Here is a 72089-nt window from a genome sequence, read left to right as displayed (position 1 = left end):
CAACTTATATTCAGGTATTTTATCCATTTTTCGTTTATTCTCAAGTATCTTGTAAAATGGTAGTCTTGCTTCACTTTTTTTTTTTTTGCATATACCTGTCCACTTTTCCCAGCACCATTTATTTAAGTGACTTTCTTTACACCATTGTAAGTTCTTACCTCCTTTGTCAAATATTAATTGAGCGTAGTGGCTTGGTTTGATTTCTGGGTTCTCTGTTCTATTCCATTGGTCTATATACTTGTTCTTGTGCACGTACCAGAATGTTTTGAGTACAGTGGATTTGTTCTATCACTTGATATCTGGTATTGTGATTCCCTCAACTTTGTTCTTCTTTCTAAAGATTGCTGCAGATATTTGGGGTCTCTTTTGGGTTCCATATAAATTGTTGGAGTGTTTCTTCTAGATCTGTGAAATATGCAGTTGGTATTTTACTAAGGATTTCATTGAATCTATAGATTGCTTTGGGTAGTATGGACATTTCAATGATGTGGATTCTACAAGTCCATGAACACAGTGTATTCTTTCACTTGTTTATATCTTCCTCTATCTCTTTTTTTGACATCCTGTACTGTTCTGAGTACAGATGTTTTACCTCCTTGCTTAAGTTTATTCCTAAGTATCTTCATTTTTTTATTGCAATGGTTAAGTAGAATTGTGTTTTTATTTTTTTTTCTGAGAGTTCATTATTGTTGTATAAATATGCCATAGATTTCTGGATGTTAATTTTGTATCCTGCTATGTTGCTGAATTCATTTATTAAATCTAGTAGTTTTTTATGGAGTCTTTAGGGTTTTCTATGTACAATATCATGTCATCTGCGAATAATGACTGTTTTACTTCTTCCTTTTTGATTTGGATGCCTTTTACCTTTTCTTCTCGTCTGATCACTATGGCTATGACTTACAGTACTATGTTGAACAAGAGTGGTGAAAGTGGGCATCCCTGTCTTGTTCCTTTTATTTGGGGAAATGGTTTTAGTTTTGGAGCATGGAGTATGATGTTGGCTGTTAGTTTGTCATAAATGGCTTTTATTATGTTGAGATATGATCCTCTCTTCCCACGTTGCTAAGAGTTTTTATCCAAAAAGAGTGTTGGATTTTGTCAATTTTTTTCTGTATCAATTGATATGATTATGTGATATTTTCTTGCTATCTGTTCATATGATGTAACACCTTTATTAGTTTGCATATATTGTACAGTCATGCGTCCCTGGAATAAATACCACTTGGTCATGATGTATCATTTTTTTTAATAAATTGCTAAAATTTTGTTGAGGATTTTAGCATCTATGTTCATCAGAGCTACTGTCATATAATTCTTTTTAGTGCCTTCTTTTGGTTTTAGAAATAGGGTAATGCTGGCCTCATAGAGAGAGCTTAGAAGTGTTCCTTCTTCTTGAAATTTTTGAAAAAATTTGAGGAGGTAGGTGTTAGCTCTTCTTTGAATGTTTGGCAAAATTCCCCTGTGAAGCCTTCTGGGACAGGACTTTTGTTTGCTGGAATTTTTTTAAATTACTGTTTAAATTTCATCAGTAGTTATCAACCTATTCATGTTTTCTGAATCTTCCTGATTGAGTTTTAGAAGATTGTAATTTTTTCTAGGAATATGTCCATTTCATTTAGGTTGCCCAGATTGTTGGAATATAGCTGTTCATAGTATTTTTTTTACAGACCTTTGTATCTCAGTAGTGTCAGTTGTTACTTCACCTCTTTTGCTTCTGATTTAGTTTACTTGGGTTCTCTCTGTTTCTTGATGAGTCTGGCTAGACTTTCCTCTGTCTTTTTTATCTTTTCAAAAAACCAGCTCTTAATTTTATTGATTTTTTTGTATTTTTTTTACTCCCTATGTCATTTATTTCCACTCTGATCTTTATTATTTCCTTCCTTCTACTTACTCTGGACTTTTCTTGTTGTTCTCCTTCTAATTCTTTAAGTTGTAGGGTTAGATAACTTATTAAATTTTTTCTTGTTTTTGTTGTTGTTGTTGCTGTTGTTAGTTTGTCTTTTTTTTTTTTTTTTTTTTAGGTAGGCCTGTGGTGCTATGAACTTCCCTCTCAGGACTGCCTTCACTGTGTCCCATAGAATATTGCTTGTTGTGTGTTCATTTTCATTTGTTTCTAAGATGTATTTTATCTCTTCTTTCATTTCTTTGGTTGAAAATATTTATTATTTAACAGCATGCTATTTAGCTTCCATTTCTGTCAATGTTTTTGAGTGTTTGCTTTTTCTTGTAACTTATTTCTAATTTCTTGCCATTGTGATCTGAGAAGATGTTTGAAATTATTCCAATCTTCTTGAACTTTTAGAGACTTAGTTTGTGTCCTAACATGTGGCCTATCTTTGAAAATGTCCCATGTGCAATTAAGAAGAATGTATATTCCATAGCTTTATAGTGAAATTTTCTGAAAATCTCAATTAATACCATCCAATCTAGTGTATCATTTAGCATCACTGTTTCCTTGTTGCTTTTTTGTCTAGAAGATCTATCCAGTGATGTGAATGGGGTGTTAAAGTCCCTTACTATGATTGCATTGCTTTCACTCTCCTCCTTAAAATCTCCCAAAAGTTCTTTTATATATTTGGATGCTCCTTTGTTGGGTGCATATCTGTTTACCAGAGTCATATTCTCTTGTTTTGATTCCATTTGTATTATGAAGCCGCCTTAATTATCTCTTGTTATGGCCTTCACTTTGAAGTCTATTTTGACAGATATGCTTATTCCTACAACAGAATTTTGTTTTCCTGGGAAACTTTTTCCATCCCTTCAGTTTCAGTCTGTACGTCCTTTGTTCTGAGGTTGGTCTCTTGTACTCTTGTAGACAGCATATATACGGGTCATGTTTTCTCATCCATTCAGCTACTCAATGTCTTTTGACTGGAGCACTTAGGCAATTTACATGAAAGTTATTATTGATAGGTACTTATTTATTGCCATTCTTATTCTTTATGCCTCTGTTCTTTTTATTTCTATTTATTCTTCTTAAACAATCCCTTTACCATTTCTTCCAGTACTGGTTGGTGGTAACAGGGGGGATGAGGGGACATTGCGGGGATAAGGACACATTTGTAATATCTTAATCAATAAAGGGAAAAAAACCTCATTTATCCCCCCCCCCCCGTTTTTTTGTCTGGGAAGCTTTTTATTACCTTCAACTTTACTGGTTGGGTACAGTTCCTTGGTTTCCATTACCTTGTATAATCCATGCCATGCTCTTCTGGCCTGAAATGCTTCTTTTGAGAAATAAGGTGACATTCTAATGGGAGCTCCATTGTAGGTAATTTCCTAACTCTTTCTTGCAGCCCTTTAAGCTTCTTTATTTTTTTCTTTAATGTTTGTCATTTTAATTAATATGTGCCCAGTTGTGGATCTTTTGGGCTACATCTAAGCTGGGACTCTCTGTATTTCTTGAACTTGAGTGACTTTTTTCCTTCACCAGGTAAGGGAAATTTTCTGACATTATTTCTCCCAACAGGTTCTTTAGTCCTTGCTTGGATTCCTCTCCCTCTGGGACCCCTATTATGTGGATGTTGTTATGTTTAATGCTGTCCCAAAGCTCCCTTAAACTCTCCTCCTCTTCTTTAATTTTTTTCCCATTGCTGCTCTAAATGGGTAGTATTTCTCTACCTTACCTTCTAATTCACTAATTCAGTCCTCAGCTTCTTCTAGTCTACTGTTGAATCTTTTCAGAGTGTTCTTTATTTCAGGTATGTCTTTCCTCATTTCCTGTTGATTCATATTTATTGTTTCAAGCTCTAGTTTCATGTTGGAATAGCTCTCATGGAATAACAATATTTTCATTAAATTTCTGTCATTCTCACTGAATTGTTTCAGCACCCTTATAACCATTACTCTGAATTCTTTATCTGACAAAGTGCTTGCTTCATTTCATTTAGTTTCTTTTCTGGCAATTCCTCCTTCTTTTATTTGGGTGTTGTGTCTTTGTCTCCCCATTTTTGATGTCCCTTTGTATTTGTTTCTATATATTAGATCAAACTGCTATGCCTCTTAGACTTTGTGTAGTGAGCTTATGTAGTAGGTGTTTTTTGGTATCCAGTAGTGCAATATTAGATCTCCTGAGCTGGGTGCTTTAAGAAAGCCTCTTATTGAGTTATTTGGATTCTCCTGTTGTAGCTGGCCTTGAAAGTTATTGTCCCATGAAAGTCTCCTCACAGGCTGACTGACTATGTGGCTCATCCCCTACCACACCATGTCATCTTTTGTGGAAATGCTGACCAAACAGAATAAAATGCAACAAAACAAAATGTTAAACTGAGAAAACAATACAAAAACACAAGAACCCTACAACAGCAACAAAAGCCACCAGCAGAGAAGAAAAATTAGGTAAGAGAAAAGACAGCAAGAATAATAGAAAAAAAGAAAGAAAGAATACAAGGAGAAAACAAACAACAAAGAAAGCACAAACAAAAAAAAAAACAATAAAAAAGGGCATGGCAGAATATTTAGATGCAAAGCTGAAATAAAGAAAATAAGAACAAACAATTAGAGGAATGTGAAGAGGAAAAGGTTTTAAAATGAAGGAGAAAAGAAATGCATAGGCAAAAAACTTTGAAAAGGTAAATAGAGGAGAAAGTAGATAGTCCTCAAATAAAAAAAAAATTTAAAAAGATGAGAAACCAGAAGAAAAAGAAAACGGAAAAAAAATTGAGTAGGAAAAGGAAAGGAAAATTAGATACATGAACAAAACAACAGAGACTAAAATAATAACAAATCAATAAAGCATATAGATAAAGAAGATACATTTTAAAAGGGGTGAAGATAGGAAAGAGAAAAACTAAAAAAAAGAAAAGAGAAGAAAAAAGGGAGGAAAAAAAAAGAAAGTAAAAGAAAAGTGAAGGGTCATTCATTTCAGCCAAGTTTAATGCCCCATGGGAGCTAGCCTTGTATTCCATTCTTCTGTTCTGTCTGTCCGTTATGGACTTCATGTAAGGTACTTAGGTGGTAACCACTGTCAGGCACTGTCTTTTGTCCTTCAGCAACCTACTTGAAGCTCCCACTGATCCACAGCTGGTGTCTGTTTCCACAGGCCTTGGCTGCAAGTACGAGGGGCAAATATGCCCTCTAAAGTAAGTTTGTTAGCAGCATGTGGCCCAAGGCTGAGTTAGCAAACTTACCCTGTTCTCTAGGCTCTGCCTCTGCCCACATTTGACTGCTACAAGTTGTCAATCTTAATCACTCAAAAGTCTGTTTCTGAAAGGGTTTTAGGTGGGAGAGGTGTTGTTTAGCTTTCAGGCAATGTGGTGGGTGTGTTTACCTGTCTCAGAGTTAGTTTTAGGGTTAGATAATTTATTACAATATTTTTTTTTGGTTTTTTTGAGGTAGGTCTGTAGAGCTATGAACTTTCTTCTCAAGGCTGTTTTCACTGTGCACCATAGATTTTGGATTGTTGTATTTTCATTGTCATTTGTTGCCATGCTGCTTTTTTTTTCTTCTTTGATATCTTTGGTAACCCAATTATTGTCTGATAGCATGCTATTAGCCTCCAGGTGTTTGATTTTATTTTCATTTTTTTATTGTAGTTCATTTCTAATTTTATGCCATTGTGATCTGAGAAGATACTTGATATGATTTCTATCTTCTTAAATTTGAAGAGACTTTGCCTGTGCCCCAATATGTGGTCTATCTTTGAAAATGTGCCATGTGCACTTGAAAGAATGTATGTTCCATGACTTTGGAGTGAAATATTCTGAAGATGTCAATTAATATCATCTGATCTAGTGTGTCATTTAAGATTAATGTTTCTTTGCTGATTTTTCGTTTAAAGGATTTATCCAGTTGAGTTATATCTTCTTGTTGAATTTCTCCCTTTATTATTATGAAGTGGCCTTCCTTATCTCTTGTTATGGTTTTCACTTTGAAGTTTATTTTTTCAGATATTAGTATTTCTACCATAGTTTTTTGTTTTTTTTCATTTCCTTTTGCATAAAAAATTTTTTTTCCATCCCTTCACTATCAGTCTGTGTGAGTCCTTTGTTCTGAGGTGGGTCTCTTGTAGATAGCAAATATATGGGTCATGTTTTCTTAACCATTCAGGATTGGACAATTTAATCCATTTACATTTAATGTTATTATTGATACGTACTTGTTTGTATCCATTTTTATTCTTTATGCCTTTGCTCCTTCTTCCCTTTTTATTCCTTCTGTTTATAGCAGTCCCTTTCGAATTTTTGCATTGCTAGTTTGGTGGTAATAAAGTCCCTTAGGCCTTTTTTTTTGTCTGTGAAGTTCCTGATTTCAACTTCAATTTTGAATGATAGCCTTCCTGGTATAGTATTCTTTGATTCAGTCCCTTGCTTTGCACCATTTTGTACATTTCATTTCATTCCCTTCTGGGCTGATGCATTTCTGTTGAGAAATCAGTTGATAGTCTTATTGGAGATGCCTTAAAGGTAACTTTCTGTCTCTCTCTGGCAGCTTTTAAGATACTTACTTGGTCATTGGTATTTGCCAATTTAATTATAGTGTGTCTTGGTGTTGCTCTTTTTGGGTACATCTTGTTTGAGATTCTGTGTGCTTCTTAAACTTGTGTGAGTTTTCCTTCACAAAATCAGGTAACTTTTTTGTCATTATTTCTTCAAACATGTTTTGTATTCTTGCTCAGTTTCCTCTCCTTCTGGCACCCCTATTATGCAGATGTTTCCTTTGTGTTGTCTCAAAGTTTCCTTAGGCTCTCCTCCTGCTTTTTAAGTTGTTGGGTTTTTTTTTTGTTTTTGCCAGTTACTTCTCTGCTTGGGTGTGTTTTTTTTTTTTACCTTGCCTTCTAGCTTGCTGATGCAGTCATCAGCTTCTTTTAGTCTACTGTTATACTTTCAATTGTTTTGGTTATTGCAGGTATGTCATCCTTCATTTCCTCTTGGTTCTTCTTCATTTCCTCTTGATTCTTACTCATGTTGAATTTGTCTTCCATTCTTTTCAGTGTCCTTATAACCATTGCTCTGAATTCTTTCTGTAACAAATTGCTTGCTTTGATTTCACTTATTTCATTTTCTGGTTATTCCTCATTTTCTTTTGTATGGGGGTTGTTTCTTTGTCTCTACCCATTTTTGCTGTTTCTTTGTGGTTGTTTCTATGTATTAGATCAAACTTCTGTCACCCAGATTTTTTGTGTTTTTCTTTTATAGTTGATGTTTTGTGGGACCAAGTGTAGTAATCTCTCAAGTCTTCTGGGCTGAAAATTCTAGGGATACACCCTAGTTTGGATATTTGGGTTCTCCTGGTGTAGTTGGATCTTGAGTGTTATTGTCCTGTTCATGGGGAGTCTCCTCTCAGGTTGTCCAGTTATGTGGCTCAATCTCTACCATGTTGACCAAACAATATAAAATGCAACTTGACAAGACATGACAGAAAGGAAACCAAACATGAATGTACTCACAACACCAATAACCCCAATAAAGGTAACCATCAGGAAAAAAGAGAATTAGGAGAGATAAAGAGTTTAAAAATGATATGGAGAAAAGATAAAAAGGTAAGGGAGAAAAGAAAAAGAAGAAGAACAAAGAATAGCAAAAATATATATGGGGAGAAAACACCACAAAACAAAAATCGCAAACAACAAACACCCATAAAAAGTGGGGAGGGAGAATCTGTAGAGACAGAGCTTATATACAGAGAGTAAGGTTAAGGAATTGAATACATAGGGGACGGTTCACAGTTCAGTATAGAGGAGGTTGAAATAAAATGAGTGGGTAAGAAGAAAAGTAAAAAACAAAATAATAAATAAATAATTGAAAACTATTTCTTTTTTACTTTATCTATATATTCATCTATTTTTGGAAAAGGACAATAGAGGATAGAGCAGAAGGATTTGAGTTTAGTGTGAAACTAATTAAGCCATTAGGAGAAGTAGAGGGGGTGGGGAAAAGCATTAAAAAATTGGCTAGTGAAGAAAGAGAAGATGGAAAGGGGCATGGACTTGGCACAAGGGAGAGGAAATTAGATATATGAGTAAGCCAATAGCGACTACAATCATAAAAACACGTCAATAAAGCATATAATGAAGATCAATTTTTAACAAGGGGTAAAGGAAAGGAGAGAGAAAAACTAAAGTAGGGATGGGAGAAGAGTAACAGGATAAAAAAGGGAGACATGAGGAAGAAAAGGTTGGAAAAAATAAAAACAAAATAAAAAATTATAAAAATAAAAATAGAATGAAGAAAAATAATACAAATAAATAAAATAATAAAAAGAAAAAATTGTTTTTAAATAAAATAATATAAAATATAAAAAGTGACATGTCATTCACTTCAGCCAAGTTTGAATGTCCCATGGTGCTGGTTTAAGACCACACTCTACTGTTCTGTATGCCATTTCTCAGTTTCCTGTTATGTAGTCAGCACCATGTTTAACTTCCCCGTGATCTACTGCTCCTCTGTGTCTGTCTCTATAGCCTTGGTTGCAAGCAGGAGGGACCAATCTGCCTGCTTTGTTTGTCTGCCTACTGTCAGTCTTAATTACTCAAACACCAATTTCTGAGCTGGGCTTTAGGTGGGGGTGTTGCTGTATTTGTTTCTCTACAAAAGTCCCTTAACCCAGTCCCTGAGGGCTCCCTGGTGCTATTCAGAGACTTTGTTTCCTCTGAAAAGCTCAAAGCTGGGTGTGGCTGCACTAGTTGCCCTGCTGCTGATGGGAGGGGCTAGCTTTTCAGGAGAAAAATGGCTGCTTAGGTTTGGGGAGTTTGAAATGTATCAGTGCTGGATACCTGGCCACCTCTCCCTGTCCTGCTGCTCTCCACAACCTCTCCCTGGCCTCCACAAAACTGTACTTCCATCGGCACCAGAGACTCGATGAGTGTTTGTAATTGAGAGGTCCTATGAAAATGGGTTTAGTAAGTAATAACAAGTAAAATACAAAGGCAAAATAACCTAGCCACTGTGAGTTTCTCTCCCCCCTAGAACCACATGACTGGGTGCATCCTCACATGGCTGTGGAATTAGATCTAGATTCCCCAGTTGCCGGCAGTCCTGTGGACCTTCCTTCCACAGTTGAGTGTTATGCATGTCCCCAAGGGATGTGGACTTGGTGTAGTGCAGGTTCCTTCTGACTCTCTCATCCCACTGGTCATGCATCTCTTTATCCAGCCCAGATCCCTGATCTGATCTTACAATTCTCCAGGCATCCTATCTCCTTCCCGGCCATGCATTGTCTCACCAGCTGTGTTCAATTCAGCAATTCTGGGTGGATGTTATTCTATTTAGTTGTTCCTTCTACATGTTTTGTGAGAAGGTGCAGGACATGTCCACCTACTCGACCACCATTTTTCCTTTAAAATATTTTTTATAAGTATGAATATACTTCCAGAGAGAAGAATGGTGGCCAGATAGGCATCAGTGTCATGTACCTCCTCCTAGGTCCAGGCCATAAAAGCAACTAAATTGGAGAACATGCACCCTGGATTAACAAATTATACATAACTAAGAAGACAATTTTCAATAAGGAAGGGCAGAGGAGGCCTAGAGAATGCCATTTGCCATCCATAACCTGCTTGGCACCACCACCGTGCCCCGGAAGTAAGTGGTGCAGTACCTCCTAGAAGGCTCCCAGATGTCTACAGGAAGTATGCACAACCAGAGTGAGCTCCTGCACCAGGCCTCTTCACAAGCCCACTGGGACCCAGTGTCTTAAAACCTCGCTCCAAATTCTGAAGTGAGATTAATCCAGGGAAACCTATGCCCCACCTCAACCCCAGGCCCCAGAATCATGCTGCTGGCCTGACCAAAGCCACCTGGCATCCACTCCACCCCCAGCACCAGGACCTGCTGCCGGGGTGATCTGGAGCAACCCAGAGCATGCTACAGGGGAGCTCTGACTGTTTGACCTAGAGAAACCCATGCTCCTTCCACCCTGGCCTCTGGGACAGTCCTGCCAGTGCCATCGAGAGAAACCCAATACATACCTCACTCCAGGTGACAGGAGAGTGCAGACTGTGTGGCCCAGAGCAACCCACACCCACTCCACCTTGATCCCAGGGTCTTGCTGCTTGGGAAACCTGGAGTAACCCAGCATTCATGCCCAACTCAGGCCACAAGAGAGCTTGGATTGAGTGACCCTGGGCAACCTGCCCCAACTCCACACTGAGGAGGGGCAAACTGGAGCAACCCAGCATGCATCTCACTCTAGGCTACAAGAAAGAGGCAACTATGTAATCCAGAGCAACCTGCACCCACTTCTCTTTGACCCCCTGGGACAGTCCTGTAGGGGCTACCCAAAGAAACCCAGCACCTGCCTTATTCAGGGCCATAGGAAAGTGCTTCCAGCTTGACCCAGAGCAAGCCAGTGTGCTCAGCCAGGGGCCACAGGACTGCACCACAAGTGTGCTGCCAGAGGGACATACAGTGCCACCCTGCCACAGGTTCTGGGCCACACAATGAACTGCATACCAGAGGGCTCTGGGTACTCACAGGGAGTCACACATAAGAGGAACAGTGTACATGCTCCCACTCTCTGAGTGTCTGAAACAGACAACTGAGGAACAAGATCAGTGGGAGAAGGGAATACAAATCAGAGCAGAGACAATAGAAGCATGAGACTTAAGGCAGACCCAGCCTCTTGGCTAACAATTTCTGTACCATTGCCCTGATATGGTCTTCAACCTCTCAAACCCCAAGCAGAGTGCCCAGGGTAAGAAAGACATAGCAAAAGTGGGGAGAAAAAGAGAAAAAAATTCCCTGAAGGATCAAAAGGGAGGAATCACCAGAAAGGTAACTAAATGAAATAGAGCCAAGCAATATGACAGGAAAAATATTCAGAGTAAGGGACATACAGTTCATAAATGGGATGGATGAGAAAATCAACAACTTATTTAAGAATCAAGAGAAATAAAAAATGACATAGGTACAATATAAACACAAAAGTGTTCAAAATAAACTGGGAGAAGCAGATGACAGAATTAGTGAGTTAGAAGGTAGCGGGAAAACACACATACAATCTGAAAAGCTATTGGAAAATAAATACAAAGCAGGAGGAGAGCCAAAGGGAGATTTAGGACAACATGAAATGAAGTAAAATACATATAATAAGGGTGTTAGAAGGACAAAAAGAGCAGCGAGGACTAGAAAACCTATTTGAAGAAATAATGACAGAAAACTTCTGTTGTTATAATGATTTGGGGAAGAAAAAAGGAACACAAGCACAGAGAGTCCAAAACAAGATGAACCCAAGAAGACCCACTTCAAGACACATCATAATTACAATGGCAAACGTTAACAAGGAAGAGAATTTTAAAGGCTGCAAAAGAGAGACAGAGAATTACCTACAAAGGATTTCCCATTAGATTATCAAACGATTTATCAACAGAAACACATCAGCCCAGCAGGGAATGGCATGCAGTATACAAAGTGATGCAAAGCTAAGGAATGGATACAAGAATACTCTATCCAGCAAGGCTATCATTCAAAATTGAACCTGAAATCAGGAGCTTCACAGACAAAAAAAAGGCTAAGGGAGTTTATCACTGCCAAGCCAGCAATGTAAGAAATGCTAAAGGAACCTTTGTAAAAAGAAGAAATAGAAAGGAAAGAAGGAACACAGGCATAAAGAATAGAAATGGCTACAAACAAGAACCCATCAATAATAACCTTAAATTTAAATGGACTAAATGCTCCAATTAAAAGACATAGAGTGTCTGAATGGATAAGAGAACATGACCCATATATATGCCATTGACAAGACACGCACCTCACAAAATCCAACATCCTTTATTGATAAAAACCCTCAGCAAAGTGGGAATAGAGGGATCATACCTCAACATAAATAAAAGCCTTATTTGACAACCCCCCAGCCAGCATCATACTCAATGGACATAAACTAAAACCATTTCACGTAAGAACAGGAACAAGACAGGGATACCCACTCTCACCACTCCTGTTCAACATAGTTCTGGAAGTGCTAGCCATAGCAATCAGACAAAAGTAAGAAATAAAAGGCATCCATATTGGAAAAGAAGTAAAACTGTCATTATTCACATTTGACATGGTATTGTACATAGAAAAACCTAAAGACTCCATCAAAAAAGCTACTAGATTTAATACATGAATTTGGCAATATAGCAGGATACAAAATTAATACCCAGAAATCTATGGCTTTTTATACACCAGTAATGAACTCACAGAAAGAGAAACTAAAAAACAAACAAACAAACAAAGAAAAAACAATACCATCTACCATTGCACCAAAAAAATAAGATACCTATGAATAAACTTAACTGAGGTAAAAGACCTGTACTGAAAAAATGACAGGACATTGAAAAATGACATAGTGGAAGACATAAACAAATGGAAGAATATACCTTGTTCATGGATTGGTAGAATCAACATCATTAAAATGTCCATACTACCCCAAAAAATCAATCCCCATTAAAATACCAATGGCATATTACATAGACCTAGAAAAAACTCTTCAAAAATTCATCTATACCAATAAAAGGGTAATATGCTAATTAGACCAGGTCAACCAGCCATCTTCTGGACATCCGACTTCCTTCCAAACAAAGCCATGGGGTGGGGGCCTAGGCAGAGGCAGTTAGGGGTAAGATCAGGCTTTCAGGGGGTTAGGGGCGATCAGGCCTGCAGGGGAGGGAAGTTGGGGGTGATCAGGCCAGCAGGGGAGGGAAGTTGGGGAAGACCAGGCCACCAGGGGAGGGCAGTTGGGGGTGAGATCAGGTTGGCAGGGGATGGCAGTTGGGGTGAACTGGCCTGCAGGGGAGGGCAGGTGGGGGTCACCAGGCCTGCAGTAGGGGGTAGTCAGGGGCAACCAGGCCTTCAGGGGAGGGCAGTCAGGGGTGACCAGGCCTGCAGGGGAGGGCAGTTGGAGGCATTAGGAAGGCAGGCAGGTGAGTGGTTAGGAGCCAGTGGTCTTGGATTGTGAAAGGGATGTCTGATTGCTGGTTTAGGCATGATCCTGCAGGGGTCCTGGATAGGAGAGGGTGCAGGCCAGGTTGAGGGATACCCCTCCCCTGCATGAATTTCATGCACTAGGCCTCTAGTATGGAATAAAAAAATAACCCCAAATAGACACAGTAATCTTGAGAAAGAAGAACAAAGTCGGAGGGATCACAATACCAGATATCAAGATGTATTACAAAGCCACTGTTCTCAAAACTACCTGGTACTAGCACAAGAGCAGACCTATAAACCAATGGAACAGAATAGAGAACCCATAAATAGACCCAAGCCATTATGCTCAATTGATATTTGACAAAGAAGGCAAGAGCATACAATATAGTCAAGAGAGTCTCTTCAGTAAATGTTGCTGGGAAAATTGGAAGATACATGCAAAAAAAAAAAATTAAACTAGACCATCAACTTACACCATACACAAAAATAAACTCAGAATGGATAAAGTACTTAAACATACAATGGGAAACCATAACAATCCTAGAAGGTTGCAAAATATCAGACACATGTCATAGAAATATCTTTACCATTACAGCCTATAGAGCAATGGAAACTAAGAAGAAAATAAAAAAATGGGACTACTTTAAAATAAAAAGCTTCTGCACAGTAAAACAAACCATCAACAAAACAATAAGAAAGCCCACTGTATGGGAGAACATATTTGCCAATATTATATTCGATAAGATTTAACCTCCAAAATTTGTAGGGAACTCATACATCTTAACAAAAGGAAGATAAACAATCTGATAAAAAAATAGGCAAAGCAGTTAAATAGACACTTTTTGAAAGAAGACATAAATAAGGCTAAAAGACATATGAAAACATGCTCAGTCACTAATCATTGAGAGATGCAAATCAAAAGGACAATGAAGTACCATCTTACACTTATCAGAATGGCTATCATCAACAAATCCACAAAGCACAAATGCTGGTGAGGATGTGGAGAAAAAGGTACCCTCATGCACTACTGATGCGAATGCAGACTGATGAAGCCACTGTGCAAAACAGTATGGAATCTCCTCAAAAAATTAAAAATGGAACCCCCACTTGACCTAATAATTCATCTTCTAGGAATATATCCCAATAAATCAAAAACTCCAATCAGAAAGGACATATGCATCCCTATGTTCATAACAGCACAATCTATAATAGCTAAGATTTGGAAACAGCCTAAGTACCCGTCAGCAGATGAGTGAATTAAAAACCAGTGGTACATCTACAGAATAGAATAGTATGCTGCTCTAAAAAAGAAATAACTCTTACCATTCACAACAGCACAAATGGACATGGAGAGCATTATGCTAAGCAAAATAGCCAGCTGGAGAATGATAAATATCACTCATTTGTGGGATATAATGAACAACATAAACAAATGAACATAAATAGATCCAGAGACAGGGAAGCATTGAACAGACTGTCAAACTTCAGTGGGAAGGCAGGGGGTGGGGTAAGAGATCAACAAAAGGACTTGTATGCATGCACATAAACATAACCAATGACACAGACACCAGGGGGGTGAGGGCATGTGCAAGGGGCTGGAGCTGGCTAGGGAGAGGTCAATGGGGGGAAAAAGTAGACATATGTAATACTAAAGCATGTCCCAAAATTCACGCAACAAGTAATTTTGACAGAAAACACAGGTTTATAATTAAAAATTATAAATTGTTTATTGATTCATAAAGTATACAGTATACTGTTATGTATAGAATAGCATATCAGGTAATTTAGGCACAAAAAACTGGATTATCATGTCGTGATTGCAAGCACCATTAACTGTTATTGCCTGAGCAGCCGCATTTTCGAAGAAGAATGGTCCAGCCCCAAATCCGCACCAAACAGTAACACGTTGTGGATGCATTTGTTTCTCAACAATCACTCGTGGATTTTCTGAACCCCAAATGCGACAATTTTGTTGATTAACCAAGCCATCAAGGTGAAAATGAGCCTCATCGCTGAAGATGATTTTGTTCGAAAAATCAGCATGCACTTGTTGTTGTTCCATAATCCATTCAACGAACGCTATTCGCTGTGCGTGGTCAGTAGGCTTCAGTTCTTGAGTCAATTGAACTTCCTAAGCATGAAGATGCAAATCTTTCATGAGAATACGCTGTAGAGAGCGTCTCGAAATGTCCAATTCTTGACCACGGTGCCGAATTGATGTCCCTGGACGCTCAGCAACACTCTCACGAACTGCTTTGATGTTTTGTGTTGAACGACTTGTTGAAGGACGGCCAGAGTGTTTTAAGATCACTAATTGATCCAGTCTCCCTAAATTTTTTAATTAATCTCTTCACAGTTGAAGTTAAATCACTATTCCGGCCATATTTTGCACGAAAATTACGAACTGTAGCTGCCAAACCTTCATTATTTTTAAAATATTGCTCAACAATGAAAACGCATTGTTCTTTCAGGTAGCGCTCCATTTTTAATAACCCTGAACTGTCAGCTGTCACACTATCTTTTTTTTATCATTGGCAACACTTTATGGCACAAATGGCGTAAACTTCAAATCTTGCGTGAATTTTGGGACACCTTTTATATGTAATACGTTAAACAATAAAGATTTTTTAAAAAGTAAGAGACATAAAAAAGAATGAACACACTTGGCCACATGCCAGGGATGTGGGCTCGATCCCCTATGAGGAGCATGCAAGAGGCAGCTGATGGGTGATGTTTCTATTTATCTATCTCTCTCCTTTTTTCTCTCTCTAAAAAATCAATAAAATATATTTTTTATAAAAAATAAAAGGAACATATGTGTGGGGTTGGGAAATTTCAGAACTGATTATCAGGCTTTCAGATTATATTTTCTCTATGTATTTGTAGATATTTATTTGTTTTAAATAAATTTGTATTCTTTATCTCAAAATTTGCACTGTCCCTAATTTGGAAATAGTAAGTAATCTTAGGTTAAAGCAAGTTAGTTCCACATTCCAGAAACTTATATGAGTAATCGATTTTGGAACTCATGTAAAATATATCAGAAAATCATGTTATGACTGAAAATCTTGATGTGAAGATGTACATTACATACAAAACAAGGGTTGAATTTTATCTTATAAAGGAAAGAGTGAAGGAGCTGCTAAATAGTCTACAATATAAAATGTTTTGAGGGTCATAAAATTGTTAGCACAAAATTTATGAGCAAAACCTATTATATTATTGTTGATTTTATCTGTTTTACCAGCATCCTACATTTTGGGAGAGCAGGGGATATTTTCTATAAGATTACAATAGTTATTAACTTAAAGTAAAGATATATCACATTGGAGGGGCAGGAATGGGGTGGAGGGCATCAAGTGGGGGGAAAGGAGACATCTATACTACTTTCAACAGTAAAGAGAAAATTTTAAAAATGAACAAAAAATTTAAAAAGATATATAGCATTGGGAATGTTATGTATTTTTAAAAAGCAGATGTTTGAATTTTAATTACCATACATAATATCTCTATCTTAATATTTGCGGAAAACCCTACCTTTCCAGAGAAAAAATTTTTATAGTTAAAGGCATAGACAAAACCCATACCAGAATTTTAAAGCTTTGTAAGTTTTTTTTTTTCCAGTAAAAATTAGGACTTTTCAAGATATCATGATTTGTTTTTCTGAGATTTTTTTTTAAATCATTTTTATTTTTCTATTGCAATTGGCATACAATATTATATTAATTTCAGGTGTACACACCAGTGAGTAGACACTGTATATCATGATTTGTTAAGTTTCTTATCTTTAGTGACTGTCAGCTCTACTTCACTTTGGCCACCCACCAACAGGCCCTACTTTCTACTGTTTTATTACTGAGATATACTCTTTAAAATCCAAAGTTCTGATGGTCTTTCTTTGCACCCCAAACTAATATCTAAATTTCCCCACTCCCACTAAAGTTTAATTGCCTCACCTTTTGATGAAATATATAGCTACCTCACAATTATCTAGATTGAACGCCTGCCATCTGATTTATCTGATTCACATGAACATAGCCAATTATTTCAGTTATTCTCTTGTTAGTATCCTCCTGATGATTTATTATTGTCCATGAAATGCAATTTCTCAACCCTCGATGAACTCCCACTACTTTATTAGCTCCCATTTCTGAACAGTGAAACCTTGCTGCACAAATTTATGAAACTATGCTAATTGGATCCACTGCAATTTCCTGTTATATAACCTCAGCCAAATCATCCCTGTTGCTTGGCAATCATTGTATTTATCAGTGTTGACCCCCTTTCACATTTAACAAAGCAGATGTTCAAGTATTTTCCACTCTTAGAGCCACCAAACTCACCACTGCTTTTCACTTTTAGCAAATGCTTCTCTTTACCGATAAGATCAAGCCACTCTGCAAAACTTAGTGGTAAACACACAGTACAATACACAGATGATGTATTATATAGTGATATACCTGAAACTTGTATAATTTTATTAACCAATGTCACCCCAATAAATTCAATTAAAATTTAACTTAATGTAAGTTAAAAATTTTCCATTTTACCTAATTTTTCTGTAATAAAGCAAAATGTATCATTACCCCAACTAAAACTAGTTCCTCATGTTGTGACCCAACCATAAAATTATTTTCGTTGCTACTTCATAACTGTAATGTTGCTACTATTATGAATCGTGATGTAAATATCTGATATGCAGGATGGTCTTAGGCAACCCCTGTGAAAGGGTCGTTCGACCGCCAAAGGGGTCGCGACCCACAGGTTGAGAACCGCTTCCCTAGAGCAAAGGTACTCAGTCCTGGCTACCCATTATAGTCACTGAAGGGCTTTAAAAGATACCACGTCTACAAAATACTTTCACAGAAATACCTAAATTAGTGTTTTATTAAATCACTGGGCAACATAGCTTAGCCAAGTTGACATATAAAATTGGCACACATACCCTCTAAGGCACTGACATTCTGTAGCCACAGATGTGGATCAATTGGAGAATATGATGATTACTTTTATATGTCATTTGTTTTTAACATGAATACTCAGCCAATAATTAGTGTAGCATAAATAAGAGAGTGAACCTGTTCCTTAAAAATGTTCCTTGACATAAGAAAAACCCACAATGAGTCTTGTTATAATACTTGAAAGATGTGCTTCAACTGTAAATTTTCAAGTATGGTGTGCACTATCACAGCTTCATTAACTTTCTTTAATTGATTTTACTATTTTCTGCATGTACTATTACTACTCAGGATACAAAAAATACACAGAAAGGAGTCTGAGAATAATTCTACATGAAACAAAATTTCTTCTATTTAGATTTTTATTAGTATTATTATATTTTTTAAAACCAGGTTTCACAACCACACAAAATTCTCAGGTCATATCTAATGTATACATAATTAGAGAAGCTCTTTGGTGTTATATGACAACAACTAGCTATGAAATTATTCTTAAACTCAGTTAGGGTTCCTGGGGAGGAAGCAAAGGTAAGAATAGAATGTAGGTCTTCGATAACCTAATTTACTCATGAAAATCTTTTAATTACTTTCTGAAACTGTGGTTTGGTCACTGAATATTTTTACATTGCCCAAAAAAAGTCTACTAAATTATAGTTAAGGCTGTAAACTCTCTGTTTGTAATAGGCTTATGTAAATTTGACAGTTCTTATTGTTTTATTTATATATTTAAAAGTAAAAAGTTACATTTAATTGCTACCTGCTGGAGTGATCATGTGCTGTCAGTTTTAGCTATAGTAATATTTATACTTCAGTAACAGATGGCTAAATGCATTTCTTAATTTCCTTAATATATAGTTAAATTGAATGTGCTCAGCAGAGTAAAAACAAAACAAAACACATCCTTGATTTGATTTGATACTTATATTCTTATTGCAGATTAGCATGTCAGTAATCAAGCAAACATGTTACAATTTTTTTTTCTACCAAAACATTCATAGTACTAACTCAAAGTATATTTACTCTTCTTTGTTTTTAAAGATCATTATAAAGAACATTTTATTGTGTATCTGATTGAAATTATATTCCATTGTTTATAAAACTTTTTTAAATAAACATTCTCCAAATGATAGGCAATTCAAGAATATTGATTTATTTTACTTGTAAGTTGCCTCAGGAATTTAAAATTAAAATTATATATGTGATGATAAAAAAATCAATGAAATAGAAAACAAAATTCTTCTTCCTTAAACATAGTTAGCCTATGACAAAATATTTGACAATTATAGTCTATTGTATAGAGACATGACTTGTACTAAAGTATAAAGTTTTACTTTGAATATTGTTCCAGTAAAAATGTTTTTTTCCTTACATTCCAGGAACAGAATATTTCAGAGAACTCCCTAATTCATTCACTTCCTCTTTTGTGCCCCCTTAACTGCTTATGACAAATATTTGCATTTTACCTCTAAAAAAAAAACAAAAAAACAAAAAAAAGAACACAAAACAAACACCTTTCTCTCAGCAAGGAAACTCCTAAAAAATGTTTTCCGTTGTGTTGCCCACAGACCTGACATTAAACATTCTGACGCCAATCATTATTTCCTGAGTTCTATGCTTTCTATTTTTTTAAACAAGTTGCAGTATCATCAAAGATTTCCATTGTCTTTATTTTTTAAAGAGATGTTAGTACCTAGAACTTTAAAATACTTTTAACTAGGAAAATTTATAATATTGTATGTAATTATTTGAGAAATGTAAAAATGCTTTAATATTTTCTTGTTTATTTTTCACAACATATAAGACTGCTCTGGAAAATTTTATTCTTCTTACTAAAATGAATGTCCTTATTTTCATCTATAAAATGAATGGAGTTGATATTATAATAATTATATATGGTGCCAGGTGGCTACTGGAAATACGAGGAGGGAACACTTTGCGGAATATCTGAAACTAATACAAAATAATATTGAATGTAGATAAAATTTAAATTAAAAAGATAATGGACTTGATTAGCTAAACTGTAGGGCAACATATAATTCTAAACCCTATAAATATTTTTAAAAAGCTTTGCCCTTTATGCTGTTTTACACAGATGCTTATCATATAAAGTGTGTTATTATTTAATTTGATCTCATAAACAATAAATATTTCTATTTCCATAGTCTTCAGAAAGAAATTTCTAAAAGCTATATATCACCATATTGATAAAAACTCTAAAATATTATCAATTCATATTTGATATGAAATATAAAATATTATGCATTGTGGGTATTTTTAAAATTTTCTCAAAATTAAATTTTATGAAATGTGCGCATAATTTGAATAATTTGAATAAATTTAGATTTATTTTGTACTTCCTGTGTGGTTTCTGTAAACTTGACTGAATAAATAAATTTACTTGAAAAGTTAGAAAAAGATGTTTAAAGAAAATAGAATGTGAAAAACTGGCTTCTCTTATTAATATTTTACATATGGTGTATAATACCTTTTATTTGAAAATTTTAGAAATGTTTATTTAACAATAACTTGAACTTCATTTTATTGTATTACTTTAAATATTTTTTAATTTTTCAATTATAGTTAACATACCAGTACAATATTAAATTAGTTTCAGGTGTACAACCTAGTGATTGGACATTATATAACTTACTAGGTTATTACCCAGATAAAGCTAGTACCCACCTGACCTCATACATAGTTATTACAATATTGTTGACTATATTCCCTATGCTGTGCTTCATAACTCTGGGACTATTCTGTAACTACCAATTTGTACTTCTTAACCCTTTCACCTTTTTCAATCATCTCCCAACACCCTTCCAACTTGAAGAAGACCCTTTTTAACATTTCTTGTATGCTGGGCACTGTATTCTTATTCTTCCATACCCTGCAGTAATGAGAAGGCTCTTTAAGTGGCACCATGCCACCCAAAGTGGAGATTTACCAGTGCTTGAGAGTTCTTTGTTAAACTTTGTAAATATGAAAACTGTGATTATATAGCAAATTAAAACACTATAAATTTATAGTTCAACACTTATTTTTATATTTAAAAGTTTTATCATAATTTGGAAGGGAGAGAAAATGAATTTTTTTCCTTTGTATAAATCTTTTTAATTTACCTGTACAAATGTCATCTATTGATTTTGGTAGGTTTATTTCATATGCTTCAATATAATGCATGAATGTTAGTTTTAAAGAAGATTATAATTGGCTTTTTTGTTGATTATAAATTCAAAACATCTAAGGTTCTTCATATATTTAAAAAATATATTATTATTGATCCTTGAGAGAGAGAAAGGGAGAGGGATATATAAAGAAAAACATCAATGAGAGAGAAATATTGATCACCTGCCTCCTGCATGCCCCCTAGAGGGGATTGAGCCCAAAACCTGGGCATGAGCCCTAACCGGGAATTGAACTGTAACCTCCTGGTTCATGGGTTGATGCTCAACCACTGAGCAACACCAGTCGGTGACTTCTTCATATTTTTAAAGATATGTAAATTAAGGATATCCTTTCTCTTAGAAGAATAAATATCTTGAAGAAACATTCCAAAAAGAAATTTATGATAGTTTTATATGTGTATAATGATAAAATGTGATTATTAATCTCTATTTCAAATTTCAATGTATGCCAATTTAAAAACACCTTACTATTATCATTATTTTCTTCAGCATCCCCTGATAAACTTTATTAACTGCACCTTTCACACACACTCATGTGCGTGCACACACACACACACACACACACACACACACACAATTATGTAATCAGGCCGGACAATCTAGAGTAAAAGTTCCAGATAAAGCTGTACATGTAATGAGAAATTAAGTGCTCAGGTAATTAGGTCAATTACATATTACAGTTGATGATTAATTTAAGCATCTATATCTTTGTTTCTTCTACTACTTTCTTCATAATTTTAAACTTCCAGCCTTGCCAAAGCCCTGTAAAATTGACTTTCATCTTGATGAATAACAGTTACTAGTATTCTTCCTTGGAAATCTATTATTAGTTTTCTGGCTTTGGCAATTTTGTTTTGCAGGCTGTCACCACAATAACTACTTAATCATCTGAACTGGAAATGTTGATATCCAAAATCATTCATCTCAGACATTTGCAGGTATAACTAGGACATGAGAAGTTTGCATGCAAATACTTAGATACTAGAATATTTTCCTAAATTATTAGTAGACAATATATTTTGGTTGTTATCTAAGTACTAAAGGCTTGCAAAGCATGGATTTCCTCTGTTAATGTTCTCAACCATGACTATTAACTTACTGTGTGATATTGGCCAAGCTACTTGAGTTTTCTATGAATTTTCCTCATGTATAAAATGAGAAAACAATGTATCAAGGACTTATGGTGAGGACAAAATGAGCCAATATATGTATTTAGACTAGTTCCTGGCAAACAGTAACTGTTCAATAAATGGTAAATGCTATTACTCTTCTTAATAATAGTAGTATATTATTATTCTTACTATCAGAAATATTAAATAGATATTTACTTAATGCCCTAGATAAATAATAAAATAGAAAAGACATGCCAGATATCCTGGAGCAGGAATTTAACTCAATTTTCTTGGAAGTAGATGAATAATCTTGGTAGTAGTATGTTTTGGTTATAAAATCACCATGTATTCATGTAACAAGGACTCCAATTACTTTTTAGCTGAAAAATTAGAAATATAAACAAGAAAACATAAACATAAATATAGTGATACTTAGGTTGAGGCAGGCTGGAATTATACCTAGCTGGCATCATTCCCACACATGTGGCCCTATAGGGACTTCTTGGATTCCTCAAGCCCCCTCTATCTAAAGGAACACATTTATGTAGTAATCCAAGTTATAGAGCAACTAAAAATGGGAAAATAGGAAGGTAATTAGACAGTGAGTATTGTTTTTTAATTAGAGCTTCACTGAATCATTTCCTAATTCTTGGCTTCATAAAAATGGATGCAAATCCAATTAGAGGATCATTTTCATTAGAGGTGAGAGCTAAGTCCACTTTCAAGGAAAAGGGGACAGATGATCACAGAAAAGTGGAATACAGATATACCTCACTTTTTGAAAGTCCACATTATGTATCTTCACTTTTATGAAAGACCTACATTAGTACTTATTTTTACTAAATGAAATAAATCCAAAAAGAATTTTTGCTTTAACGTAAAAGGTTGAAAAGCAAAAATAGTGTTAAGCATTTGTTTTGCAAGGAGCATTGTTATAGCTTGTTTTGCAGCAAAGGAGCTATAGAGGCTGTAAGCACCCAGAGCAGAGAGTGTAGCACCACCAAGTGCCTTCCCTGGGAACTTCACACAGCATCTCAGCATCAAACCCCCATAGCTTTGAACTGTGTCTATGAGCATTTGTGATTCATCTCAATTTATTTTGTGCATCTGCTAGCAAGACATGCCCTAACATACACAAATGCCTAAGAGTTTCTAAGAGCATTATGCTTTGCATAAAACAGGACTTAATTAAGCGTATTTTGTATAATTTGGTAGGTTTTTTGGGAGTCTGAGAATGCTCAAAATTTTTTCCATATCAATTATTGGTAATCGCTTCTTCACTTTACACCATTTCAGCTTAGGAAAGGTTGTATAGAAACGCTATACTTTCAGATAACGAGAAACCTGTATAATGTATTTTTTAGTATGAATACGTTTTTTGAATAAATAAAAAAGTTTATGGTTCCTGGTAGAAACTTTGTATCTAAGCTGTGACATCTCCCTAAATCAGGGAAATTTAATGAATCAATTTACTCAATGGAAAAATAAGACAGCACCTATAGAAACTAATAACATAATGCACATCCTAAGACAAAAAATTGCATTTCTAGGTATCTAACCTAGAGAAACCCACAAAAGTACAGGAAAATATGTGTAAAAGTACAGGACATATGTTACCAAGGTCACCAGCTATAGCTATATAGGCTGAGCTCTATTCAACTCCACAAGGACCCATTCACATTTACTGTATGAATGGTGCGCCCCAGAATTATTCAACTGTCATGTCCTTATTTATTGCAGCATTTAGGTAAATAAATCATGGCAAATGTATATAATGGCTACTATAAGTCTTTGAAAATAATTAATTTGCTGTATATTTGTCAATGTAAATAGATTTTAGAAATAGTATATTGAATGAAGGTTATTGCAATGAAATAGGTACAAAATGATAGCAATTATATAAATTGGGAAAGACAAGAAAATATTACATACGTATTACAGATATATATGCATATAAACCTATTTTTTAAAATTGACCAAAAAGCATAACTAACCCAAAGCTAAAGTAAATCATTGGAAGGTTATTGAATAGCTCAAAAATTGGTAAGGTAACTAAAGAGTTAGTCTTGAAAAACAGGCATCAGCCATCAAGGGAAGGCCAGCAATAGAAAATAGACAAGGGCATGCTACAGGAACAAGTTGGATATAATGATACCACTGACACTACAGTTGAAAAGCACATTACCACTTACATAATTTCTCAATTGGTTGTGGTTTTTAAATCACTCATTAAATTTTATAATCCTGGAGGGTGCATCATACTGGTTGGATGTAGTTCAAGATTCTCCATTCTGACCATTCTGCCTTATAGAGTGTAGCAAAAGGAATATCTGGCCTTTCAAATATATGGTAAGAAATAGTTGCCAGATAAAAACTTTCAGCAAAGAGGGAATAAAGGGTTCATACCTCAACATAATAAAAGCCTTATATGACAAACCTGTAGATAACATCATACTCAATGGGCAAAAAACTAAACTCATATCCCATAAGGACAGGAATAAGACAGGGATGCCCACTTTCACCACTCCTGCTCAATATTGTATTGGAAGTGCTAGCCATAGTGATCAGACAAGAAGAAGAAATAAAAGGTGTCCAAATTGGAAAAGAAGAAGTAAAAATGTCATTATTCCCAGATGGCATAATACTCTACATAGAAAGTGCTAAAGACTGTACCCAAAACTACTAGATTTAATAAATGAATTTGGTAATGTAGCAGGATACAAAATTAACATCCAGAAATCTATGCCATTTTTATACATAAATAATGAACTCACAGAAAGAGAAATGAAAAAAAAATATCATTTACCATTGCATCAAAAAAATAAGGTACATAGGAATAACCTTAACTAAGGAGGTAAAAGACCTATATTGGAAAACTACAGGACATTTAAAAAAGACATAGAGGAAGACATAAACAAATGGAAGAATATACAGTGTTCATGGATTAATAGTATCCACATCATTAAAGTGCCCATACTACCCAAAGCAATGTATATATTCAATGCAGTCCCCATTAAAATATCAATGACATATTTTGCAGACATAGAAAAAACTCTCCAAAAATTTATATGGAATAAAAAAAGACTCCAGAGGAGAAAAAATGGAGGTATAGACAGACCTGTCCTGTACCTTGTCCCGGAGCAGATAAGGGTGAGCAGCTGAAGCGGGTAACATTCAGCCCAAATAAGCAGAGGATATTCAGCTGGGAGACAGTTTGCAGCCTGGAAAGGCGGAGGACTCCCAGAGAAAGGGGACGGTTGGAGATGGCAGCTGGAATCTCTCCTGGAGTGCCCACTCAGCCACGGAGACAGCGCCATCTTGAGTGGCTGTTACTAGAAGTGTATACACCCAAAGACCCGGCATCCAGAGATCGCCTCCTAACCCGGAAACACCGGATCTGGGACAGCGCGACTACGTGGAGCCCTGCTTCGTCAGACTTCGCCTGAATGTGCGGTTTGCAATTCAGGTTGGGGAGAGGAATGCGAGCGGGGAAGTCTGCGCTCCACAGAGTCTACAGCTTTTGGGGCCAGCGTGATACGCAAGTGTGGAAGGGCTCCCACAGGGCTGCTGGCAGAAGGGAATGCTAAAAATAAGCCCATAGCTGGACTGGATGCAAAAAGGCAACCTTGGATTTTGCCAGTGTGCTGGCTGCTTGGTGCCAGGGGAGAGAGGGCACGCGGAGGAGACTTCTCAAAGAGCTGGAAGGTTGAGGGTTGCGAATTCCTGCAACTTCTCAGGCTCTAGTTTTTCTCTCCTCCCCCTTAAATCTTTGCCTTTGATTATTAAACTCAGTGCATGGGATTTCCCAGTTGGGGACACTTGCAGGACCATCCCATTCCAAGTAGGGCGGGGTGAGAACCTTGTGCGCCCCCCTTACCAGTCCTTCGCCACCCATCGCTTGCACTCAGAGCACCCTGCCACCCATCTGCCAGGGTAAGGAGCACAGCGCAGCAGGAGGGAGGCTTCAATGTTCTCTGGCACCATGATGGAGCAAAGCTGCTGCATTGCTCCGGAGATGGGGTGGAAGCAAGGAGGCACCCAGAGAAGGCAGGACCAGCCCAAGGCAACTTGAGGGACTGAGGGCGGAGCTTGAAGTGGCCAAAGAAGGCCAGAGGGATCAGGGGCTGGGCCAGGAGTGCTGGAGCTCTGCATGGAGAGGTTTGAGTGTCAAGGCAGGGCAGTGGGTGGGTGGGGCCAGGCGATTTCATGCTCTGGGCTCCTAATATATATATTCCTTATTCTCGCTACTAAGAATTAATTGTTTAACTGCTCTTAACATTTGACATGTATGCTTCCAGGCTTTTGTTTCTTTGTTTTTACTTTATAAAAATTCTCACATGTAACAAAAGAACACATTTTCTTCTGAAAATCTAGATATTTCTGATAATGCTTAAGTCCACCTTGATATGTGAGTCCATTACTGAGCTGCTATTATAGAGGTAAGCACTTAAATATGTTTGATATGTTTTGGATATTTAACGATTTTTTTGTTTTGTTTTTGTTTTGTTGCCATGTACTTAAGCACCATTTGTATTTATGAAATATCATCATTGTTTAAGTCTTAGTGAAAGGCTGGCAACTATTTCTTTCTTTCTTTCTTTCTTTCTTTCTTTCTTTCTTTCTTTCTTTCTTTCTTTCTTTCTTTCTTTCCTTCCTTCCTTACAGTGAAGGTTAATATTTTTTAGTTTAAATTCTTTATTGCTGAGAGTATTACATATGTCTCCTATTCCCACCATTGACTTCTCCATGCCCGCTGCCATCCCACCCCACCAGCACATGCCCTCACCCCCCTACAGTTTGTGTCCATTGGTAATACTAATGCATACAAGTCCTTTGGTTGATCTCTTCAACCCCTAACTCCCCTGTGTTTCCTCTGAAGTTTGTTGGTCTGTTTGATGCTTCTAGGTCTCTGTATCTATTTTTGTTCATCAGTTTATATTGCTCATTATATTCCACAAATGAATGAGATCATGTGATATTTAGCTTTCTCCAACTGGCTTATTTCTCTTAGTTCAATACTCTCCAGGTCCATCTATGCTGTTGCGAATGGTAAGACTTCTTTCTTTCTTACATCAGTGTAGTATTCCATTGTGTAGATGTACCACAGTTTTCAAATCCACTCATCTGCTGATGGGAACTTAGGCTCTATCCAAATCTTACATATTATAAATTGTGATGATATGAACATAAGGGTGCATATATTCTTTCTTTTTATTTTAATTAAATCTTTATTGTTCAGATTATTACAGTTGTTCCTCTTTTTTCCCCCCATAGCTCCCCACCACCTGGTTCCCCTCACACCCTCCGCCCTCCCCCTGCCCCCGCTGTCCTCATCCATAGGTGCACAATTTTTGTCCAGTCTCTTCCCGCATCCCCTACACCCCTTTCCCCCCAAGAATAGTCAGTCCACTCCCTTTCTATGCTTCTGATTCTATTATATTCACCAGTTTATTCTGTTCATCAGATTATTTATTCACTTGATTTTTAGATTCACTTGTGGATAGATGGTATTTGTTGTTTATAATTTGTATCTTTACCTTTTTCTTCTTCTTCCTCTTCTTAAAAGGATACCTGTCAGCATCCTACCTAATAAAAGAGAAACATGGTACTTGGCGTATGACCGCTACCCTTCCCATTGGCTAATCAGCGAGATATGCAAATTAACTGCCAGCCAAGATGGCGGTCGGCAGCCAGGTAGCTTGAAACTAACATGAGCCTTGCTTGCTTCAGTGACGGAGGATTCCAACGTTCCCGCCTGCTGCTGCAGGCCTCTGAGCTGCAACGCTAAGCAACTATGTAACAAATATAGAAGCTAAACAAAACCCCAGAAACCTGCTTTTGTCGGCCGGGCTTCAGCCAGCAGGATCGCAACATTGTAAGCAAAGGCCAGAAACCTACTTTCAGCAGCGGAGGACTGAGAGCTGGAGCCAAGCCTCAAAGCTAAAGCTGGACCAGAATAAAAAAAGAAAAAAGAAAAAAAGGAGCGGTTCGGAGCTTCAGTCACCCGCCAACCTGAAAACAGCCCTCAGCCCCTCACCCAGGCTGGCCAGGCAACCCCAGTGGGGAACCCCACCCTGAAGGGTGTGTGACCAGCTGCAAACAGCCATCATCCCCTCACCCAGGCTGGCCAGGCACCCCAGTGGGGACCCCCACCCTGATCCAGGACACCCTTCAGGGCAAACCAGCCAGCACCCACCCGTGCACCAGGCCTCTACCCTATATAGTAAAAGGGTAATATGCCTCCTAGCACCGGGATCTGCAGAGCCGCGAGGCTTCCCGGCACCAGGATCAGAGTAACAGGGGGAAGCGCCCAAACCCCCTGATCGCCCTGCGGCTCTGTGTGTGACAGAGGGCGGGGTCACAAACTCCCTATCCACCCTGCTCTGTTCATGACAGGGGAAGGCGCCCCAATCACCAGATCAGCCCTGCTCTGTGCCTGAAAAGGGGGAGCTCCCCAACCTCCTGATCACGCTGCGGCTCTGTGTGTGACAGGGTGCGGCACCCCAACCCGCCCCCCCATGGGTCCTGCTCTGTGTGTGACGGGGCAGAGTCTTAACCTCCCCATTGGCCCTGCCCTGAGTGTGAGAGTGGCGGCGCCCCAACCCCCTGATCGGCCCTGCTCTGTGGGTGATAGAGGGCACCCCAACCCCCTGATGGGCGCTGCTCTGTGTGTGACAGGGGGCAGGGCCTCAACCCCCTGATTGGTCCTGCTCTGTGTGTGACAGGGGGTGGTGCCGCAACCTCCCCATCGACCCGGCCTTGAGTGTGACAGGGGATGGTGCCCCAACACCCCAATCGGCCATACCCTGAGCATGACTGAGGTTGGTATCACAACCTCCCAATCGCCATGCTCTGTTCATGACAGGGGGTGGCGCCCCAACTCCCCGATCGGCCCTTCTTTGAGCCCGACTAGGGGCTGAACCTAGGGATTGGGCCTGCCCTCTGCCACCCGGGAGCAGGCCTAAGCCAGCAGGTCGTTATCTCGCAAGGGGTCCCAGACTGCAAGAGGCCACAGGCCAGGCTGAGGGACCCCCCTCCCCGCCGAGTGCACAAATTTTTGTGCACTGGGCCTCTAGTTTCATATAATACTGGTTTGGTGGTGATGAACTCCTTTAGCTTTTTCTTATCTGTGAAGCTCTTTATCTGACCTTCAATTCTGAATGATAGCTTTGCTGGGTAAAGTAATCTTGGTTGTAGGTTCATGGTATTCATCACTTTGAATATTTCTTGCCACTCCCTTCTGGCCTGCATAGTTTCTGTTAAGAAATCAGCTGACAGTCGTATGGGTACTCCCTTGAAGGTAACTGACTGTCTTTCTCTTGCTGCTTTTAAGATTCTCTCTTTGGCTTTTGCTCTTGGCATTTTAATTATGATGTGTCTTGGTGTGGTCCTCTTTGGATTCCTTTTGTTTGGGGTTCTCTGTGCTTCCTGGACTTTTAAGTCTATTTCTTTCACCAGGTAGGGGACGTTTTCTGTCATTATTTCTTCAAATAGGTTTTCAATATCTTGCTCTCTCTCTTCTTCTGGCACCCTCATAATTTGGATGTTGGTATGCTTGAAGTTGTCCCAGAGGCTCCTTACACCATCTTCATATTTTTGGATTCTTTTTTCTTTTTGTTTTTCCGGTTGGGTGTTTTTTGCTTCTTCGTATTTCACATCTTTGACTTGATTCTTGCAATCTTATAGTCTGCTGTTGGAACTCTGTATAATAGTCTTTATTTCAGTCAGTGTATGTTTAATTTCTAGTTGGTCCTTTTTCATAACCCCCAGGGTCTTACTAGATTTCTTGATGGTCTCACTAAATTTATTTGCATTTTCTAGAAAATTTTTGAAAAACCTTAAAAGTGTGGTTTTGAACTCTATATCCAGTAGTTTGCTTTCCTCCATTTCTGTCATTTGTGACTTGTTTCTTTGTCTCTGCATTTCTTATGCTTCCTTGTATTGATAGAGTGGCTTTCTCTGTTAGGTGTCCTATAGGGCCCAGTGGCTCAGCCTCCCCAATTACCTGAGGAGGACACTCTTGGTGCACCCCTTTGTGGGCTCTGTGCTCAGTCCTGTAGTTAGGTCTTGATTGGTGTGGGTATCACTGGGGGGAATTGAACTCCAGGCCAATTGGCTGTGAGAATCAGCTGTGTCTGCAGTGGGAGAACTTCTGTGCTGGAGACACCCTTATGGGGCAAGACTTGCTTCAGTGGGGCTTTGGTGCTCACTGAGTCTGCCCCCTGAGTGTGTCCCTTATGGATCTGAGGAGTTGTAATCTGGATGGTCCCACTCTGACTACTGGGTACACTGGCTCTTGATCTCTATGGACTTGCTAAGTTAGCCTCTGCCTGAGGCTACCCAGCAGGAGCCCAGCTGTGAAGCAATGCAAGCTGCTGTGGGGCCTTGGGCCTTCTTTTGGAAGTTCTGAGATTCTCTGACCCAGCTGCAGTTTATTAGGTAATTTTCATATGGCACGGATGTGGTGTTTCCTCCAAGCCACCGCCCATACTCCCCCGTTTTTTCAGTGGTCCATTCCACTATGTTCCATATATTACCATTTCCTAATATTTTATGTATTGTTTTAATGGATGTTTTAGTTTAGAATAGTTTCAGATTTACAGAAAAATTGTGAAGAAAATACCCAAACACCCCATACCCAATTTCCCATATTACTAATGTCTTACTTTGGTATGTTGCAACTATAACATGAAGTGAAGCATCAGTGAAACCTCACTTCTCCAGAATCTCCAATATACAACAATGCTGCTGTAGGCTAAGCTGTTCAAGTAAACCCTGTACCAGTCGTGGAAAAAAATTTCAGATCTTGACATGACCGTCCATTCAATAGTTTAACAATATTCAATAGTTAACCATGTAAAAAGGAAATCAAATTAGTTATTATACATGGCCACGACTAATAAAACATCCTGTTCCTCATCAGTGCTACCACCACCATCCACTCCCCCCTCCCCCCTAATTCAAACACAAATTAAACATCAGCTAAATTCTTCCTTGCCAGTATGAGAAAGTGTTATTGAGAAAAATTCCACTTCAGTCTACTCCTTGTCCTAAATTTAATTGTCCAGATCACTATGGATTGGCTTGTCTGGTGCCCCAATTGAAGAATTCTACATTCCTCCCTTCTCGCATGCATGCCCCCTCCTCTGCTCCCTCCCCATCATGTGAAATCACGCAAAAATACAAACACATTTCCCTATACCCTTGCTTGTATTTATTCAAGGAGACAATTAATGTTTTCATCTCCTCATAATGCCCATTTCTGAAGCATATTTTATAGAGGGATACACATTAAGTGTCTTCCTCTGGGAGACCGTGGGCATCAACTGTGGTAAATGAACACTCCGGCACTTCTTCTTCTCCATTTGTTGCTTGCTTACTGGAGGTTTTCCTTCTTCCTGTAGTAAAATACAATTATCTGATTCTTTCTGGATTTCTCCTTCTTCCCTTCATTCAGCTTAAGGACCAAATTTACAATCGCCATTATCTTGGTTATGAAGTTTGGAAACAACTTAAACACAGAAAGACATTGGTTTGGGGAAGATATTGGAAAATGATTAGGAAATGGGCTTGTAATTGAGTGACAATGGATTGAATGAGGAAGTGGGTGTGGTCAAAAAGCACAAGACGAGAATCTTGGGTGAGGAATTATTGGACAAGGGGAAGCATCTGAATATGGTATTCTGACCATATCCATTTCTTGGTCATCCAGTTGAGATACTAAAGTCCAATTCACTTTAGTACTTACAGTTTCTTAATCCATTCTTGTTTTGGAGTCTTATTCCTTATCTAAACTAGTCTACAGTACCTTCTTAGTATTTTTTGCTTTCTTGAGGCAACAAACCCTACTCAAAGGATCCTGACCACTATATATACTCTATGAAATTGAGGAGCCACAGATTTCAGCTCTGTTTGCCCAAAATAAGTGGTTCCCATGATAGGGCTTGACATCACAAACCCTCAGATTGACCATCCAGGAGGGGGAGGGTTGGGAGAGGATGCAGAAGTCTCAGATGCTCTGGTTATAGAAAGGAGACCTTCCTCCTACCGCCTAAAATTTTTCCCATACGTATCTCTCTCTCTCTCTCTCTCTCTCTCTCTCTCTCTCTCTCTCTAATTTTGTCTAGTTCAATCATAGTCCAACATATGGCACAGAGGTGTTATTTCCCTTAAGCCACCTCCAATACTCCCCAGTCTTTTCAGTGGTCCATTCCACTATGTTCCAGATATTAAAATTTCCTAGTATTTTGTGTGTTGTTTTAATGGTTGTTTTATTTTATAATAGTTTCAGATTTACAGAAAAATTGTGAAGATAATACCCATGAACCCCATACCCAATTTCTCCTATTACTAATATCTTACTTTGACATGGTGCAACTGTAACATGAAGTGAACCATCAGTAAAACAGTAAGAGTAAAATGTCATTCGCTAGCATCTCCAATATCCAATAATGCTTTTTTAGACCAAGTTGTTCAAGGAAAACATGTACCAGTTGTGGAATGAAACTTCGGATCTTGACCTGACCATCCTTTGAATAGGTAAACAATATTCAATAGTCTACCATATAAAAAGAAAATCAAATTGGTTATTATACACTGCCAACACTAATAAAACACCCTGTTCCTCATCACTGATACCACCACCATCCACTCACACAACCTCCCCCCATACAAACACAAATTAAACGTCAGCTTCTTTTCTTCCTTGAAAGTATGAGGAAGTGTTAAGTAAAATTCCCCTTCTGTCTTCCCCTTGTCCTCTTCTCAGTGTATGGCTCAGTACGGGATGACTTGTCTGGTGCCCCAATTGAAGAATTCTACATTCCTCCCTACTCACATGCCTGCCCCCTCCTTCGCTCCCTCCCCATCATCTAAAATCAGGCAAAAATACAAACACATTTCCTTTATACCATTGCTGGTATTTATTCAAGGAGACCATTAATGTTTTCATCTTCTCATAATGCCCATTTCTGAAGAATTTTTTATAGAGGGATACACATTATTAAGTGTGTTCCTCAGGGAGACCCTGGGTATCACCTGTGGTAGATGAACACTCCAGAACTTCTTTTTCTGCATTTGTTGGCTTGCTTAAGGGAGGTTTTCCCCTTCCTGTAGTAAAATACAACTGTCTGATTCTTTCTGTCTTTCTCCTTCTTGTCTTCATTCAGCTTAAAAACCAAATTTACCATCAACATTATCTTGGTGATGTAGTTTGGAACAAGTTAAACACAGAAAGACATTGGTTTTAATGGACATGGACAAAAGGGGGATGGGAGCATGAAAGTGCGGGGCGGAGGTGGTGAAGGTTGGAGGTTATTGGGGGGGGGGGATGAGGACACATTTGTAATACCTTAACTAATAATAATAATAAAAAAGAAAGACATTGGTTATGAAGAAGAAATTTGGAAATGATTAGGAAATGGGCTAGTACTTGAATGACAATGGATTGAATGAGGAAGTGTGTGTGGACAAAAAGCACAAGGCCAGAATCTTGGGTGAGGGATATTGGGGAAGGGGAAGCTTTTGAATAAGGTATTCTGACCTTATCCATTTCTTGGTCATCCAGTTGAGAAACTGACGTCCAATTTGCTTTACTACTTGCAGTTTCTTCATCCCTCCTTGTGTTTGGAGTCTTATTCCTTATCTCCACTAGTCTACAATATATTCTTAGCAAGTTTGGCTTTCTTGAGGCAACAGACCCTACTCAAATGGTCCTGGCCTCTATCTATACTCTCTAGGTCAATGAGGAGCCACACACTTCAGATCTGATTGCCCAAAATCAGTGGTTGCCATGGTGTGCCTTCACATCACAAAGCCTCAGCTTGACCATCCAAGAGGGGCGGGGGTGGCAGAGGATGCAGGAGTCTCAGACACTCTAGTTATAGAAAAAAGACCTTCCTCTTACCTCCAAAATTTTATTCTAGACTGTCCTCTCTGTCTCTCTCTCCTTTCCTCTAGTGCAATTATAGTCCAGCATATGGCAGGGAGGTGGTGTTCCTCTGTGCCACTTCCCATACTCCCCCGTCTTTTCAGTGGTCCATTCCACTATGTTCCAGATATTACCATTTCTTAGTATTTGGTGTTGTTTTAATGTATGTTTTATTTTATAATAGTTTCCGACTTAAAGAAAAATTGTGAAGATAATACCCATATACACCGTACCCAATTTCCCTTATTACTAATATCATACTTTGGTAGGGGGCAACTGTAACATGAAGTGAATCATCAGCGAAACAGAGTTAAACCTCACTTCTCTTGTATCTCCAATATCCAACAGTGCTGTTGTAGACCAAGTTGTTAAAGGAAAAACGGTACCAGTTTTGGAATAAAACTTCAGATCTTGACTTGACCATCCTTTCAATAGTTTAACAATATTCAATAGACAACCATGTAAAAGAGAAATCAAATTCTTTATTATACTCTGCCAACACTAACAAAACACCCTGTTCCTCATCACTGTAAGCACCCCCATCCATCCCACCGCCCGAATCCAAACCCAAATTAAACATCAGCTGCCTTTCTTCCTTGCCAGTATGAGAAAGTGTTAAGGAAAAAATTCCCCTTCAGTCTTCCCCTTGTCCTTTTTCTAAGTGTCTGGCTCTGTATGGAATGGCTTGTCTCGTACCCCAATTGAAGAAGTCTACATTCCTCCCTTCTCACATGCCTGCCCCCACCTTAGCTCCCTTCCCATCATCTGAAATCAGGCAAAAATACAAACACATTTCCTTTATACCTTTGCTTATATTCATTCAAGGAGACCATTAATGTTTTCATCTTCTCATAATGCCCATTTCTGAAGCCTTTTTTATACAGGGTTACACATTATTAAGTGTGTTCCTCTGGGAGACCCTGGGTATCACCTGTGGTAGATGAACACTCCAGCACTTCTTCTTCTGCATTTGTTGTCTTTCTTACGGGAGGTTTTCCCCTTGCTATAGTAAAATACAATTACCTGATTCTTGCTGTCTTTCTCCTTCTTGTCTTCATTGAGCTTAAAGACCAAATTTGCCATCCCCATTATGTTGGTTATGGAGTGTGGAAACAACTTAAACACAGAAAGACATTGGTTTTGGGGAAGAAATTGGAAAATGATTAGGAAATGTGTTTGCAATTGAATGACAATGGATTGAATAAACCTAGTGAGATCAATCAATGATATTTTATTCTTTTTTTTATAGAAAAAGGAAAATTTTTCCTCTTATTTTCAAATTAGGAACAGGTGTTAATATACTACAAAGACCCTTTGGAGTGTCCTGTTTGATAATGTTAGTAAAGAGCAATTCATTTTTACAGCTGCATAGTACTACTCTGTGTAGATGTACCACAGCTTTATTATCCACTTATCTGCTGATGGTCACTTGGGCTATTTCTAAATCTTATCTATTGTAAATTGTGCTGCTATGAATATAGAGGTGTATATTTTCTTTCTGGTTGGTGTTTCTGGTTTCTTGGTATATATTCCTAGAAGTGGAATTACTGGGTCAAATAGGAGTTCCAATTTTAATTTCTTGAGGAAACTCCATACTGTTTTCCATAGTGGCTGCACAAGTCTGCATTCCTACCAGAAGTGTACTAGGGTTTGGATGCCATTTATTTTTCTTCTTGTCTGATCACTGTGGCTAGGACTTCTAGTCCTATGTTGAACAAGAGTGATGAAAGTGAGCATCCCTGTCTTGTTCCTGTTCTTAGGGGGAATGGTTTTAGTTTTGCCAATTCAGTATGATGTAGGCTGTAAGTTTGTCACATATGGCCTTTGTTATGTTAAGATATGATCCCTCTATTCCCACTTTGCTGAGAGTTTTATAAAAAATGGCTGTTGTATTTCGTTGAATGCTTTTCTGTATCTATTGATATGATCATTTGATTTTTGTTTTTGAATTGGTTTGTGTGATATATCATATTAATTGATTTGTGAATATTGTACCAGCCTTGCATCCCTGGAATAAATACCACATGGTCATGGTGTATGATATGTGTAATGTATTGCTGGGTCTGATTTGCTAATATTTTCTTGAGGATTTTAGCATCTATGCTCCTCAGGGATATTGACCTGTAGTTCTCTTTCTTTGTATTGTCTTTATCTGGTTTTATAATTAGGATAATGTTGACCTCATAGAAAGAGCTTGGGAGTGTTCCTTTCTATTGAATTTTTTGAGGAGTTTTAGGAGTATAGGTGTTAGTTCTTTGAATGTTTGGTAAAACTCCTCTGTAATGCCATCCAGACCAGGGCTTTTGTTTCCTGGGCATTTTTTTGATCACCGCTTCAATTATATCAGTTGTTATTGTCCTATTTGTGTTTTTATTATTTCTGATTCAGTTTTGTAGGATTTTATTTTTCTAGGAATCCATCCATTTCCTCCACATTCTCAGCTTATTGGCATATAGTTGGTCATAGGATTTTCTTTTCTTTTTTTAAATATATATTTTATGGATTTTTTACAGAGAGGAAAATGAGGGATAGAGAGTTAGAAACATCGATGAGAGAGAAACATTGATCAGCTGCCTCCTGCACACCCCCTACTTGGGATGTGGCTGCAACCAAGTACATGCACTTGACCCAAATTGAACCTGGGACCCTTCAGTCCCTAGGCCGACACTCTATCCAGTGAGCCAAATCAGCTAAGGTTCATAGGGTTTTCTTACAATCCTTTGTATTTCTGTGGTGTTAGTTGTTACTTTACTTCTTTTGTTTCTGATTTTATTTGTGCCCTCTCTCTTTGTTCCTTTATGAGTCTGGCTAAATGTTTATCAGTCTTCTTCTTCTTTTTTTTTTTTCAAAGAACCAGCTCTTGGATTCATTGATCTTTTAAATTACTTATTTAATCTTTTTGTCATTTATTTCTGCTCTGATCTTTATTATTTCCTTCCTTCTACTACTTACTCTGGACTTTTCTTGTTGTTCTGTTTCTAATTCTTTAGGTTATAGGGTAAGGTAGTTTAATTTAATTTTATTTTTTTAGGTAGGCCTGTATTGCAATGAACGTCCTTCTCAAAACTATTTTTGCTGTGTCTCATAGTTTGGGGTTGTTGTTGGTGCATTTTAATTTGTTTCCAGGAAGTTTGTGATTTCATTCTTGATCTCACTGGTAACACATTCATTGTTCGGTAGCATGCTATTTAGCCTCCATGTATTTGAAGGCTTTTGAGTGATTTTACTGTAGATGCTTTCTAACTTCATGCCACTGTGTCTGAGATGATACTTGTTATGATTTCAGTCTTCTTAAACTTGTAGAGACTCAATTTTTGTGTACTAACATGTGGTCTATCTTTGATAATGACCCATGTGCCCTTGAGAAGACTGTACCTTCTTCAGCTTTGGGGTGAAATGTTCTATAAATGTCCATGAAATCTATTTGACCTAGTGTGTCTTTTCAAGTCACTCCATGTTGATTTTTTGTCTGGAATATCTATTCTGTGAAGTTCAGTGCGATGCTAAAGTCCCCTACTATGACTGTATTGCTGTCAATCTCTCCCTTAAATACCTTGTAGGTAACTTTTGTCTCTCTCTGGCAGCCTTTAAGATTCTTACTTTGTCAATGGTGTTTGTCAATTTAATTATAATGTGTCTTGGTGTTGGTCTTTTTTAGTTCATCTTGTTTGGGACTCTGTGAGCATCTTGGACTTATGTGAGTTTTTTCCCCCCAATATCAGGGAAGTTTTCTGTCATCATTTTTTCAAACAGGTTTTCTATTCCTTGCTCAGTTTCCTCTCCTTCTGGCACCCCTATAATGCAGATTTTGTTTTGTTTCCTCTTGTCCCAAAGTTCCCTTAGGCTCTCCTCCTGTTTTTTTAAGTTTCTCTTTTTCCAGTTGCTGCTCTGCTTGGGTATTTTTTCCTACCTTGTCTTCTAGCTCACTGATGTGGTCCTCCACTTCTAGTCTACTGTTGATGCTTTCTATTATGTTCTTTATTGAAGCCCTCAGCCCCTCACCCAGGCTGGCCAGGCACTCCAGTGGGACCCCCACCCTGATCCAGGACACCAGGCCTCTATCCTATATAATAAAAGGGTAATATGCAAATTGACCTTAAAAGCAGAGCAATTGGGAATCACTGGTCACTATGACACACACTGACTACCAGGGGGCAGACGCTCAATGCAGGAGCTGCCCGCTGGTGGTCAGTGTACTCCCACAGGGGGAGCTCTGCTCAGCCACAAGCCAGGCTGACGGCTGCCAGTACAGCGGTGGTGGTGGGAGCCTCTCCTACCTCCTCAGCAGCGCTAAGGATGTCTGACTTCAGATAGGCCTGCTCCCCGCTGGCAAGTAGACATCCCCCAAGGGCTCCTGGGCTGCCAGAGAGATGTCTGACTGCCAGCTTAGGCCCAATCCCCCGGGGAGCAGGCCTAAGCCAGCAGGTGGACATCCCCCGAGGGTTCCCAGACTGCGAGAGGGCACAGGCCAGGCTGAGGGACCCTCCCAAGTGCACAAATTTTTGTGCACTGGGCCTCTAGTATAATAATAAAAAAGGAAGATAAAAGAAAAAAAAGAAAAAAAATATTTAGTTTCTTAAGTAAAAGATAAACCAGATTGATTTTAGTTTCATACTATTATTTTCAGAGAAGAGGCCTGATATAATTTTGTTTTTCCTAAATTTATTGAAACTTGTATTGTATCATAACATGTGTTCTATCCTACAAATTTCTCATGTGCACTTGGAAAGGATGTATATCCTGCTGCTTTTTGGTAAAATGCTCTGAAGATATTAGTTAAATCCACCTGATCCAGTGTGTCAATTAAGGCCACTGTATTTTTGTTGATTTTCTGTAGAGTTAACCATTGATGTCAAAGGGGAGTTAAAATCCCCTACTATGACTGTGTTTCTGTTGACCTCTCCCTTTATGTCTCTCAAGACTTGGTTGATATATTTAAGTACTCTAATGTTGGATGCATAAATATTTATAAGGGTTTTATTTTGCTGTTGGATTGCTCACTTTGTCATTATGCCATGTCCTTCTCTACTTTTTACTATAACATATGTCTAAATTCTATTTTATCTGATATAAGTATTGCTACCTCAGCTTTTTTGAAATATTTTTTTCTATTCATTTACTTTTAGTTTATCTATATCTTTTGTTCTGAGGTAAAGCTCTTGTAGAATATATATATATATATATATATATATATATATATATATATTTATCCTAATATAGAAAAACCCAGTTTCTGTATTGTCCAAAACGACCAAAGGCTCAACCGAATGCCAGGCTAGGGAGCTGAGGGCGCAGGAGCTGATCAATCAGTGGCAGTAGTGACTGGGGAGCAGTGACTGGTGAGCAGCTGAAAGGCAAACCTCTTGGTCCCTCCTCCCAGCCCTCAGACTCCAATCAATTGGTGGCAGAGGTGGGGTGGAACTGGGGACTGGCTCCCTTAGTAATCCTGCAGGTGCAATCTCAAGAGGACAGGCCAGGCACCAACAGACCAGCACTGCTGGCATGATCCCGACAGTGCTGCAGGCTTCCTGGAACTTGGCCTCCGGCACTGCGGCCACTTCCCCTCCCTAGATGCTCCACAAGTCACTTGAACCTGCCCTGCTCCAGAAGAAGTGTGATCACTGCACACGCAAGAAATATAGTTAAAAAATAAAAACCGATGATTAAGGGCCCGCCTCCATGAGCTCACAGGAGCCTCCGAGTGCTAGGCACCCTGACAATTTTAGGGGCTTCAGGTGAGTGGGGGACACAGAGGGGTCAGGAAACTTCCCTGGAGGTCAGGCCATTGGTCTGATTGCGGATCCATCCGTCCTGCCATCTGTCAACAGCCGCCTCTGCGGAGAATGGGAGAACAAAGGGAGGGGGCTGTTCTGCAAACCCCACATAGAATCCAGGGTCCCAGGTACTCTGCCCCACCCGCTGACACTTTCTGTTTCTCCCCAAGTCAGAGGCGCTGCCCAAGAAACCCTGGTTGGGGTCCTGGCGCAGCTGCCTCTCCGCTTTTTCCTGTTTATTTTTGTGTCTGTCTGTGTCTGCCAGGTTGTCCCCAAGCTTGCCTCCACTTCTAGAACTAAGCTTCTGGTATAGCGACAACAGGCAAACCCTCATCCCTTTCCTATGGCAGGATACTTGCCCCCCACAGGCTACACCCCTTCTCCCCCTCCTCCTTACCCTGTCACCACTGGGTACCCAGAGCAGGAGCAGCCTCCTGGGCCTGAACCAGAGCCAGTGCCTGCCTATGTGCCCGCCCCTGCACTCGGCTTGGCTCTCTTCCCCTCGCCTGGCCTGCTGTCCCCCTCTCACCACTGCCCAGGGCACCTTCTGGCCTTGAATTCTTGATGCTGATTGATCAGATCCTGATTCACCAGAGGGATGTGCGAGTGGAAATACTCCTAGGCTGTGAGATTAGTAACTGGTATGTACTGCACTCAGGAGTTGGACAGCCCCTGAGTCAGGTGGCTAAAGAGAGCAACTGTGGTACATTTACTAGGTGTACCAGTTAATAATGTGGATTTTTTTTAAATAGATGGAGTTACACATATGTTGATATATATATGCAATTTGATATGTATGCTATTTTGTTGTATTGACAGCAAGCTTCAAAACTTCATTTGCCAAATTTTCTGAAGGTGTTAACATCATAGATATTTTTAAGCATAAAAATGTCAAATTTCGCTCCAAAAAAAGATTATTTGAGAGAAGTTTTAATTCATTACTTTATTTTGAAGAAAAAGTTATTGTGTACTTTGGGAAGCTTATGGTGAACATGCTCCATCTCAAGATACTTGTGAACACTGGTTTAAACTTTAAAAGTGATGATTTCTATGTGAAAGACAAAGAACGTCCAGGTCAACCGAAAAAGGTTGAAGACCGATAATTACAAGCATTATTGGATGAAGATGCTTGTCAAACTAAAAAAACAGCTTGCAGAAAGATTAAACTTTGCTCAGCTAACAATTTCTGATCATTTACAAGCAATGGGAAAGATTTCAAAGGAAGTAAAATGGGTGCCACATCAACTGAAGGAAAGACAAATGGAAAACCGAAAAGTCATTAGTAAAACGTTGCTTCAACAGCACGAAAGGTCTTTTTGCATTGAATTGAGACTGGCGATGAAAAGTGGATTTGTTTTGAGAATCCCAAATGCACAAAATCATGGGTTGATCCAGGTCAACCATCAACATCGACTGCAAGGCCAAATTGTTTCAGAAAGAAGACAATGTTCTGCGTTTGGTGGGATCAAGAAGGTGTGGTGTATTATGCGCTTCTAAAACCAGGTGAAACCATTAATACTGATCACTACCAACAACAAATAATCAATTTGAACCACGCTTTGATCGTGAAATGACCAGAATGTCAGAAGACACAGCAAAGTAATTTTGCTTCATGATAACGCACCATCACACACTTCAAAAGCAGTTATATGTCAAAGACACATTAAAAGATCTTGCCTGGGAAGTATTAACCCACCCGCCATATTCACCAGACCTTGTTCCTTCAGATTACCACTTGTTCTGATCAATGGCACACGCACTTTCTGAGCAGCACTTCAAAACGTACAAAGAAGTGAAAAATTGGGTCTCTGAATGGTTTGCCTCAAAACAAGAAAAGTTCTATTGGGACGGTATCCACAAATTACCTGAAAGATGGGAGAAATGTGTAGCTAGTGATGGATATTACTTTGAATAAAGCACTTTTGATGTTTCTCTTGAAATTATCGTGTTTTCTTTGATTACAAAATCCGCATTATTAACTGGTACATCATGGAATACTATGTGGCAGTAAAAAAGAAGGAATTCTTGCCATTTCCAACAGTATAGATGGACCTAAAGAGTATTATGCTAAGCAAAATAAGCCAGTCAGAGAAAGGTTAAGTATCACATGATCTCACTCATATGTGGAATTGAATGAAAAAATAAACTGATGAACAAAGTAGATCTAGAGACAAAGAACCATGAACAGACTGATGAATTTCAGAGGGAAGATGGGAATGAGGGTAGAGATTAACTGGGGAACTTATATGCACATATGCATAGCCCATGGACACAGACAATAGTGTGGCAAAGGCTTGGAGGGTGGGACAGGTGGGAGAAGATAAGGTCAATTGGGAAAAAAAGAAATCTGTAATACTTTCAATAATAACAATAAATTTAAAAATAATATATTCCCCTACACTTTTTAAAAAAATTTGTGAATATTTAAAAGGAGATTTTTATTTTATTTTATTTTATTTCATTTTATTTTATTTATTTTATTTTTACTAGAGAAAGGGAGGAACCCATTTATTAATACTAGTGACTAGTGGACTCCGGGAAATGATTTCCAAATCAGAGTGAAGTAACATACAGAGGCTTCGCTTTTTATAATCTTCTGGGGTCTTTGTCTTGCAGATATGGTTCTGCCCCCTTGTGGGCTTACAAGAAGGCCCCCAGGTGTTGGGGGTTCCCAGGTCATATCAGATAATCTGTCATGGGGCCAGCGATAATGACCTTCCCCCCGCCCCAGGGCAATGCATTGTTCACAGTTTTTATGTCCTTACAGGCCTTGTAAGACCAGTTTCCTCCTCATCGCGCTCCCCCCCCCGCCCCCCCCCCCCGCCCCTTGTCCCAAGATTTTAATTTTTATTCATAGGGCAAATTCTGGAGTGTTTTATAATTTAGTGAAAATCCCCCACAAATGATCTAAAAAGCACAAAAAAAACATTTTGTGGATAAATGAACTTAGTGACAATTGTCTTAAGTATACATTTTAATTTTACATACATAGCATTTTGCCTTGGCTAGTCTACTAACAAAGTGCTTATCTTTCTTCGTTAATTTTCTTCCAAGGAAAAAATTGACCTGTTATTTTAAGTGTGTGTGATAAAATAGAATTATCAAATAGCTTTAGTAGCTGAATATGCTAGAAAAGGAAGATTAGGCTGTGAGGGGTTATCAATTAGTTGCATAGCAAAGACAGAATGGCCACTTTATTAAAACTCCTGTGGAGTATATATAAAATCATAACTGTGATCCTAAATTAAAATCATTACAAGTTTAGGAGGTATCATCTTTTAGAGGACAATTGAAGGTCTTCCAAGCTTCCTTTCAAACATGATGGGGGTGTAACACAGGTAAGCCTATCAGTAGTCAAGAAAATACAGTTTCCCAGTTTTAGATTCTCAGTACATAAAAGGTGTTTTGTACTGAAAGAACCGACATACAAATGTCATATAGTCACACCAGTATATAAAGGGCACCTAAAGAATGTTAATTTTTTTTCTCAAAACAGTTAATAAATTAATTATTTAAATTCAGGGCTTCAGAGAGAAATATATATATATATATATATATATATATATATATATATATATATATATATATCCCAATAGCTGATAAATATGATTTCTCTACTTTCTCTCCCTGAAACTCATGTCTATGATATTGTTAAAAAAACTGTACATTATTTACCTTTTTTATTAGGCACAAATTCTATCAGAGTGATATTTACAGTTCACTAGCCATCCTATTAGAGTTCAACATCTAAAAGAAAAAGCTGAGATTTCATCTGAATCATAAAGGGTGAGCAAGATATCAAAGAAGATATGGATAAGTAAGTCATTAATGGAGCCATTAACTTCACTTTGAGACATGTTATATATGAGGATTGTAGGGAAGGAGTGATTCCCTAACTGGCTATTTAGGCTAACAGAGGATGATAATAACACTAACAACAATAGAAATCTGTGCCAATTGTGGGGAAAGGAGGAAAGTAAATTATTAGACATGTATAGTTGAAGTAATAAGATATCTAAGTGGAGATACCTTGTATATAAGTAGAACTGTTTCACTGGAGACTGATGAGAGGGTTCGCAGTCATTTATATGAAAAGGGGGTATTGAAATTATAAGAATAGATACATTTTTCAAATTTGAAAAGAGAGAAATAGAAACTGATGATTTCAATGAGAATGAAAAATAATCCCCTTTGAACTCATTGATGATCTTACTTTTCTACTGAATGTATGCATTCAGACATCACTGGTGGCCTTCTACTTGTGGTGCCATGAAAGCAGTTCAGGAATATGTGTAGTAGTGGAGTGTTTACTTATTTTTATACAATGAGCTTCATATCATATTTTTGGAAACCAAAATAAAAAAAAATAAAGTACATCAGTGTTTGAAAATAGAAACATGCCTCTTTGTTTAATATGACATTACTCCAGGTTACTATTAAGTACTTGAATTCAATATCTACTCTTTGATACTGACTAGTGTAAGAAAGGCAGATTATTAAATTGACTATTTTTATCTATCATCATGATTTGCATGAAACTTTTAAATGTTCCTGAATCAACATTCAGTTCAGCTTTGCTGACCTTCCAGAGCAATAAAGATTATGTAGATAAAAATTACCTAGGGGCATAATTACTTCCTTAAAAATCAGCAGGAGACCCAGAATCCGCATCCATCCGGCCTTCCTGAGCCCCACACAGACCCAGCCTGCCTAGCCATACCTGAGAATGTGGCACCCAAGAACGGGGAGCACAAAAGCACCTATCAGGACTGGGATAAGATGACCCAGATCCACTTCAGCAACATCTCCACGGCCAAAGCTTTTGCTGATGCTATTAGAACAAGTCTTGGACCAAAAGGAATGGAAAAAATGATTCAAGATGGAAAAGGCGATGTGACCATTACAACTGATGGTGCCACCATTCTGAAACAAATGCGTGTAACATCCAGCAGCCAGAATGCTGGTAGAGTTATCTAAGGCACAAGATATAGAAGCAGGAGATGGCACTACATCAGTGGTCATCATTGCTGGCTCTCTCTTAGATTCCTGTACTAAGCTTCTTCAGAAAGGGATTCATCCAACTATCATTTTGGAGTCATTCCAGAAGGCTTTGGAAAAGGGTATTGAAGTATTGGTTGACATGTCTCAACCTGTGGAACTGAGTGACAGAGAAACTTTGTAAATAGTGCAGCCACTTCATTGAACTCAAAGGTTGACTCTCAGTATTCAAGTCTGCTTTCTCCAATGAGTGTAAATGCAATTCTGAAAGTGATTAACTCAGCCACAGCTACTGGTGTAGACCTTAGAGATATTAAAATAGTTAAGAAACTTGGTGGGACAATCTATGACTGTGAGTTGGTGGAAGGGCTGGTTCTCACTCAGAAGGTTGCAAACTCTGGTATAACCAGAGTCGAAAAGGCTAAAATTGGGCTTATTCAGTTTTGCTTATCTGCTCCCAAAACAGATAGTAGTTTCTGACTATGTCCAGATGGACGGAGTGCTTGGAGAGGAGAGAGCCAATAGTCTAAACTTAGTGAAGTAAATTTAAAAACAAACAGGATGTAATGCTCTTCTCATACAAAAGTCTGTTTTAAGAGATGCTCTAAGTCAGCGGTTCTCAACCTGTGCGTCGTGAACCCTTTGGGGGCCGAATGACCCTTTCACGGGGGTCGCCTAAATACATCCTGCATATCATATATTTACATTACGATTCATAACAGTAGCAAAATTACAGTTATGAAGTAGCAACGACAATAATTTTATGGTTGGGGGTCACCACAACATGAGGAACTGTATTAAAGGGTCGCGGCATTAGGAAGGTTGAGAACCACTGCTCTAAGTGATCTTGCATTACATTTCCTAAACAAAATGAAGATTATGGTGATTAAGGATATTGAAAGAGAAGATATTGAATTCATTTGTAAGATGATTGGAACCAAGCCAGTTGCTCCTATTGACCAGTTCATAGCTGAGTTAGCTGAGGAGGTCAATTTAAATGGTTCTGGCAAACTGCTCAAGATTACAGGCTGTACAAGCCCTGGAAAAACAGTTACAATTGTTGTTTGTGGATCTAACAAATTGGTTATTAAAGAATCTTAGCACTCCGTTAATGATGCCCTATTTGTCATTCGCTGTTTAGTGAAGAATAGAGCTCTTATTAAAGGAGGTGGTGCTCCAGAAATAGAGTTGGCTCTACGGTTAACTGAATATTCATGAACATTGAGTGGTATGGAATCCTTCTGTGTTTTGCTTTTGCAGATGGTATGGAAGTAATTCCATCTACACTAGCTGAAAATACTGGCCTGAATCCCATTTCTACAGTAACAGAACTAGGAAACTGGCATGCCCAAGGAGAAAAAACTACAGGCATTAATGTTGAAAAGGATGGTATTTTCAACATTTTGGAGGAACTGGTTGTTCAGCCCCTGCTGGTTTCAGTTAGTGCACTGACTCTAGTGACTGAAACTGTCCAGAGCATCCTGAAAATTGATGAGGTGGTAAACACTCGGTAATCTGGATAACACTGGCTGACTGGCACCATCATGGCCACTAATAGTGCGGTTGGAGTGGAAGATCACTGGTGTTTCTTGTTGTTTGAAATATTGTTTCCCTTATGAATTCCTGGGCCTGGAATTCCAGTTTTCATTTACTTAAAATTGTATTGACACAGTTTAATGAAAATATTAAAGATTTGGTTTCAAAAAAAAATCAACAGGAAACTTCATATACCAAAGGTTTATTTGGTACTATATAAGAATCCTAAAGCATACTAGGGATATAAGATGGTGTACAGTGGAACTTTCCTTCTTTATATTTTTCACATTCAGCATAATAGTAAACTCCAAGACTGTATAAGAAGTTTTAAATGATATTCAGTAGAAATTATATAATTCTGTTAGGTTTTCCTGTGTTCAAATGTGACACCCTAATCATCATAGATTATTATTTTTTTTAAATACATTTTATTGATTTTTTACAGAGAGAAAGGGAGAGGGATAGTTAGAAACATTGATGAGAGAGAAACACCGATCAGCTGCCTCCTGCACACTCCCTATCAGGGATGTGCCCGCAACCAAGGTACATGCCCTTGACCAGAATCGAAACTGGGACCCTTCAGTCCGCAGGCCGATTCTCTATCCACTGAGCCAAACCGGTTAGGGCTCATCATAGATCATGATCTTACTTTCCATTTACTTTTATTTTTAACCAGAGGCCCAGTGCATGGATTTGTGCACATTGAAATGAAATTAATTAGAAGGTGGCTGGTGAGGCAGGACTGGGCAAAATGGGCTGGACACGCCCTGGAGTAAACCTCCCACAGTCCCTCCCCTGCCAGCCACACCTGGGGTGGCGCCGGGGATCAAAGGGCATCTGCAGAGTGAGCGAGGTCCCTCTGACAGGAAGGTCCCTTGGTCTGGCCTGTGGGGATCAGGCTGAAACTGGCAGTCCAACATCCCCCAAGGGATCCCGGAGTGCAAGAGGGCACTCTGCAAAGTTGCTGTTGCTCAGCAGCTCCTGCTTTAAGCTTCTGTCCCCTGGTGGTCATTGTGCATTGTAGCTACTTGGCTTGTTGGCTGGTTGGCTGGTTGGCCAGTCATTTAGGCTTTTATATATATATAGATTATTTCCCTTGATTTGCTAATTTATTTTTACTTGTTTCATTTTTATTGATTTTAGAGTGAGGAAGGGAGAGGAGGAGGGTGAGAGACAGAGGTGAGAGAGAAACACCCATCAGTTGCTTCCTGGATGCGACCCAACAGGGCATCAGACTCTGACCTGGGTATGTGCCCTGACCAGGAATCGAAACTGCCACCTTTTGGTGTACAGGATAAAGGTCCAACCAACGAAACCACACTGGCCAGGTCCTGTCTGGCTAATTTCTACCTATCCAGTTAATTTCACCTACTCCAAGAAGCTTTTCCACCTTCTTCCCCACTCCCACTACTACAGGCACCCTCTTGATCTTCAAAGCCCCCTAGGATTCCCTATCTCCTGAGAAGCACACTGCATGTGACTTTTCCATCAATCACTCTCTTGATGAAAGTTTGCCCTTTCTGTTCCTTCCTCCAGGAAGTCTACGCTGATGCTCCAAGCAGGATCTGCCTTGTCCTCCTCTGGATTTCCACAGCACCTGCAGTGCCTTCATTCATTCCTGCTCAATCCTCCCAAGAATAATGGGTTGTGTGCGTGCTGTCTTCCCACCAGGCAGCCTTCTAGGCACCCTATGTAGACTGTGAGTCCTAATCCACAAAGCAGAGCTGTGCACCCAGGAACTCTTACTCTCTATTTGAAAGACTTTAGGAAAACTGCACCAGGGAATAAATGAATAAGATTATAGTTCTAAATCACAGTAGTTCACACTTAGATTTAGCAAGTAATTTATAGTAAACAATAACCAGATCTTGAAATAATCTATGATCAGTGGAAAGTTCATCTTGAGGAGAAGATAAACATTTTAAACTTCAGAAAGCATTTTTGTCTTTGATGAAGGAAATAGAAAGTACCTGTTCTTTTCACTAGAGCAAATGGATTGAGAAAAGCATAGTGGGAAGATTATTGCTTATAAGAAGACTCTAGAGATCTTAAATTCTGCCAAGATTGAAATTATGTCTTTTTCAAATAAAGATTACATAGCTTTTTACTGTGAAACTACATAAGAATGGGGAAAATAAAAAAAAAATTGTGAAAGGGAGACTTGAGATCATAAAGGTATTAATTCTGGTAGGCTTTTAACAGACATTAAACATCAGGAAAATATTATAACATTGAGTATATTGTTCATTGAATATATTATATAACATTGAATATTCATAAAAAATATTGAAACATAAACAAATTACAGTTATTGTCCAGGGATATTAATAATACTGCAGGAAAAGAAACATCTATGTGGTGTCCATTCCCCTCAATTAGTACATGGTTTCTCATTTGTGAATGGTTTCTGTAATTATTCCAACTAATGAATGTATAAAACTTGCTGGAACAATTGACTATTTTACCAAATTAAAGCTAATAACTTCTTACATATTGTAAAGAAAACCTACAGTTAAAACAAACTGTCACTGGAAAATATTTATAAAAATACAGTTGGTGAAAAGTAAAGAGAATATAATAAAAATCTCATTTCCTATTAGAGGACTCATATATCTCTATGAAGAGATGTATTTTGAGGATGAAAGAGTGAATATTTGGCCATTTCTATGTCCTCTTTGGAGAAATGTCTATTTAGGTCTTCTGGCCATTTTTATTAGATTGTCTTCCTTTTGTTGAGTTGTATGAGTACTTTATATATTTTGGATATTAACCCCTTGTCAGACGTATTATTGGCAAATTTGTTCTCAAATACAGTGGGTTCCCTTTTCATTTTGATGGTGATTTCTTTTTCTGTGCAAAAGCTTTTTATTTTGATGTAGTCCCATTTGTTTATTTTCTCCTTACTATCAGACATGAGATGTCTGATATTTTGCTGCCTACGTTTTCTTCTAAGATTTTTATGGTTACATGCCTTACATTTAAGTTTTTTAAATCCATATTGAGTTTATTCTTGTGTATGGTGTAAGTTGTTGATCTAGTTTCATATTCTTGTATAAATAGACATTTCTCCAAAAAGGACATACAAATGGCCAAAAGCCACATGAAAAAATGCTCAAAGTCACTAATCATCAGACAAATGCAAATTAAAACCACAATGAGTTATCACCTCACAATTGTAAGAATGGCTATCATTAAAAAATCAACAATCAACAAATGCTGGTGAGGATGCAGAGAAAAGGGAACACTAGTTTCCTGCTGGTGGGAATGCAGACTGGTGCAGCCACTATGGAAAACAGTATGAAGTTTGCTCAAAAAATTGAAAATAGAACTTCCGTTTGACCCAGTGATTCCATTTCTGGGAATATATCCTAAAAAAACCCATAACTCCAATCAGAAAGTATATATGCACCCCTATGTTCATAACGACGTTATTTACAATAGCTAAGATTTGGAAACAACCGAAATGCCAATCAGTAATTGAATGGGTAAAAAAGCTGTGGGATTTTACACAATAGATACTATGAGGCTGTAAAAAAGATGGTTATCCTACCCTTTGGGACAGTACGGATGGACCTGGAAAATATGCTAAGTGAAATAAACCAATCTGAGAAAGACAAATATAACATGATCTCACTTATTTGTTGGAATCTAATAAGTAGAATGAATTGGCCAACAAAATAAGAGCTGAAGCATGGAGGCATGGAACAGACTGACATACCTCAATGTGGTTTTGGGGGGATGAGAAGAGATAAACCAAAGAACTTATATACTTATATGCATAACCCATGGACATGGGCAATAGGGTAATGAAGACATGGCGGGGGGGTGGATAGGACCTGGGAGGATAGGGATGTCGGGGTGAAAGGGGACATATCTGTAATACTGTATTAACAACAAGTTTATTTAAAAAATTAAAAATAACAGGCAAAAAAAAAGAGAAAGAGTGAGTATTTGATAAAGTAAATTAGATGCTTAAAGTGAATTTTGGAGGAACTATGGATGGTGTGCATAAGTTTTTTTTTTTTTTTTAGATGAAGTATATTTAGCTACATAAAAGCTTTTATTTATATATTAGAGGCCTGGTGCATAAAATTAGTGCATGGGGGGTCCCTCAGCCTGGCCAGCACCCTCTCGCAATCCAGGACCCCTCAGGGGATGTCGGACATCCCTCTCCCAATCTGGGACCACTGGCTCCTAACCGCTCGCCTGCCTGCCTGCCTGATTGCCACTAACCACTCTGTCTGCCTGCCTCATTGCCCCTAACCACTCTTCCTGCCTGCCTGATCACCCCTAACTGCCTCTGCCTCGGCCCCCACTACTGCACCTTTGTCGGGAAGGATGTCTGGAATGATGTCCTGAAGGTTGTTTGGCTGTCTGGTCTAATTAGCATATTATGCTCTTATTATTATAGAAGATATATATAAATTTATTTTTACTACCCTTTACATTTTTTCATTGATTGATTTTTGAGAGAAAGAGAAAGAGAGAGAGAGAGAGGGAGAGAGAGAGAGAGAAATTTGTTGTTCTACTTATTTATGCATCCATTGTTTGCTTCTTATATAAGCTCTAACCAGGGATCAAACCTGCAATCTTGGCATAGCAGGACAACACTCTAACCAACTGAATGACCCACCCAGGGATAAAAAAAAGCTTTTATTTTTTCTTTTTAGTGGTTTATGCAACCTAAGGGTCATTGTTGAATTGCTAAAGAAAGCACAGTGGTTTTAGCAGCTTGTAGAGAATAGAAAGTGAAAAGAAGAAACTGACTTATTTTAAGGAACTTTAAGAAAAAAATAGAGGTATCTAATGAGAATTTTTAAATTAATTTTAGAAAGAGAGGGGGGAAAGAGAGAAACATTTATTTGTTGTTTCATTTGTGCATTGAGTCATTTTTTTAAACCTGTCTTTACTGTTGAAAGTATTACAGATGTGTTCTTTTTTTGTTGCGTTAATCCTCATCTGAGGATATATTTTTTCATTGATTTTCAGGGAGAGTAGAAGAAAGAGGGAAAGACAGAGAGAAACAACTATGTGAGAGAAATGCATCGATTGGTTGCCTCCTGCATGAGCCCTGACCAGGGCCCATGCCAGGGGGGAACCTGTAACCAAGTTACTTGCCTTAGACTGGAATCGAACCCAGGACCCTTTGGTCCACAAACTGATGCTCTATGCACTGAGCAAAACTGCTAGGGCCAGATATGTCCTTTTTTATTCCCATTGACCACGTCCACTCCTTCAAGGCTTTCACCGCACTGTTGTCTATATCCATGGTCTATGCATATATGCATATAAGTTCCCCAGTTAATCTCCTCCCAACCCACACTCCCATCATCATCTACCCTCTAATATTTGGCAGTCTGTTCCAAGGTTCTGTCTCTAGATCTATTTTGTTCATTAGATTCCACATATGAGTGAGATCATGGATAGTTGTCTTTCTCTGACTGACTTATTTCGCTTAGCATAATACTCTTCAGGTCCCTCCATGCTGTCTCAAAGAGAAAGAGATCCTTCCTTTTTTACAGCTGCATAGTATTCCATTGTGTAAATGTACCACTGCTTTTTTTATCTACTCATCTACTGATGGGCATTTATGCTGTTTCCAGATCTTAGCTATTGTAAATTATTCTTCTATGAACATAGGGGTGCATACATTCTTTCTGAAATATATTTTGTTTTTCTTAGAATATATTCCTAAGTGTGGGACCCCTGGATCAAATGGCAGTTCCATATTTAATTTTTGAGGAAACTCCATACTGTTTTCCACAGTGGCTGCATTTCCACCAGCAGTGTATTAAGGTTCCCTTTTCTTCACATGAGGGAAGCACTTTTCATTTGTTTATTTTTGATGATAGCCATTCTGAGAGGTGTAAGGTAATACCTCATTTTCTTTTTAATTTTCATCTCTCTAGTGATTAGTGACTTTGAGCCACTTTTCATATTTCTATTGGCCATCTGAAAGAGCCCAGTCTGACACCATAATTTTAAAAGTATATTGTTTTGAGCCTCTATGTTTATGATGATTTACTACGGGTGCAAAAGAAAATAAATGCAAATGCAAAAAGAAAAGACAAATACAGATTTATAGTAAAATATTTCAACATCCCTTTCTTGATAATAGAGAGAACCCTAACTATAAAATCAGTAGGTATATAATAGACTTGAAGAAGACCATTGACCAGCAGGGTCTAATTACACTTTCAGAATATTCCACAACCAACAACGGGATCCACATTCTAAATAAGTGATGATTTTAATCTACTTCCTTTGGTTATACAAATTATTTAACAATGGAGGGGTGGACTTAAAAAGAATCCTTTTATGGAGCAACTGGAAACCTCATACATTGCTGTGGGAATATAAAATAGCATAATCACTTAGGAAAGCAATTTAATAGTATCTTATAAATGTAAGTGTTCATATATATCCTGTGGCCCAGCCATTCTATTCCTAGGCTTTTACCCAAAAGATATGAAATCATATTACCATATAAAGTCTCGAATATGAAGATCTATGACAATTTCATCTGTAATAATAAAAAAAACCAGAAACTAATCCACACACTTACCCATAGGCAAATGGGTAAACATTTATTGGTAAATTAACAAAATAACAATAAAAATACAAATTAGATATATCCAAAAACATAGGTGAATCTGAAAACAATTATACTGCATGAAAGAAGCCAGGCAAAGCAGATAACATATTATATGATTGTGTTTATATAAAATTTTACAAAATGCAACCTAATCTATAATGATGGAAAGCATATCAGTGGTTGCCTGGGGTGGGTTGCTCAGGAATAGGCATGCATGAGGGCTTACAAAGGTTCACTAGGAGCTTTGGAGGGTGATTAAATGTTCATTCTCTTGGTTGTGATGATGGTTTCATGGGTGCATACACATGTCAAAACTTATTAAGTTGTATACTTTAAACATGCGTGTTTATTGTATATCACTTTTGCTATTTTAAAAAAATACCTATGCTATAAGGTAATGATCATTTCAGAATCTGTACACATAAAAGGCTAATATGCTAAGTGTCCCACCATCTGACCAGCCGCTGTGACACACACTGACCACCAGGGAGCAGATGCTCAAAGCAGGAGCTGCTGTGACATGCACTGGTCATTTACAGAGAGATGGCACCGTGAACCTAGTGCCCACAAAGTAACACTTGGCTTCCCCCAGGTGGTACGCAGGCCCTACCACCACCCCAGAGCAACACCCCACTGAATTGCAGCCAATGCTGCCGAGACCCCATGGCACAAAATGTGACCCATAGCCCTGCCCAGCCTGGAAATGGTGGTTGTAGGCACCAGGTAATGATGTCATGTAGCAACCCCCAGCTTCCTCTCCCTAGTGACTAGCTTCCTTGCAGTTTCTTCAGCCCAGGAACACGACTTGCTTTATAGCTAGGTGGAAACATTTTACACTTTAACCAAATGTCTGTGAAGCGTTTTCCCATGCCTCATATCATTTGATCCTCACAGAAGTCCTGGAGTAGGTAGATAGGAGACTCAGTGGAATCCTATTTTCATTAGCTGGAAAACGAAGATTTAGAAAGCTTAGAAATTTGACCTGACTGAAAAGAAGTAAGAAGTGGTGGACCTTGAAAATGACTTCAGGTTTTCTCACTGTGCAGAATATAGTCAAACACTGCTACAGTAAATTTTTACCCTTTGTTCTCCCTGCGTGATCTGCAATAATAATCTGCTTCGTGTTGATATTTACTGCTGTGTTGCTGACAATTACCTGAAAGAGAAGTTGGGGTGCTTCACTGGGCTGGAAAAAGTTTAGCTAAATCAGAAAGCAGGTCTAATTAAGCAAGTTTATTCTATATATATATATATATATATATATATATATATATATATATATATATAAAAGGATAAGTTGACTTGTGCATGCACAATGCATATAAAGTTTTTGCTGGTGCCAATGTCACACATGTATTTCGATCTGTCATTGTTGATAGTGAATTTGGTTGACACTTCTATTATAAAGGGCAGATAACAATATTAAAATATTTCTTCTAGTTAATTTTCTTTCAATGTGCATGAATTTGTGCACTGGACCACTAGTGGAATATAATGAACCAAGAACTATGTAGGAAATAAAAATAAATAAAGAAAACACCTCCATATGGAGGAAAAGAAGAATCAAAAGAGTCTGTTCTTTTGGTCATAATGGTTACAACTTATCACCAATTGTTAACAGTAGAAACTGGAAATTAAAATGTTAACTTCATAGTAAGTTTTTCAGAGTTCATGGTATCATTTTATGTCTTATGTTTATAAGTAAGTACATTCCAAAACTTGTGTGGTTATTATTCTTCAGTAATTGCTCTTGGTAACTCTAGTAACTCCTTTCAATGTGTTTCTAAATTAAATTCAAATGGTCTATATATATTTTGTGTGTGTGTGTGTGTGTGTGTGTGTGTGTGTGTGTACCAGCCCCTACTTGACTCTTTAATTGTAGTTAACATATTGTGGGCAATAACAGGTTATTTTTTTGTGTGAGATACATTTTTTTTCTCAATGATCTATATATTCCATGAGAAAAAATTGATTTGTGAGACAATTTATCTGTTCCGCTCATGATTCTCAGTAATCATTTACATCATATCAAAAAGTAGATCCAGTAATGCTTTGGTATTAATAGAAAACAAAAATCAACTAAACTTACATTCTAGGTGACATTGTTCCTTTATTCCATGAAATCTACTGAGAAAAATATGTCTGTCCAACTATCATCTGCATGAATTAGAACTTTTATGCTTACGTTAGTCATTTTCTTTTTTAAAAAATATTTTTTATTGTTTTTTTTAAAGAGAGGAAGGGAGAGGGATAGAGAATTAGAAACATCGATGAGAGAGAAACATCGATCAGCTGCTTCTTGCACACCTCCTACTGGGGATGTATCCACAACCAAGGTACATGACCTTGACCGGAATCGAACCTGGGACCTTTGGGTCTGCAGGCTGATGCTCTATCCACTGAGCCAAACCAGTTAGGGCTGTTAGTCATTTTCTTAATGACAATCATATACTTTACAAAATGTTCCCCCTGATATTTCCATTATCCAGAATAGTCATTAAGAAAATGACTACGAGTGGCACTAACATTTATTGAGCATCGGCTATTCCTGATGGTAATGAAGAGTTTGAATCCATGTTTGATATTTGAGTGTGGAAATCATTTAAGCCCAACCCTTCCTTTCTGTACCACCACATATTTGGTGCAATAGATATGGAAACCTGCCTGTCTCTTAAGATGTTGAACCTGTAGCAATTTCACAGCCTTAGCCTACCAGTGGGATTCCTTCTTCAGACCTATTTTATAGCCACTACCAAAGCCAAACCAACTCTCTGATATGCTTTTGCCATTCCCAACCAGATTGTACCTGCCTTGCTCTAAGCAGAAGTTTTTTGTGTGAGTAATAAATTTTCTTAGCAATGATCAAGATGTGTGATGTGCCATCAGTTTAAATATCTGACTTATTTATTGGGCAGGGTTCATTTCACCTCTGTGCAGATGATCATAAAACACTGAAATCGTTTAAAGATTTACCATATATAACCTTGTTATTGTCAGTACAAAGATTTGAGAGTGCTCTTATTATTTGTTTTGCAGGGGGAAAAAATGAATCTTCAGGGAGGCTGCTTAAACTGTCCAAAGCCACACAGACAATAAGTGGAAGTGTCAGGACTTGAATCCAGTTCTGTCAAAATCCCAAATTCCTACAGAAAAAGGAAGGCCTTGTAGAGAGGGAAGATCATATCTTTGCATGACAACAGGTAGCAAATTGAAGACGCCTGAAAAGAAATGTATTATTTAGTGGCCATAAGTCATTATTAAAGGGCATTCAGTCTATATGGCTATAGTAAATAGGAAAACTATGATGTGTGGATCTATTTTAGCCATTTTTTTTTTCCTAAAATTGGCATGATAGTTGGAATGTGTAAGTGATCAAAGTCATTCTAGGAAAATTCAGCTATAGAGGTAGCAAATAGTCCTTTCCTTTGGCCATTTTTTACTCTATTATTACTTACTAGAGGCCAAGTGCTCATGAAATCACATGCAAGTAGCTGGTTTCAGCTTGCCTCAGCTGGCTGCCCTGCCCATCACCGCTGGTAGCTCATGCCCCACCCTCCAATGCTCCTAGCTCTCCACCTCTAGTAGCTCTCAGCTACTAGTAGCTTGCTGCCCTGCCCTGCCCTCTGCCACTCATAGATCTCCACTGCTAGTAGCCCACGCCCCGCCCCCACCGTGAGAGCCACTACTCATTTGGTCATGAGGGCATTATGGCGTGACAGCCACAGGCCATTTATATAAGAGACTGGTTTTTCCCAGAGAGAATTCCCACCTTTATCCTCAACTTCTATGGGGTAATCTCTAACTACTTGGAATAGTCTGAAAACATGAATGTGCATTATTTATTGTTGACCCTAAGGACCACACCTATTAGTTTATATCAATGAGATGACTCATGGTAGATCCCTTGGACCAGGTGATATAAGCCAGACCTGCAGAGAGTAGGTCTACAACCACATGAACAATCAATCAATTAATTATTCCTACCTACTGAAGTTCCAGTAAAAACTCTGAATACCAGAGTTCAAGTAAATACCCCAAATTTTAATATTCTTAGTGCATTGTCATACATTAATGACAGGAGACTACTATAGTTTGAATGTTTGTGTCTCCACAAAATCCAAATGCTAAAATATAATTCACAGTGTGATAGTATTAGGAAGTGGGCTTTGAGGAGGTGTAGTCCTCAGGAATGGAATAATTACTTTATAAAAGAAACCCCAGAGAACTTTCTTGCCTTTTCCACCTTGTAAGGTTATAGTGAGAAGATGGCAGTCTATGAATCTAGAAGTGGATTCTCAACAGGCGCTACATCTACTGACGCTTGATCTTGAGCTTCTTAGCTTCCAGAATAATGAGGAAAAAAATTCTGAAGAGAAACCAAGATGGCGGCACAGGTAAACTTCGGAGTTTTCTGCCTTGAACAACCATTTCAAAAATACAGTTAAAAGACGGAACGGACATCATCCAGAACCACAGGAAGGCTGGCTGAGTGGAAATTCAACAACTAGAAGAAAAGAGAAAAGCATACCAAGACTCAGAGGAGGCGCGGTGCGGAAGTAAAATACAAAAGTGTGGAGGTGCATGTGGAGTGGGCTGGCGGCTGAGGGTGCGGCTGTCATTTTCAATCTGGAGGGAGTCTCAGGTTCTGAGCTCCAGTTCCCAGCGAGTCTCTAGGGACCCAGAATCATACGGGAGAAGCGGGACTGTCTGGCATCGGTCAGAACTCGAGGGCAGCTTTCTCTCGGAGGGGCTGGCAGGGATTTCCAGGATACTGAGAAACGGAGACTCCATAACTGCTAGCCCTGTCCTGTTGATCCCGTGGGACCTGCCCCACTCAAGCCGTGCAGGGAGGCTTTTGCTGGATAGCCTCAGGCAAAGGCTAGATTAGCACCTCCCTAGAGATCCAGGAGCCAGGAAACCCAGAGGTCAGAGTAGGACCATCCAGTTTGCAGCTCCATGGAACCATAAAAGACACACTCAGGGGGCAGACCCAGTGAGCACCAAAGCCCCATTGAAGCAAGTCTTGCCCAAGAAGGGTGTCTCCAGCACAGAAGTTCTCCCACTGAAGACACAGCTGATTCTCATAGCCAATTGGCCTGGAGGTCAATTCCTCTCAGCAATACCTACAACAATCAAGGCTTAACTACAACAAGACTGTGCACAAAGACCACAAAGGGGTGCACCAAGAGTGTATCCTCAGGTAATTGGGGAGGCTGAACCACTGGCCCCTAGAGGACACTTAGCACAGAAAACCACTTTATCAACACAGGGAAGCATAAAAATTGCAGAGACAAAGAAAAAGGACACAAATGAGAGAAATGGAGGGAAGCAAACTACTGGATATAGAGTTCAAAACCACACTTTTAAGGTTTTTTGAGAATTTTCTAGAAACTGCCAATAAACTGCCGGGAGCCGGTCCATCCTTGCTGTTTCAAGGGACCTGGCATATATGGCACACGGTTCTTAATATGTTTGCTCACCTTCTTGGCGCTGTGTTTTAACCAAGGTCACCTCTCCGAGAAAGGTTGAATCCCCAGGTAGGGATTTTCCCCTGAAGTTAGGGAGGGAATAAAACCCCTCAACTAAGTGCCAGGTGGGTAATTAATCCCTTTAACTACGAACAATCATGCTTAAACTACATAATCTTTTCTCCCTGGAATGGAGATAAGAAACGCCCTAACCTTTGTAATAGAGATTGATAGGATTGAATCAACTGGTATAAATACAGTTGTAACAAGACAGAAACACTCAGAATTTAGAACACAGAACTTATAAGACAGAACTTCAGAGACAGGGCTTGGAAGACAGGACCAAGAGAGACAGAGCCTAGGCACAGAACCTACACAGAACGTTCTCTAGAGACAGAAGAACTTCGCTGGAGAGAGCATGCTGGAGGATCCTGGACAGGGACTGGCCTCGGAGCCTAGAGACAGAGCCTAGCGGGAGAACATGGCAAGGGATCCTGGACTGAACCTGACTACAGAGATTGGCAGGAGAACCTGACTGGAACCTGGACACTGAACCTGACTGGAGAGCCTGGACAGAACCTGGCTGGAGAACCTAGCAAGATAACATGGACACCAGAACCTCTCTGGAGATCCTAACCAGAACCTCTCTGGAGATCCAGACCAGAACTTGGCTGGAGACCCTGACAAGCGAACCCGGCTATGATGATCAACTGAACGCTGCCTCTGTGACATTCCTTCTTCGCCGACTCCGTCCACACCTTTGGGGACCCCTGGACCTGTTGGGGTTGGACCCCGGCAATAAACTTAATAAGATCTACAAGAAATCTAATGAGACCCTTGAGGTTGTGATAAAGGACCAACTAGAAATTAAGCATGCACTGACTGAAATAAAGAATATTATACAGACTCCCAACAGCAGACTAGAGGCTTGCAAGAATCAAGTCAATGATTTGAAATATGAAGAAGCAAAAAATACCCAACCAGAAAAGCAAAATGAAAAAAGAATCCAAAAATATGAAGATAGTGTAAGGAGCCTCTGGGACAACTTCAAGCGTACCAACATCTGAATTATAGGGGTGTCAGAAGAAGAGAGAGAGCAAGATATTGAAAACCTATGTGAAGGAATAATGACAGAAAACTTCCCCTCCCTGGTGAAAGAAATAGACTTACAAGTCCAGGAAGCGCAGAGAACCCCAAACAAAAGGAATCCAAAGAGGACCACACCAAGACACATCATAATTAAAATGCCAAGAGCAAAAGACAAAGAGAGAATCTTAAAAGCAGCAAGAGAATGAAAGTCAGTTACCTACAAGGGAGTACCCATACGACTGTCAGCTGATTTCTCAACAGAAACTTTGCAGGCCAGAAGAGAGTGGCAAGAAATATTCAAAGTGATGAATGCCAAGAACCTACAACCAAGATTACTTTATCCAGCAAAGCTTTCATTCAGAATTGAAGGTCAGATAAAGAGCTTCACAGATAAGAAAAAGCTAAAGGAGTTCATCACCACCAAACCAGTATTATATGAAATGCTGAAAGATATCCTTTAAGAAGAGGAAGAAGAAGAAGAAGGTAAAGATACAAATTATGAACAACAAATACACATCTATCAACAAATGAACCTGAAAATCAAGTGAGTAATGTGATGAACAGAATGAACTGGTGATTATAATAGAATCAGGGGTATAGAAAGGGAGTGGACTGGCTATTCTTGATGGGGCAAGGGGTGAGTGGGATGCGGGAAGAGACTGGACAAAAATCGTGCACCTATGGATGAGGACAATGGGTGGGGAGTGAGGGAGGAGGCTGGGGTGGGAACTGGGTGGAGGGGAGTTATGGGGGGAAAAAAGAGGAACAAATGTAATAATCTGAACAATAAAGCTTTAATTAATTAAAATAAATAAATAAGAAAAAAAATTCTGATATTTATAAGCCATCCAAATCTATGGAATTTTTATCAGTCTAAGATGACTAAAATAAAAGGTAATATATCCTGAAAACAAGGTTAGCTTTGCATATGGAACCCTATCAGGTTCTTCCCTATGTGTCACTTTTTGGGGGCTGATTCCCTATACCAAATCATTGTAATAAACAATAGTAGGTTGTAGTGAGCTTTGTGAGTCTTTCTAAAGAATTATCAATCTGAGGGTGGTTTGTGGAACTTGTATTTAGTGTCAGAAGTGAAGGTGGTTTTGTGTGGATTTTTCTTACTAACTTTGTAACTAGACTCTGCTTGTAGTTGAGGTCAAAAGCCATGGGGGGACTTGGCTCTCTGGAGGAAGGTACCCTTTGGCTAACTCCAGAAATGCATATAGCTAAACTATAATATAGTCACTTCTGACTTGGGGTAAAAGGATAACAAGTATTATAAAATTCAATCCATATCACAAAAGTTAGCATTTGTTGGTGACTTCCATATCAGTTGTATGAAAACAAATAGTTCAAATGAAATCATATTATTTTAAAATTTAAAAAAATGCTTCAGTGGATTATTAAATATTAGATAAACCTCACAGAAATTAACAGAAAATAACACCAAATTATAAAATAAAAATATTTATAGAAAATCTTCATTTATCATATAGAATACATCCACATTATTACTATAATATAAGCTATTTATATGTAAAGCTTATTAGTCTAATTTATTATGAGCAACAGGATTTTATTTTATAGTAAATTACAAAGTATGCCACTAGAGTGTGCTAAAACATTTTCTTAGATTAGAAAATAATTTTTAAAAGTGATACTGTTATAAATTGCTCTCAGCAAAGGTTTTATTTATCAACCAATTTATGTTGTAAAACATTTAAAAAATTAATAACACAAGTCAACTTTTTATTAAGTATCTTAGATTTTTTACACTCTTTTGTGATATCTATATCATTCAGATTATGAAAGTATTAGAAAATTAGTATATGCATTGGGAATGCATTAGTATTATATCAATGCAAAGTTAAAATATCACAATAAAATATTTTGGAATCAGGAAATTTTAGGGAAAATATGGAAAATATTTCAAATTTCTAATATTTTGGTTTCATTCCAAAATTGGTGACATGTAGACGTATATATTGATCATATAAAGAGAAAAGGATTTTTAGAGTGAAAGCACAAATAAGAGAAAAATATGACCTTTAGTAGCCTCACTCTTCTTTATGAAAATGTCTAGCATAACCTAAGAGAAATTCTTTCAGAAAGCCACTAACTGTAAAAAGAAGGACAGAAGAGAAAACTGAAAAACATGCATTTCTTTCACTTTCTTGTCATACTTCTCCCCAATTAGAATGTCCCACAAGAACCAGGGGAAAGGGCAAAGCTCCAATCCGTAGCTACGTTTCGTTCTTCAAGTTCACAAACATTTAAGTACAGACTGGGGATCTTGTGACTGTGTACATTTGTTGATGCTGAAGGGGAGAGAGTCATATATTGCAAATAGACTCTGCTATCTTTAATTCTAATATGCTCATTGAATTTTAAGCTGGCCATATAATTCCCAGCCTGCTACCAAGACTACAATGTGGTCTGAGAATCCACTTCCTGTTAGGGATACATGGCCTGCAATATTAGGAATGGTAGAGTGGCTATAACCATAGATATAGAGAAGAATTTTAAAGTTCTGCAAATAAATATAGCTTAATAAAGTTTACATTTTTAGTATGTAGATTTTAGAAAAAATGTTGTTATCAAATTGCCTTAAAATAGGCAGAAGTGACAACAGAAGAAATGGTAAAAACATCAAAAATGCTTCTCCACAATTTACCTAGTCCAGATGACTTTATTAGGTAAGTTCCCTCAAAAACAAAAGGGACAGGGACAGATAATTCACATGCCATTTAATTTCTTCCATAGGATAAAGACTTAAAATTCCCATTTTATTTTCTGAAGCAAATATAATTACCCTGATACCAAAATTTTCCAAAAAAGCTCAATGATGAAATCTGAAAACCAAGCTGATTTATGGAGGTAGATGCAATAGCTTCAAATGTTAAGTAATAAAATTCATGAGTATATTTAATGACCCATGTTACATAATCAAGCACAATTTATTCCAAAAATGTGAGGTTGATTTTGAATTAGCAGATATATTATTATAACGGTTTCCTTAAGAGATCAAATGAGATGACACACACATGCATATGATTTTCCTTTAAATATTAGAATGTTATTTAAGAAAATGAACTATCAATTTCTGGCAAAACTCATAGTAAAATAGGAATAAAATATATATTTTTACATGATAAAGCACATCTGTCTCAAACAACCATGATCATGCTTCAACATGCTCTTATTAAAAGAAAGAACAAGACACAAATGTATACCATTACTATTATTACTTAAAACATTTTTTAATTCTAGCATTGGCATAAAACATATAAAATAAGCAATACGATGTGCAACCATGAGAATAGAGTAACAATTTTATGGCAGACAATATGATAGCAACAGAGAAAATTTAAGACAGTCAAATGAAAAATAAATACAATAATTTGAAGAACTTAATGTAATAATCCTCATAAGAATACTATGGGTTAGATCTTGAAGTATCTGTAATTTAACATGTGTGAAAACAAGGATATACAACTAGAAATTGGCAGAGCCCCGATTTGATTCCTCATGTCTGATTCAAATAATAAAGTAGAAAATACTATTAAAATATGTGACTCCTCTAACAAATTCAATTGTAAAACACAGCACAGTGACATAATTATAGAATAAAATGTAAAGACCTTCTGTGAAGAAAAAATTAAGCTTCAGTTAAATACATTTAATGCTTGAAAAATAAAAGGATGCAAAAGAACAAATGTTATTTAGTTCCAATGAACATAATAATGGAACTATTTTTTTAAATAATTAATTTAAGTTAAATAGCTAAAAATACTTTGAAAAAGTTCAATAAGGAGAGAATAGAATGCCATTTCTTAAAATGTGATTAAAATTTTTTTAAAAATGAAACTGTATGTTATTTACAATCAAACACAGTAATTGCCAGCCTTGATTGATTATTCATTCTATACCAAGCCCTGCCTTTAACAGTTTGCAAATATTTCTTAATTAAAACCACTTTACACATATTATCTCATTTAATCCTTCCATAAATCTAAGAGAAAAATGTTTTCGAAGAAAACATAGCTGAGCACATATGATCTGGTGGTTTGAAAGGCTTTTTTTTAAATACTCAAGGCAAAGTTTTATCAGCATTACTTCATAAACATTTAAAAATACTGAATGTAAATAAAAACAAAGCAAGCTCATTAACAAAATCAAAAGAGGAATAACAAACAAAAATACAACATATATTAAGGAAAGAGACCAATTCCAATAGAATTAATATAATCAGTGTTCCAACAGGATAATATGAACGAGAGAAATACACTAATAGAAAACTAAGCAAAGGATATAGAAAGAAATATCCCAGAGAACAAGCAAAAGGCCATAGGCATGTGAAACAGAGTTAAATGTCATTAAAATGAAAATATTGATGAAATGCAATTTTCCAAAAAATTAGTGGCATTTTTTAAAAGTCTAATGTCCGCCCTAGTTGGTTTGGCTCAGTGGATAGAGTGTTGGCCAGTGGACCAAAGGAATTCAAGTTCGATTCTGATCAAGGGCATGTACCTTTGTTGCAGACTCCTTCTTAGCCTGGGTCCTGGTCAGGGACTGTGCAGGGAGCAACCAATCAATGTGTTTTGCTCACATCGATATGTGTCTCTGTCTTCCACTCTCTCTTCTACTCTCCATAAACATCAATGGAAAAATATCCTCAGGTGAGGATTTTTTTTTTTAAAGTGTAATGACCAAATTTGCTATATTATTTTAAAACACTATTTTTATAATTATTAATTAATCCAGACTTTCTATGAGGCTATTTTACACATGCATCAAATATCTTATAAATGTCCATATGAAGCCCTGATTTTAAAAAGTAAGGTTTATTTATAGGATGAAATACTATGGCAAACATACAGAATAAAATGTATATTTAAAAATATATACTCTAGGACAGTGGTTCTCAACTTTGGCTGCACATTAGTATCACCTGGGAATCTTTTTAAAATCCTGATTTCTGGGCCTCATCCTCTGGAAATTCTGTTTCTTTGTTACTAATGTTGTGGCCCCACCCCATAACAAAGAAACAGAATTTCCAGAGGATGGGGCCCAGAAATCAGGAATTTAAAAAGATTCCCAGGTGATTCTAATGTGCAGCCAAGGTTGAGAACCACTGCTCTAGGAGAATCTGCTCAAGATGGTGGCATAGATAAATGTGGTACTTACCACCTCCCACAACCACATCAAAATTTACAACTAAAATACAGAACAACCATCATTTAGAACAGAGCTGCCTCAAACAGACTGTCATACTACAGCAGGAAGGCCGGGGAGGGTGGGGGGGCAGGGAGGGGGTAAGAGATCAACCGAAGGACTTGTATGCATGCATATAAGCATAACCAATGGACACAAGACACTGGGGGATAGGGGAGGCCAGGGGATTGTCAAGGGCGGGGGGAAAAAAAAGGAGACATATGTAATACTCTTTGTAATACTTTAAGCAATAAAAAATAAAAAATAAAAATAAATAAAATACAGAACAACCATCATTTAGAACCCCCTGAAATCTAGCTGAACAGAAGTCCTACAACTTGGGAATTAAAGAAGAAGCACATGGAGAATAGTAGGAAGGGCAGATACACAGGGAGGAATCATCAAACTGGCTGGGCATACACCCACGTGTGGTGTTTTAAATTCAGGAGGGATCTTGGCTGTGGAGGTTTCCCTGAAGAGTGAGGAGTCCCTGCCCCACACCAGGCCCCCCACCCCAGGGTTTCAATGTCAGAAAGAAAAGTACCCACAACTTCTCCCTGTAAAAAACAGTGGCGATTGTGGCTGAGTGACAGGGAGGCTATGGGAGTCCCAGGCAGTTCCTCTTAAAGGACCAGCACATACACCTACTTGGACTCACTCCTTCTGAACTCCAGTGTTGGGGAAGCAGCTTGAAAGGAAGCTGATACATTTTGGGAGGAACTAACCTGTCAGGTTGAGAGCTGGAGGGACAGATTTCTCCCAGACAGAAGTGTTGGCAGAGGCCATTATTCCTTTGCTAAGCCTTTCCCACCACATACCTGACAAGTACGCCAAATATGAATCTCCATCAAGCTGGCTCACACTTTTTCCCCCCACCCTGGTGATTCCCTGGGACCCTGCCCTCCCTACTGGCAGGCTCATCCAAGCCATTTTGAGTGGCTTTTCCATACAATTGGCCTCACTTGCCTCATGTTTCAGAATTTCCTAAAATCTCTCAAACAAGCAGTAACTGGCATCACTGTGCCCCATACCTCTCAATAAGTGGCCCCAGACCCAGCTCTAGTGGCAGCCTATTCTAGTTCATCGCTTGACCTCTCTTGGGTACTTCCAAACTCAAGACAAGTAGCAGCCATCTGCAGATGGCTTTGTAGCTCATACTGGATGAGCCCAGGTAGGTCACAGGCAGAGGCTGATTTTGCACCTCCCTGGAGGCCTCAGACCTAGTGTACCTAGTGGTCAGTTTTGACAACACTGGATTACAGCCCTAAATCACCTCCATAAGTGACACACTCAAGGGGCAGACTCAGTGAATACCAAAGCACCACTGAAGCAAGTCCTGCTCCATAGGGTCAGCTCCTGCACAGCAGCTCTTCTGCTGCAGTACTGAAAATCTTCACAAATGATTGGCCTGAGGGTCAACCCTTCCTAGTGTCTCCAACATTGATCAAGGCTCAACTACAATAGGTCAGTGGACAGAGACCACACAGGAGTGCACCTAGATTGTCCAGCTTAGGTGACTGGAGAGGCTGAGCCACTGGGCCCTATAGGACATCTACTATACAAGGTGACTCTTCCAATTCCAGGAGACATAGAAAATCTACCTAATACACAGAAACAAATATAGGGAAGCATCCAAAATGTGGAGACAAAGAAACACATTACATATGAAAGAATGGGAGAAATTTCCAGAAAAAGAACTAAATAAAATTGAAGCAAGAAAACTACCAGATACAGATTTCAAAACAAAGGTTATAAGGATGCTCAAAGAACTTAGTGGGAACTCCCATAAACTTAGTCAGAACTTCAAGGAACTTAGTAAGAAGATCAGCACCATAAAAAAGGGCCAGTCAGAAATGAAGAAGACACTAACTGAAATAAAGAATAATTTACAGGAGATCAACAGTAGAGTAGAGGACACTGAGAATCAAATCAATAATTTGGAATCTAAGGAAGCAGAAAAAAACCACAAGCACACAATCAGAACAGCAAAAATAAAAAGAACACAAAAATATGAAGATAGTGTAAGGAGCCTCTGCGAAAATTACAAGAATACCAAATTTCACATCATGCGGGTGCCAGAATGAGAATAGAGGGAGCAAGAAATTGAAACCTATTTGAAGAAATAATGACAGAAAACTTCCCCTACCTGGCCAAAGAAATAGACTTACAAGTTCAGGAAGTGCAGAGAATCCAACACAAAATGAACCCAAAGAGACTTACACCAAGACAAATAATAATTAAAATGCCAAAGGGTAAAGACAAAGAAAGAATATTAAAAGCAGCAAGAAAAAAGCAGTTATTTGCCTTCAAGGGATCACCCATGCAACTATTTGCTGACTTTTCAACAGAAACTTTGCAGGTCAGAAGGGAGTGGCAAGAAATATCGAAAGTGATGAAAAGCAAGGACCTACAACCAAGATTACTCTACCAGCAAAATTATCATTAAAAATTGAAGGTCAAATAAAAAGCTTCCCAGACAAGGAAAAGCTAAAAGAGTTCATCACCAAGATAACAGTATTTTATGGCCTGGCCAGCATGACTCAATGGTTGAGCGTTGACATATGAACCAGTAGATCATGGTTTGATTCCCGGTGTGGGCACATGCCCGGTTGGCAGACTCAATCCCCAGGGTGGGCTGTGCAGGAGGCAGAAGATCAATGATTCTCTCTCTTTCTCTTCCTCTCCCTTCCTCTCTGAATTCAATAAAAATATACTTAAAAAACAAAACAGTATTACATGAAATTACTTAGGAATAAACTTAACCAAAGAGATAAAAGACCTGTACTCAGGACAATAAAAATAGCAATAAAAAAAGATATAGACAAGTGGAAGAATATACTCTGTTCATGGATTGGTAGAAGTAACATTATTAAAATGCCCATACTATCAAAAGCAATCTATAGATACAATGCAATCCCTATTAAATACCAATGGCAGCTTGGTTGGTGTGGCTCAGTGGTTGAACGTTGATCTACAACCAGATGGTGATGGTTCTATTTAGGTCAGGACACATGCCCAGGTTGCGGTCTCGATCATCTGTAGGGGGTGTGCAGGTGGCAGCTAATCAATTGTTTTCTCTCATCACTGATGTTTCTATCTCTCCCTCTCACTTCCTCTCTGAAATCAATAAAAATATATCTTAAAAATAGCAATGTCATATTTCACAAATCAGAACAAACCCTCCAAAGATTTGTATGGAACCAAAAAAGACTCCAATTAGCCGCATCAATGTTGAGAAAGAAGAACCACATTGGAGGGATCACAATACCAGAGATAAAATTATACTACAAAGCCACTGTATTAAGAACAGTCTGATACTGACATAAGGACAGGCATAAATATCAATGGACCAGACAATAGAACCCAGAAGTCAAACCAAGCCATTACAATCAATTAATTTTTGACATTGAAGGCAAGAACATACGATGGAGTACAGATAGTTTCTTCAATAAATGGTGTTGAGAAAATGGACAGGTACATGACAAAATGAAACTATACCACCAACTTACATCATACACAAGAATAAATTCAAAATGCATAAAAGACTTAAATGTAAGTCATGAAACCATAAAATCCTAGAAGAAAACATAGGGAGCAAAATATGAGACATCTCATGTAGCAGAATTTTCACAGTTACATCGGCTAGGGCAAAAGAAACAAAGGAAAAAATAAATGGGACTACATCAAACTAAAAAGCTTTTGCAAAGGAAACCAGCATCAAAACGAAAAGTGCTCCCACTGTATGGGAGAACATATTTGCCAATGACACATCTGAAAATGGTTCTGTTTCCAAAATATAGAGTACTCATACAACTCAACAAAAGGAAGACAAACAATCCAATAAAAAAATGGGCAGAAGACCTGAAAAGACATGGCTCCAAAGAGGACATACCAATAGCTGAGAGGCATATCAAAAAATGCTCAACATCATTAATCTCAAAGAGGTACAAGTTAAAATGACAATGAGGTACCGCCTCAAACCTGCCAGAATGGCTATCATCAATAAATCAACAAACAACAAATTCTGGGGAGGATGTAGAGAAAAAGGAACCTTTGTACATTGTTGGTGGGAATGCAGATTGGTGCAATGACTATGAAAAAAAAAAAAACAGTGTGGGGTTTTCCTCAAAAAATTAAAAATGGAACTGTCATTTCACCCAGTGATCCCACTTCTAGGAATATATCCTAAGAATCCCCTAACACCAATCAGAAAGACAATATGCACCTCTATGTTCATAGCAACATTACTTACAACAGTTAAGATATGAAAATAACCCAAATGCCAATCAGTAAATTAATGGATAAAAAAGCTCTGGGATATTTATACAATGGAATACTATACAGTTGTCAAAAAAGGGATCTTTTTCCCTTTGGGACAGCATGGATGGACCTGGAGATTTTTATGCTCAGTGAAATAAGCCAATCTGAGAGAAACAAATATCACATAATCTCACGTATTGATGGTATCTAATGAACAAAATGAATTGACCAACAAAATAAAACTGGAAGCACGGAGGCATGGAACAGACAGACAAACCTCAATGTGGGGTTGAGGGGGTACAACAATAGAGCAACCAAAGTGCCGGGAGCCGGTCCATCCTTGCTGTTTCAAGGGACCTGGCATATATGGCATATGGTTCTTAATATGTTTGCTCACCTTCTTGGCGCTGTGTTTTAACCAAAGTCACCTCTCCGAGAAAGGTTGAATCCCCAGGTAGGGATTTGCCCTGAAGTTAGGGAGGGAATAAAACCCCTCAACTAAGTGCCAGGCGGGTAATTAATCCCTTTAACTACGAACAATCATGCTTAAACTACATAATCTTTTCTCCCTGGAATGGAGATAAGAAACGCCCTAACCTTTGTAATAGAGATTGATAGGATTGAATCAACTGGTATAAATACAGTTGTAACAAGACAGAAAGACTCAGAACTTAGAACAGAATCAAGAAGACAGAGCCTACACGGAGCCTAGAGACAGAAGAACTTCGCTGGAGAGAGCATGCCGGAGGATCCTGGAGAGGGACTGGCCTCAGAGCCTAGAGACAGAGCTTAGCGGGAGAACATGGCAAGGGATCCTGGACTGAACCTGACTACAGAGATTGGTAGGAGAACCTGACTGGAACCTGGACACTGAACCTGACTGGAGAGCCTGGACAGAACCTGGCTGGAGAACCTAACGAGGGAACATGGCTACAGAACCTCGCTGGAGATCCGAAGCAGAACCTCTCTGGAGATCCGGGCTAGAGATCCTGGCTAGGTTGCTGATCAACTGAACACTGTTCCCGTGCCATTCCTTCTTCGCCGACTCCGTCCACACCTTTGGGGACCCCTGGACCCGCTGGGGTTGGACCCCGGCATATGGCGCCCGAACAGGGACCCCTAAGTAAGCGCCCCGCACTCGGGACGGATCGGACTCCACCGTAGGAAGAGGGTGGATAGTCTTCGCCGACTCCGTCCACACCTTTGGGAATGCCTGGAACAGGATTCCCTTAGGTAAGCCCCCCCCTCATTGAGAACCCCACACTCGGGACGGATCAGACTCCACCGTAGGAAGAGGGTGGATAGTCTTCGCCGACTCCGTCCACACCTTTGGGAACCCCTGGAACAGGATTCCCTTAGGTAAGCCCCCCCCTCATTGAGAACCCCACACTCGGGACGGATCAGACTCCACCGTAGGAAGAGGGTGGATAGTCTTTGCTGACTCCGTCCACACCTTTGGGAACCCCTGGAACAGGATTCCCTTAGGTAAGCCCCCCCCCCCCCCGCATTGAGAACCCCACACTCGGGACGGATAGGACTCCACCAGGGTGCTACAGACCCCCCTATAGAGGATAAGTAGGGTGAGAAGGTGGAGAGTACAGAACTTAGATTGAGAAGATGTGCCATACTGAGTCCAAAGAAAGAAGACTCTGTATTGATCCTTAGATTGAGAAGATGTGCCATACTGAGTCCAAAGAAAGAAGACTCTGTATTGATCTTTAGATTAAGAAGATGTGCCATACTGAGTCTAAAGAAAAAAGACTCCGTATTGATCTTTTAACATATATGCTTGTTAGCAGAGGAATTAAGGTTACTCCCAGTCAGACAGAACATTTTATACAAGAAATACGTCCATGCTTTTCTGAGGAAGGAAAGGTGCCGGAAAGGTAAATGTAGAGGCATGGGAGAAGGTAGGCCCAAGGAGCCTTATCCTTAACCCCACTGCAGCCTTTCCACCCTGGGAAAGTGCAGGATTGGCAAGCTCTCCCTGGGGTGATAGATCAGGACTCAGGTAATAGCAGAAAGCGCCAATCCTACTCTTAAAATGGATACAAGAGAGCGTTTCAGGTTTTTCTTTTTAATGCTTGCTTTTAAAAAATAAAAAAGGGGGAATTTGCCGGGAGCCGGTCCATCCTTGCTGTTTCAAGGGACCTGGCATATATGGTATATGGTTCTTAATATGTTTGCTCACCTTCTTGGCGCTGTGTTTTAACCAAAGTCACCTCTCCAAGAAAGGTTGAATCCCCAGGTAGGGATTTGCCCTGAAGTTAGGGAGGGAATAAAACCCCTCAACTAAGTGCCAGGCGGGTAATTAATCCCTTTAACTACGAACAATCATGCTTAAACTACATAATCTTTTCTCCCTAGAATGGAGATAAGAAACGCCCTAACCTTTGTAATAGAGATTGATAGGATTGAATCAACTGGTATAAATACAGTTGTAACAAGACAGAAAGACTCAGAACTTAGAACAGAATCAAGAAGACAGAGCCTACACGGAGCCTAGAGACAGAAGAACTCCCCTGGAGAGAGCATGCCGGAGGATCCTGGAGAGGGACTGGCCTCAGAGCCTAGAGACAGAGCCTAGCGGGAGAACATGGCAATGGATCCTGGACTGAACCTGACTACAGAGATTGGCAGGAGAACCTGACTGGAACCTGGACACTGAACCTGACTGGAGAGCCTGGACAGAACCTGGCTGGAGAACCTAGCGAGGGAACATGGCTACAGAACCTCGCTGGAGATCCGAAGCAGAACCTCTCTGGAGATCCGGGCTAGAGATCCTGGCTAGGTTGCTGATCAACTGAACACTGTTCCCGTGCCATTCCTTCTTCGCCGACTCCGTCCACACCTTTGGGGACCCCTGGACCCGCTGGGGTTGGACCCCGGCACCAAAGAACTTGTATACTTATATGCATAGCCCATAGGCATGGCCAGTAAGATGGTAAAGACCTGAGAGTGTGGGTAGTGGCTGGGTGGAGGGGTGTAAAGCGAGGGTGGGCGTAGAATGGAAGACATCTGTAATACTGTCAACAATTATATATATATATATATATATATATATATATATATATATATATATATAATAAAACTTATGAATTGTTTAGTTCTGAAAAAAGAGTT

The 72089-nt window shown here is 38.6% G+C and overlaps 2 pseudogenes; both read left to right on the top strand.

Annotated features, from left to right (window-relative positions):
- The first annotated feature begins 14847 nt into the window (after nt 1-14847).
- On the top strand, nt 14848-45299 carry LOC132223610 (T-complex protein 1 subunit delta-like; annotated as a pseudogene).
- On the top strand, nt 45295-46514 carry LOC132223609 (T-complex protein 1 subunit delta-like; annotated as a pseudogene).
- The last annotated feature ends 25575 nt before the right edge of the window (nt 46515-72089 follow it).

The sequence above is a fragment of the Myotis daubentonii genome, chromosome X (assembly GCF_963259705.1).
Source record: "Myotis daubentonii chromosome X, mMyoDau2.1, whole genome shotgun sequence".
Taxonomy (NCBI): Eukaryota; Metazoa; Chordata; class Mammalia; order Chiroptera; family Vespertilionidae; genus Myotis; species Myotis daubentonii.
The sequence above is the reverse complement of the archived record's forward strand: the minus strand, read 5'-3'. Positions and strand labels throughout refer to the sequence as shown.